The sequence below is a fragment of the Symphalangus syndactylus genome, chromosome 4, assembly GCF_028878055.3.
Source record: "Symphalangus syndactylus isolate Jambi chromosome 4, NHGRI_mSymSyn1-v2.1_pri, whole genome shotgun sequence".
NCBI classification, from domain to species: domain Eukaryota; kingdom Metazoa; phylum Chordata; class Mammalia; order Primates; family Hylobatidae; genus Symphalangus; species Symphalangus syndactylus.
This window is the reverse complement of record NC_072426.2, coordinates 54822865-54894953: the sequence shown is the minus strand read 5'-3', so window position 1 is coordinate 54894953 and position 72089 is coordinate 54822865. Positions and strand designations below refer to the sequence as shown.

Below are 72089 nucleotides of genomic sequence, written 5' to 3'. Positions count from 1 at the left end.
GGATTTAAAATGGAATCATAGTATATGCACCCCTTATCAGCTTGCTGTTCTCACTTGATAGTATCTCATGCAATTCCCTCTAAGGAATTTGGGTTAGTTCTAACTAAATTTCTCCTAAGTGTTTTAATAATGTTCCATAGCGTACATTGCTATTTTATTCAATCATTCCATTTGCTGGAAAATTATCTTCTTTTCATTTTTTTGGTCATTGCTAACAATGCTGTAGTAAACACCCTACTATGCACATCCTTATGCTCTTGTGCCCTTTTTTCTTATGAGTCATATTCTCAGGGTGGAATGGAAGGTCAAAATTATATGTGTTTTAAATTTGAATAAACATTAGTGAAAGTGTTGTAATAATGAATATGTCCTTCAGCAATGTAGAAGAGTGGTTGCTTCCACTTATTCTCATCAGTAATGGGTATATTGTTTCATTTTTACCAGGCTGAGTGTTACAAAGTACTATCTCCTTCCTAATTCAATTTACATCTTCTTAACTGCCGGTGAGCAATTTTCTTAGATGTTTATTATCCATATGATTTTCTCTTCTCTAATTGCCTATTCCTATTTTTATTTTTAAATTTTTGTTAGTTATTTTGTTGTCAATTTGTAAGAGCTCGTTATGTATTATAGGTAATGAACATTTGTAATCTGAGGGGTTAGCTTTATAAAAAAATTAATTGTCTTTATCTTTTGTCATAAAAATTTTGCAACTTTTATGTAGTCTAGTATACCTTTTCTTTCTTTTGTAAATTCTAAGTTTCTCATTTTGTTAAGATTTTTTTCTACGTGTTACGTGCAGAGTCTTTTAATTTTCTTCTAGGATTTTTTTTTTAATATCTAAGTTTTTAAAAAAATTATTTGAAGTTTATTTTTAAATAAAGTGTAAGATAGGTATTTAACTTTATTTTCTTCCAAAGGAATGGTCATATTAGACAGTACGGCTTATTAAATAACCCAGCCTTTTAACACTAAATTAAAATACTAACTTTGAAGTGGAATGCATTAAATTTTCTAATGCACCCAGATATATTTATAGATTATCCATATTGTGCAATCATCTATTTGTCTGTTTCTTGATCAATATCATACTCATTTGATTACAAAGTTTAGCTAAAGACTCTGATACCTGGAAAGTCAAGTCCCCTCTCACTTTTCTTTTAGAAATATTTCTTGGCCCTTCTGAAGCATCTATTTTTTCTTCCAAGAAAACATTAAGAATATTTTAAATTAAAAGAAAAATAGTGAAAAATTCTATTTGGAATTGTAATAAATTTCTAATACTTTGGTAATAATTAATATTTATATAATATCAAATATTTTCATTTAAGAATACAACATACCTTTTCATTTGTTTTTGGTATTTATCCTTAAAAATTTTCCTCAAAACTTCATAGATACGACGATATTGTTATGTTTATAAGATATGTGCTATTTTTTACACTTTCGCTTCTAAATGCTTATTATGGAGAGAAAAATGTAATTGATTGTTTTATATTTATAAAGTATCCAGCCACCTTTTAAAAATTTCTTAATAATTCTGGTAGTGCTTCTTTTGTATTTTGTCTTTTTGAGACTCCTTTGTTAGATAAACAATTCAAGCTTCAAAAACGTTATTTTTTCCTACTGTTCAAATTAATAATTTTATTGTTAGCAGTATTTTCATATTGCTACATACTCCATATCACTATTGTATAGCAATGTGATAAAAACCCGTCTCTGATTTCTGATTTTAATTGAAATTATTTTAGTGTCTGGCAATTTAGAATAATATTTGATGTGTTTTCTTTAATAGGTAACATTTTAAAGTAGCTTTCTTCTATTCTAATTTTTATTAGTACTTTACTTAGAAATGGTTGCTGAATTTTTCATTTTTCATTTTCTATTGATATAACCAAAGTATTTTTCTATTTAATTGTTATTTAATGGGTTATGTTGCTAGATTTCCTGACATTAAACAGTTCATTTCTAGAACAGAATTATACTTGTGACTGGGCATGATGACTCATGCTTATAATCCCAGCATTTTGAGAGGCTTAGGCAGGATGATCACTTAAGCCCAGAAGTTTGAGACCAGCCCGGACAACATAGGGAGACCCCGTCTCTACAAGAATAAAAATAAAAAGAATTAGCTGCATGTGGTGGCTCATGCATGTAGTCCCAGCTACTTGGGAGGCTAAGGTGGGAGGACTGCTGGATCCTGGGAGGTCAAGGCTGTGAGAAGCCATGCTAATGCCACTGCACTCCAGCCTGGATGACAGTGAGATCTTGTCTCAGAAAAAAATAAATAAATTATACTTGATCGCAGAGGATGAACTTTATCTGCTAATATTGTTAATATTTGGAATACATGTTTATAGGTGAGTTTTGGTACAGTTTTAATTATATTTTGATAGTTAAGAGTGCTAACTTCATAATATTAATTGGGCAGCATTTTATCTTTTGCTGATGTCCAGAATTGTTTAAATAACATTGGAATTATTTGTTAATAAGATTAGATAAAATTCAGCTGTGAAACCATCTGGTACTGGTGATTTATTCAGTTATGAATAAATACTTTTCTAATTTAAACAATTTTCTAATCTCTTCTTTGGTAATTAGTGTATTGATGCTTTCTTTTTCTTGAATTAATTTTGACTATTTATATATTGCTGGAAAAATGTCCCTTTACTATAGATTTTCAAATTTGATGCAATCAAATTGCATGTTATTGTCTTATAATTCTTTTATTCTTTTCTATATTTATCAGTCTCCTTTTTAATTTCTTCTTTCCAGTCTCTGACATTTTGCTTTCTCTTTTCTTCTTTTAGTGAGACTTACAAAGGGTTTATTTAGTCTATTTATCTTTTCAAATAACTAGCTTTTAAATGTATCTATTCTTTCTTTGTACATTTCTGTTTTCTGTTTCATTACTTTCAAGTTTTATATTTACAAATTCTCTTTTCCTTGTTTCAGTATTTGTTATTTATTTTACATTTTAAGTTGAATGTTTAGTGTCTTTAATGTTTATCTTTTTAGAAAATAATGACTTAAGGCTATAAATTTTCCTTCGTGTACAGCTTTCACTGAGTTTTACAACGTGTTCTTTTTATTGCTTTATGTGATTGTTTTCCACTTTAATGTTGATATCCACTTTGATTCAATAATTAGCAAAAAGTGTGTTTACAAATTTGTAAGTAGTTATAATGTTTTGATCACCTTTTTATTATTTATATATTAAATTATTGCATTACAATGAAAATAAAATGACTTGTGAAATATCTTGTTTAAAAAAATTTTTAAGAGCTTTTTTGTGGTCAAGTATATGTTGAATTTTAGTAAATATTCAATAGATTTAAATATCTACATATAGATACTCAATTCTCCATTTAAGAGTTATAAGTGATAAAGTTCTCTCTCTCTATATATATTTAAAACATATAAATTTATAAATATTTATATATTAATATATTATATAACGTATATAATATAAATATATATTAATATATCTATTTTGGAGACAGAATCTAGCTCTGTTGCTCAGGCTGTAGTGCAGGGGCTCTGTTTATTTTTAAACTGAGTTTGTTGGTTTTTCTTTTCAATTTCTCTGTGCCTTAAATTTTTTTTTCTATTAAGGCTCTGTGCTTGATTTGAAAAGAGGTATATTTGTCTGCCACGTCAGTGTTAAGCACCCCTCTTCTGCTCATAGTCAGACACATTTCTCTGTTCCTATTTATAAACAAGATACCATTTTTTTTCCACCAAGGCATTCCACTTCTAATTGTCACCCCACTCACTCCACTAAAATAAATTATTTAGCATACTTTCGCTTGCTTATCTTCTCTGCTTTATCCCATCAGATGAGAAATTTGGAATGTTTTTATTCCTCAATCTCCTCTCTACCCCAAACCCACCACAAGCTCCTATGTTTTGTCGACACAGTGAAACACTTTTAATTCTAGACTCATTAGGCTTTCATTTCAGTGTATCTTTTTATTTCAAGAATCCTCATTTAGCACTTAAACCCCACATTCTCAGATTCTCATTATATATTTGGATTTAAATTTATATTTATTTTTATATATAAATATAGATAGATATAGTTAGCTGGATTGTGTGTGTGTGTGTGTGTACTGTACTAAAATGCTCTTCAATTTCTTTGTTCAACTGATCTCCCCAGCAGCTCTATTCCACTGGGTACCTATATCCCTTGTTATTCTAATTTCAGGTTGTTATTGTAATGGGTTATTTTTCTTTGTGGACTCATGGGGACCTGGATACAGATTTTGGAGTGCCAGTGGTCCCCTAAGTGAGGGAAAGCAAAGCATGCCCTGCCTAACTCCCTGAGGAATTGTATAACAGGGAGGCAGACAAACTCTGTCTAAGCAATGAAAAGAACATTCCTATTCCTCTTTCTACTCACACTTTTCTATCATCAAAAATAGGGAAGTCTCAGCCCACCAGACATCCTTCCTTGGGCTTTGTGGAAGTCAGACTAAGAACCCTAACATAAGATCAAGTTGAACTTAGCTGCCTCGAGTGCACAGAACTCTGAGGCTTTTCCCAGCATTCATCAAGCACAAACTTTATTTTGAGGGTATCTAAGTCTGGTTTTCAGACAAATGCCTAACCCATGTTGGGACAGAGCCCCACATTTTCTACTCTATCAAGACTTTTTGGAACTCAATACTTTACACTCAATAGCTCACCAACACAAATTGCTGCTTGTCTCAACATAGACAAATAAATTCAAGCTAGGAATGGATAGGAAATAAAATACTGAAATTCTATCACTATCTTTCTATAATCCTCTTAGAACAGAATTACAGATTTTTAATTAATTAATTATATGACTAATTAGAACACCTTTAAAATGAAGGAGTAAGCAGAGATGAAAAAGGGCAGGATCTGGTCATGTGTAATAGAATGTGGTGGAAGCTATTTTTATGGACTGCCCAAAATCCTTCAAGTAATCACTACCTTTCCTATGTCTCCGCTCATGTGATGCCAGCCTTGATAAATTACACTATTAGTTAGAAACATTTCTGTTGCAAGTAACAGAAAAATAAATATATATGGCTTATATAAAAATGGAACTTATTTGCTCATCTAACTATCTGGAACCAAGCCGACTCTGGGAAGAATAAAAGCATTGGACTTTGGACAATTACTATTCAAATATGTTATTGGTCACTAGTTTCTGCCTAACTTCTATTTTTTCTGTGGCAAAACTGTTCCATCTCAAGAGTCTAAGATATCTGCCCAAAACCTCAGGGATACTGGGTTTCTTGGTCATGTCCAATGGCAAAGAAGTCTTTTCCATTAGCTCACCAAGAAGAGCATGTGAACTTCTTTCCCAGAAGCTCTCAGCAAACATCAACCACATTTCATTGGCCCTATGTGGATCAAATACTGTAATGGACAAAAAACTGTCCTATTCTTTGGCTTGTACAAAAGTGATCAAGATAACATAAAGACACAGATAGTGTCCACCAAAACTATGTTTGTCAGGGTCACCAAAGATTTCTCCTTTGACAAATCTAGGGATCAATTCACATTCCTCATTTTACTTGATTCATTAGTAGTATTTGACACAATTGATCATCCACACCTTCTTGAATGACTTTGTTCCCTTTGCTTCCATAACTGTACGCTCCTGGTTTTTCTCCTACCTCACTGGCTGCTTGAGTTTAGTCTCCTTTGCTGGTTCTTCCTCAAGGTCCAATATCTTATAGATGGAGTGGGCTTGAAACAGTTTTTAGATCTCTTCTTTTTTCTATCTATACTCACTGCCTTCAAAGTCTTAATTTCATGGCTCTAAATATGAACTATACAAACATGTACAATAAACATTATCATCATCTAGAAGATACCAAATCAGTGTCATCTTTCTTATCACTAAATGCAAGAGAAATGTTATTTGATTTACTGCTAGCAGAACCCTATCATGTGGATTCTGTTATTATCCCTATTTTACAGGTGAGAAAATGAGACTTAAGACAATGTAAATAACTTGGGCAAGATCACACAATGAGTAAGTGATAGAGCCAAGCCTGGAATCTCAACGGATACATTCCAGAATTGTTCTTAACCAGCACCTGTTACCATCTCTATGGTGTCAATAATTTCTTGATATGTATCACTTCTGAAAGGCATTTATTTGCTCATAGGTGGTAACCTGAAGTTATTAGGATGTCTTACTTTCAGGAGCCTATTTCCCTGATGTCAAGGATTTCCTAAAATTTAAAAATTTCCCGTGTTTTAAATGACTTCAGAATTTTCAGTAGTGAATTTTCCTGCTCCTGGGAAAATTTTAAATGCCAAATTACCATTGATTCTTCTTTCCTGAAAAAAACAATTGCTCAACACACTAAAAAGAAGAAGCCTGAAACATTCTTTGAAACATATTTCCCTGGCTTTATTTTGTTCTCAACCATCTTATTGAAATGATAACTTTGGAAAGTAAAGCATAAAAATAATAAAATAAATAAGGTGATAAAAAACAAAGAAATAAAATAACTGCCTTCTTGTCCTCCTTTTTACATCTGTATTCCATCTTCCCCATTCCATTAAAATAACCTCTCAATTACCAAATTCAATAGACATTTTTCAGTCTTTGTTTTACTCGGTTTTCATGTGGAATTTAACAATGCTGATCATTCTGTCCCTGAAACTATTTTCTCCTTTGACTTCCATGACATTATGCTCTTCTGAATTTCCTATTTCCGTGACATTTTCTTTAGAATACTACTTAGGCAAAGTATGTTTTAAGCTTGGTTTTCTTCAGAGTTTTAAGTCCTCTTCTCTCCCTGGATAATGTCATCCATTTAAATTGTCATTAAAAACCAAATCACCCCTATGAGGCTGAGGTGGGCCAATCACGAGGTCAGGAGTTCTAGAGCAGCCTGACCAATATGGTGAAACCCCTTCTCTACTAAAAATACAAAAATTAGCTGGGCGTGGTGGCACATGCCTGTAATCCCAGCTACTCAGGAGGCTGAGGCAGGAGGATTGCTTGAACTCCTGAGGCAGAGGTTGCAGTGAGCAGGGATAGTGTCTCTGCACTTTAGCCTGGAAGACAGAGCAAGACTGTCTCAAAAAAACAAAACCAAACAAAACAAGAAAGAAAGAAAAGAAAAGAAAAACAAAAAACAAACCGAATCAACCTAAATATGTATCTACAGGAAGAGGTGTTCAGTCCAGCTAAATATGCATCTTTGGCTTGAGGTCTTCAGTCCGGACTGAAGGTAAGTCTATAAGTCCTTCAGTCAACATATGCAGAGCTAAGCAATCTGGCTCCCCACCTCCCTATATGCATTGGTGATATACCTCAATCTCTATCCAAATCCATAAAACTATTTCCTCTGTTTTCTCACTTTCAACAGCCAGTTGGTAAGCAATTGTTATATTGCAAGTCTGCCTTTACAGCATCATTGCTCTGGCCTTGTAGTTCAAACATTGTTCATGTTTAGCCTGAACTGTTGTAATAGTTTACTATTGGATTTTTTCTGATTTCAGACTTGCCCCTACAATCTTTTGTCCATATTGTTACCAGAGTGACCTTTCCAAATTGCAAATCTGACCATATCATTCCCCAGAAGAGCTCCTTCAGTGACTCCCTGATGGTCAGAGGGTGACGTTCAAACTCAACAAAGTCATTTGTAATATGGTTCCAGCTGGATTCTCCAGCTCAAGTTCTTTCTCTTTTCTTTCTCCTTTTCATTCTCTTTCCCTCTCTCTTTTATTTTCTTTTCCTCTCACACCCTTTTCTTCCTCTTTTTTCACTGTTAAACTGTTCATATTTCTTTGAAGACCATAGGATTGTTTTATAGGCCTAGAATATCTGAAACATCTTTTCCCATCTTGTTTATCCATTGAACTCCTATTTATCCTACGAAGGCTGGCTCATATACTATCCTTAGTATATGCAATTTCTCCAAACTGAGTTAATTATCTACTTTCTTATACTACTTTTGGAACTTGCTCTCACTTTATTAAACATAAAGCTATCTAGTTACAACTTACTTGGACTCTGGCTCTCAGTAGATGGCAAGTTCCTTGAGGGTAGTAATTCTGTTCTTATCTTTTTGTTCCTTATCACAGTGCTCAGCACATTATATAAAGTCAACATTTGCTAAGCTGGGCTTAACTGAAAGTGTAAGTTAGAAAAATTCCCTTGAAATATTAATAGTACTTCTAGAAGTGATATTATACATTTTATTATCCCCTTACTATGTACTGAGCAGTCACTTATTTAAGTGCAGCCTTCTATTAAGTCTAAGTAATTTTCACCTAAGTTAACCATAATGGAAGTCACATTTATTATTCCATGGCATTAAGACAGCATTTAGTATGACTAACAAAGTACATATATTATTTTGTGCTAAAATTCTTAAATTTTTGTATGGAAAAGTCACTTCTGTTTTCTCATGGAAATGACAGCAAAGGCAGTGCCATCTGAGGTAACATTAATAGCTGAATACAAATAAATCTGATTGCATTATTTTGAAGAAATGTTTCAGATTCTTGAGACATCTATTTTTGTAGTTTCAAATCTATAGCATATATACAGATTATTTAATAATGATAAGAATTAATTCTGATTGTTATTGGAAATAACTCAGTTAAGTTTAGCTTTTTAAAACAGATTTAATGACTGCAGAAAAATGAAACTTGCAGTTCTGTTTTTGTAGTTAGGGCATACCAAAAATTAATTGCTGTAGACTTTGTCTCCCAATAGTTCTGTTTTTAATTTCTGTCATCTCCCTCCTTTCTGTCATCTTCCAACCTTTAAACTTGACAGAAATAAATGTGGTGAAGATTTTGCTTCCCATGAATAAATAAGATTTTTATTATATGCAATTTTTATCCCTTTTAGTGCTTGGTCTAGATGGGAAAGACTTATAAAATTTACTCTTGTGTAACTACTTGTGCCTTTCCTTTAAGTCATAAGCTGTTGGTATATATTTTTTATTGTGGTGAAATTCGTGTAATAGAAAAATAACCTTTCTAGAGTGAACAATTCAGTGACAGTACATTTACAATGTTACACAACCATCAACTCTATCTAGTTCCAAAACATTTTTATTGTGCTAAAAGGTGACCCTCTACGTACCTAGCAATCACTCTCCATCAGTCACCCCCTTATTCCCTGGTAATTCTGTTTTCTATAGATTCACCTATTCTGGAAGTTTCATATAAATGGAATCCTACAATATATATAGCCTTTTGTGTCTGGCTCCTTTAACTTAGAATAAAGTCTTTCAAAGTCTATCCACTTTGTAGTATGTATCAATACTTCATTCCTTTTAATGACTGAATAATATTTTATTGTATGTGTATACATCACAATTTGTTTATCCATTCATCTGTTGAACATTTGAATTATGTCCACTTTTTTGCTTTTGTGCATAGTGCTGCAATGGACATTCATATACAAATACATTTTAAGTACCATTTTCAATGAGCTGGCATATTTTTGACAAGTATATAAAAGTAAGTTTCCTGACTTTTCGAAAGCTATTTGAAAATGTGACTGAATATTATAGACAATATTCCTATCTTGGGATGTATCTAAAGAAACCAAATTTTAAAGCTTTGAGCACTTTTTTCTCTTGAAACCGACACTTCCATTTCTTACAAAAAGTGTCAGGACTGACAGTCATGGGGGAATTCAATTCAACTGTTCATATTTTTTGAACTAATCTCGGTGAAAATTAATTTCTATTATATGTCAGGTACTGAATTCAGTTGGTAGTATAGAAACGAATTTCACTTTCAAACAAGTATATAGATATTCAGAGAGATACTCAAATAATATATGACAAAAACACATTGGGATATGACCATGCCTAAGAGTCTGCCCAGGATGCTACAGAGCAACAAGAAGGAGCACCTCATCCAACCCAGGCAGCTCAGCCAGACTTCCAAGAGGAAGGATCTGAACTCTTTTCAAATATTATGAGGGTAAAGTACAAATTTCCACAATAAATTCTTCTTCTGTCTTATTTCCCAGAGATAGATAATGCACACTTCTGGGATATTTTTGTACACAAAAAAAAGGGATATGTTTGGGTTGAAAAGACACACAGACAAATATATCAGTAGGTATATAAATTTTAAGGTGGAATCGAACTATTCATATTGTTTTGTAAATGCCTTTTGTACTTAACTATTGTGATTTTATTCCTCAGATACCGATGGAGCTGAACCTGAAAATGTATGAGTTAGTCTGGTGAAGAAAATTGTGAGGATATGTTATGCAAGCAACAATGGGTACAATGTTGTTATGGAGATGAGGAAGAGCACTGTATATCCTACACCTCTAAATAATTCAGTCCTTTTGGAAAGGGAAGCAAAAACTAGCATCTAAACTTGATAGAGCTGAAAGTGGAAAAGACTGATGATTTTAGATAATCTTTAACTAGATTTGAAGGATTTTATGATGATCAAACTCTAGTTTTTAAGTCTTTGCATTTTCCTTCTTTTCTTCTTATGTCTCCCTTTCAGGTTCTTAGTAAAACCTCATCTAAAACAGATTTTAATTTCCCCCAGACACAACCATTTTACCTTGTTTGTTTACTTATCCAGGCATGGCTCTGAATTGAGTGCAATTTCCCAAAACTTCAGTCTGGTTCAACATTGTGTGTGTGATGATGACAGTCTAAGCACTGTGATAAAGTGCAGATGATAAATGGATACATGGAAAAAAATCCATGTCTTAATGATATAAGATAATGGAGGATCTGTAGATATGGATAGGGAGATAATTTAGAACTACACATCATGACCCTCAGCCCTCAAACTGTTGAGGCTGGGGAAGGCTTCTTGGAATAAATTAATACAAATTATTTAAGACAAGAAGTGTGGGCAAACATTTTAGGCAAAGAATCAAGCAAAATAAAGATACCTAGGTTTAGAAAAACACAAGCAGTTTCATCTTTTGGAGCATAATATGGCACATTGTGTTGGAAGAGGCAGAGGTGAAAGTGAAGAAGTGGTGATCATTGTGTGCAGTGTCAAAGAGGTTGAACTTGATAAGTAGCCACTGAAAAATATTTAAAGGAGATAGAAATGGTTGGAGAGTGTGGATTTGAAAAGAGCAAGATTACAGTTGAGAAGACAAGTTAACAGGCCATTACAATACTCTGGCTGAAAGATTACGGGGTCTGAACAATAGCAGTGGATGGGAAAGGGTTGGTGAGAAGAGAACTGAATTAATAAATGTCTTAAAATTAAAATTAGAACTTAATGCTAAGAAGAAGAAATGCTAAGAGGATAGAAGAAACAATGGATGTAACCTAGATTTGTACTTTTGGTGATGGGGAAAATGCCTGTGTTGAGCATTCAACTCTGTATCCAATGAATGTGTGGTTCAGAGACTTGAGGGCAGGTTAAAACTGGAGAAATAGCCTGGGCAACATGGCAAGACCCCATCTCTACAGAACTGCTTGAGCACAGGAGGTCATGGCTGCAGTGAGCTGTGATTGCACCACTGCACTCCAGCCTGAAGAGTTGAAGCTGTCATGCAGAGAGAATCTATGGGATGAAAAGGGTTGAGAAAATAGAAGTATGGAGCAGAAAAGTAGTTAGCTTACAAAAAGGAATGTCAAATAATGACCAGAATATTAAAAATAGAACCAGGAGTGAGTGTCATGGAGTGCAGTAGGAGGATAGTGACACACCACAGAGAAGACCACTTAAAGACTGAAGACCAAGAGTTATCCTTTGGAAATTCCCCAGTTGCTGTGAATTCTTAGGTGAATTATAAATAGTCTAAGGCCACAAAAACTGGTAATGAAATGATAAAAATAATAATAAGAATAACTAATGTGATGGTTAATCTCATGTGTCAACTTGACTGGGCCATGGAGTGCCCAGATATTTGGTTAAACATTCTGGCTTTGTCTGTGAGGGTGTTTCTAAATGAGATTAACATTTGATTCAGTAAACTGAGTAAAGAAGATTAACCTCCTGAATGTGGTTGGGCCTCATTCAATATATTGTAGAACTGAATAGAAAAAAGTAGTAGAGTAAGAGAGAATTTGCTCTCTCTATGCCTGTCTTCAAGCTGGGACATTGGTTTTCTCCTGCCTTTGGACTCTGACATGAACTGGAACTTATCATCAACCATCACTTCTCCTGGTTCCCAGACCTTTGGACTTGGATTGAAACTACACCATTGGCTTTCCTGGATCTCCATCTTGCCCACTGCATATCTTGGAATTTTGCAGCTTCCATAACCATGTCAGTCAATTTCTTATAATAAATCTCCTTATGTCATTCAGATATACATGTATGTCTTAGTACTTCTGTTTCTCTGGAGAACCCAGATTAATACAGATTTGGGTACAGAGAATGAGGTGCTACTGTAACAAATACCTGAAAATGTGGGAGTGGATTTGGACCTGGGTAATCAGTAGAGGCTGGGAGAATTTTGAGGTACATTCTAGTAAAAGCCAAGATTGCTGTGAAGGGACTGTTAAAGGTGATTCTGTTGTGGTCTCAGAAAGAAAAGAGGGGAGCTATACAGAAAGCTCTCATTTTCTTAGAGAATACACAAGCATCATGAACAGAATGTTGGTAAAAATATAGATGATAAAGGCCATTCTGGTGAGGTATCAGAGGAAAATGAGGAATATGTTATTGGACAGTGGAGGAAGAAAGATCCTTGTTATAAAGTGGCAAAAAACTTTACTGAATTGTGTTCATGTTCTAGTGTTTTGTGGAAGATGGAGCATGCAAGCAAAGAAATTCAATAACATCTGAGGAAATTTTAAAGCAAAGTGTTGAAGTAGTGGCATGGTTTCTCCTGATTGCTTATACTAACATGCAAGAAGAGAGAATTACTTTGAAGAAGGAATTATGAAGCAAAAAGAAACCAGAACTTAAAGACTTAAAATATTCTCAGCCTATTCATATTTTGAAAAATAAGAAAGTGTGTTGGGAAGAGAACACTAAGAGAGGGGCAAAGAACCATTTGATAAAGAGATTAGTACGGGTGTGAACTACAGACCTAATAGCTACTCTAGCAGAAACACTTCCAGTTTGAAGGAAATAGAGATGGGTTGAAATGAAGGATGGCTGTCAAACTTACTAGATCTTATAGGACCGGACCATAGAACCATTCGGCTGCCAACATACACTGTTCTTCAAGACAAGGGAAGAATGGCACCAAAGGCAATTCAGAGGTCATCAGTTCTGGCTCCTCAGTTTTAAAGGGTGCATATGGGGATATCTTCTCAGTTTTGATAGTCCAAATGGTGACCAATCAGAGCCTTGGGGGCATAACTCCTTCCTGGCAGAGCTGTGGAGGTGGGTCCACCACCCCAAAGGGGCTAGAAGGCAGGACCACCACCCCAGTAGGTCCAGAGGGGAGGGCATCAAGTCGAAGCAGATTATTCTTGAGGTTTTGATCCAATAAAACTTGATTTTTTGAGTTTTGGACTTGCTTTGGACCTGTCATCCCTTTCTTCTTTCTGATTTCTTCCTTTTTAAATGGAATGTCTATCTTATGCCTGACCCAATATAGTATTTTGGAAGGACACAGCTTGTTTGGTTTCATAGGTTCAAGCTGGAGAGGAATTTTGCCTCAGGATGAATCCTGCCTTGAGCCTCATCCATTTCTAGTTTAGATGATATTTTAGTAAGACTTTTAGACTTTAGACTTGAGAGTTGATGATGAAATAAGACTTTTGGGCTGTTGTGACAGAATGAATATATTTTGCATGTGAGAAGGACATGCTTTCTGGGGTGCCAGGGTGGAATGTTATGAACTGCATATTTTTATTCCCCCCCAAATGTATACATTGAAACCCTACTCCCAAGTATATTTGGAGGTGAGGCCTTTGGGAGGTAATTAGGTTTAGATGAAGTCATGGGGGTGAGGTTCCCATGATGGGATTAGTGTCTTTCTGAGAGGAAGAGATCAGAACTCTCTCTTCAGCATGTGAAGACACAGCAAAGAGGCAGCTATCTGGAAGGTAGGGAAGGGGCTCTTGTACTCAGACTTGTAGCTTCCAGGACTGTGAGGAAACAAAGATCTGTTGTGTAAGCCAACAGGTCTGTGGTATTTTGTTGTAGCAGTTCGAGCAGACTAGGGCAGCTAATATTTGTGAGGACTTGCCATAGGCCAGTTGTGGTTCTAAATGTTTTGGAGCTTATCTCCAAGTCTCTTCATTTGGACTTGGGTTCATTTTAGACCTACTTCTTAGATATCACCAGGAATTCTCTGTAGTCTTTGAAAATTATAGTCTTCCATCTGACACATTTTTTCTTCTCTTTGGCCAATCTGAAGCATACGCTTGTTGGTGTTGTGCTTCTAATCTTATTTTCTTTCTCTTTTGGAAACAGAGCTTAGAGGACAGCTCTGCTTCTTTGAACAATAAACACAACTTTTTTTTTAGTTTATGAAAATGCAATGATGTATTACAGTGGTTTTTCAACTTGGCAAGCTCTTTTTAACTGTCAAAATTTTTATATTGTTTCTTTTCTACTAAAACACATAACGCTATTCCATTTACCCTACATAATATCATCCTAATTAAATATATGTTTTTGCTTTAACATCTTTTATTGGTCAGCCTATTATACTCTCCAGAAAAATTATGTGTACTCTATTGAAGTGGAATTAAAAAAAAATTTCTGTGGCCATAATGCCATTAACATTTCTATTCTGGATTATGTTGTATTATAATTAGTAGTATATGATTGATTAGTGCAACAAGTTATAAAGCATGAAAAATAATTATTAAACATAAAAACATTATTGGAAGTGGATATATATCAATGAGTTATATAGATCTGGGTTGATAAGTATTACTTATTGCTATATTGAGACAGGTTTCACCATCATTTTCCTATTTTTTGCTTATATAGATGAACATTTCTCAAATCTGTTGGACTCAAGATCCCCTAACACTCTTAAAAATTATAGAGGACCCCAAAGAGCTTTTGCTTATGTGTGCTTTATTGATCAATATTTACTGCACTTCATTTCTCAAATTTGAAATTGAGAAATTGAAAAAAAATTTTTCATTAAAAAATAAAAGTAATAAATTCATTGCATGTAACTATAAATAACATGCTTAATGAAGAATATCTCCTAAAAAAGTGAGAATATTGGCATTGTTTTCTATTTTTACAAATCTCTTTAATGCCTGGCTTAATAAAAGGCAGTTGGATTCTCATATCTCCTTATGCAGTCAATCTTTTGCAGTATGTTGTTTTGGTTGAAATATATAAGAAAAATCTGGCATCATGCAAATATATAGAAAGAAAGAAAGGATATGATGGACCCTTAAAAAGAGTCTCAGGGACTCGTTAGATATTTTGGGACCACATTTTGAGAATGACTGATATAGAGGTAAGTGCTAAAAAAAGACTTGTCCCCACAAAAAGTGGATGAGAGTGGAAGGAGTATATTGTTATAACCATTACATACATTCTCTTTTGGAATTCATTATATAAGTTTTATTATTAAATATTATTTTTAAATTATCTACCAGCTAACAATTCAATTAAGTCCTTTTTCAATTTTATTGAAAATAAATTATTTGAAACCATCCAAGTTGCAAATGAATTTGTTACCCAGTCTTAGGGTCATTCATTTTCTCAGTATTTAGGAAGTATACTAAAAGGATCTTTCAGAGAATTAAATGACAATCATGGCTATTACTCTTCCTCTTAGACTCATCTTTGCTTTGACTTTTAACTCAGAAAGAATTTGAAAAATTGAAGTATTGTCAATTTCAATACAACTTTGATAGTATAGTTTTTTAAATTTAAATAATTATATGCAATCACAATACTGTGTGTGCATGTGTGTTTCCTCCTTTAATAGTCGGAGTTGCAGTTAGTTCATTCAATTGATGGAAAATATTGAATCAATCATCCAAATCAGATATACACATTAAAAGAAGTAAACTTAAATAAATGGGTTAATATCGATGTTCATGAAAACTGTCTTATCTGAGATTTCTAATTCATAAGTATAAAAAAATAGTTTGAGAGACAGAAATAAGTCAGGGGTTGGAGCGACATGTGTAGATGAGTTTATCACCTGAAAATAAGCTTTCCTTCTTTAATGATTTTATAATATCAAATACTGTATAAATAGCAAAAATAACACCCAGAGAGCAGTGTATCTTTTTGTTTTTGTTTGTTTGTTTTTTTAACCTACTGCGTGGGCTACAAAAGAAATGTCTCTGTTCCTTTAGGCTACAGAAATCTTTCACTCTCTTTTGAAGCATTGATCTAGGGGTAAACTGAATACAAAACATAGCTTGCTAATTTCAGGCCAGTCAACATTGATTGAAAGAAATGTATTTCAATTATGGAGATTAGATCTACAGCATTATGTGTGAAGCCCCATGCTATAAACTCATGTGATTTTTTTTACTATTAATATCACAAGTGAGATAATCCATTCCACTGCCACCTAGACAAAATAGATACTTTCATTAATGACATTTTAAACATATATTACTCATTTAAAATGAAGTTCACTAAAACTATTTAGAATAAACACTAAAACTGGAAATGTGCTAGTTAAAATTTAACTTGTTTATCATGTGCTTATTGTAAGCAAGTGTTTAAATACACTGAATTAGCTAGAACAATTAAAATAGGGAGATACAGCTTATGGCTCTTCTTCCTAACACACCCCCATGACCTCATTTAAATGACTATTGACCATTAGGCTCCTAATAATAAATAAATAAATAAATAAATAAAATAAAGGACCAAGTCTATTTATTGGGTGCAATGAAAAGAAGGGAACGTAAAAGAACACCAATTCCTCTAATCTTGTGCTTTTGTCCTCAGGGCAGTACATGTTCATGAGTCGAGTGTGATCCATTGGGATAGATGAGGGTGGTGATAGATGCATTGTTAATTACTTTAGCTGCATCTTTGCCAAGGATCCCTGTCTCTGTAAAAGCCAAAAGTGTAAGGATGGTTTGAACTCTGACTAAGCAAAATATGCACTGTGTGTTTCCTTTGACCAGGCTTGGTCCTGGTCCTTCTTTGCTTCTTGGTCCTGGTTTCCTTCTTTGCTTCTATAATCGGGAGCAAGGCCTGCTACTGACTGGTCTATCTTTTCCATGGCTGCTCCATTAGATGGGAAATTCCATTTCTCCTGAGAAGTACTCTTTACAAGTTAGATTGCTAATATTATTGGCTCAGTTGGAAAACAATGTTTAGAAACTGCTGGAATAAAAACATTCTTACAGCCAGGTCAGCAATATCTCACACAAAGTTGTTACTTCTTTCTTATGAGGTTATAAACACTTGATATTTATTTTCCTACTCTCCTCTCCCAAAGTAAAATAATTACAAAAAACCTTTAAAAAATTCTCTACACATTCATTATTTTTAATCTTGCTTTTATTCCCATAGCTATTAATTGAAACCACTTGAAAACGAGTTGACTATATAGATTAAAACATAATAATCTCCAGATTAAAGGGAAAATGTGTAGGAATATTTTCCTTCAAATTGATGCTGAAAAAGAGAGAACTTCCAAGTTTCTTAAGGTATCTAAAAAATGTATCTGGGCTGGGCACGGTGGCTCACGCCTGTAATCCTAGCACTTTGGGAGGCCGAGGCAGGCGGATCACGAGGTCAGGAAATTGAGACCATCCTGGCCAACACGTGAAACCCCGTCTCTACTAAAAATACAAAAAATTAGCCAGGCGTGGTGGTGGGCGCCTTGTAGTCCCAGCTACTAGGGAGGCTGAGGCAGGAGAATGATGTGAACCCGGGAGGCAGAGCTTGCAGTGAGCAGAGATCACGCCACTGTACTCCAGCCTGGGCGACAGAGCGAGACTCTGTCTCAAAAAAAAGTGTATCTGAAGAAATTCTAGATAATAAGATAAAAGATGGCTTCACCAAGCCATTTTGAAAAGGATTTGGGGTCTGAGACAAATGCAACTTTTGATCATATCATACCAATTTTTATTCATGTGAAATATGTATTAATAGCAAAAAAACTTTTAAAAAATGAATACAGATGTTTCACAGAATAGTCGCAAAGAGCCTGAAGGTGTATCCTACCTAACGGTCAGATCTGGTTCACCTGCGCTGAGTTTATTTACACTATTTGTGCCTTGGGTCACTTTTGGCATCCACTGATGAAATCACCTCTGTCAGGACAGTAATTGCTCTGTCCCTCTTATCTCTTTCAGCTTTTAACTCTTGCTCTTATTTCCCTATAGTGGCATTGAATTATTCAAATTACAGGACAGAGCAATTACTGTCCTGATCCCTCCTGGAGCTATGGTCTTTAAATTTAGTTTGGCGTTCCCTTAGTTCAAAAACAATCTGTGAGAAGGCACGTAGTCTTGTTCTCTGTAGTTAAATATGTCCACTCTCTATTCTGCAGCCTCCTTTCTTATTTCTCTAATTAGTAGATTGTCTTCACAGACCCAAGGCCTATTAGGGGCTTCTTTCATACACCCTATTTTTTATTGCAGGTATTTGAATCAGTTCAGTTACATGAATATTTACTGAGCTAGATTCAAGACACTACGTGAGGTACCACAGAAATCCTGAAGTAGGTAAAGCAAAATTATTGACCTCACATATCTTGCAATTTGTTAAATGATTTTAATACACAGTAAAGTAGTGCCCTAAGATTCATATAAAAATTCACGCTGAAAATAAGGGACAGATCATATCTGGTTTAGAAGATAAAGAAAGGGTTAATGGAGTGAGAGCACAATGTTTGAGATTTGTCCACTTGAAGGAAAGACAGTAGGAACAACTGAATCCCTTTACTGGATTATCTCATTTAAAGCTTAAATTATAACTGTGAGGTAGGAATTATGCCCATTTAACAGATTATAAAACAGGATTAGAGAAACGAAGTACTTTGCCAACAATTACACAGCTGATTAGTGAGAAATGGAATGCAATGCAGCATGACTTCTGACTCCAAAGCTCCCAGCCCTTCTCTCCACCATGTTTGCTGCATTTTAAGTGTCAGGAAGGGAAGGACACCTTAGAAGGATGAAAGCACAGATTCTATTTGGAGGGGCAATCAGATTTGAGGGAAAGTAGTAGGAAATAATATTGGGAATGTGTGCCAGGCCTGTATATTTTGAAGGATCTTGAATCCCAGGGTGTAAATGTTTATTTGGTAAGCAGTGAAGAGCCCTTGATGATTTTAGAGCCACAGAGTAAGGTGAGACCCTGTGGATAAGAAAGAATAATTTGGTAGCAGTGCTCAAGATGGACAGGAGGTCGCTCTTTCTCCCGTTATGGAGCTTCAGTTAAAAATAATAAGGACTTAAACAAGGTGGAGTAAATGAGGATCACAGGAGGAAGAATGCAAGAAATACTTTGGAGATAGAATCTACATGACCAGATGTTGACAGAATTTTGAGGTGAAGGAGAAAGAAAAGCTGAAAACAACTTAGCTATTATGAACATGAACATTTGAAGAAATGGAATTCCCATTACCTACAAAGCACAGAAGGATCTCATTTGGGGGAGAAAGTTGTTAAACTAGTTTAGGATTATCCTGAATTTATGGTTCGGATAAGTGATTTGGGAAATAACAGCCAAGAAATAGCTGAAAATGTGAATCTGAAGCTCCAAAATGAGCCCTGGGACAGAGATGTAGATTTATAGTCATCTGTATGGAAATAATGATCAGAGCTGGGAAGTGAATAAGAAGAACTTTGAGAGAAGAAAGGTATAGAGAAATCTGGGAAATTATGATGAGGAAGAAGTTGATTATTAAGTTTTCTCAAACACTTTGGAAACACTGCATCTGAATTATTAATTTTCCTCTAGATCCTGCAAAGGCAAACATTTTTTTCCATACTCGTGTATGTCAGCAATTTGCTGAAGTTACAGACTCCAAAGTATGCATGTTTCAATTGGTACTTCTGCCTTATTATTTAATCATCTTCTGAGATTCATCTTTTGCTATCTGCTTGAATAGTAATTGGTGTTGTCAAGCATAAAAATGAATCCATTTGAGAGTACAGCATGTTTAATATATATTTAATACCGAAGTTCGTCACAGATGATTAGGCATATGTTTGAGTTTCCATCTAGTGACTTCAAAGTGTCTTAAATTTGTTTCAGCTTCTTGTTAGATTAAAGGCTCGATTTTTTTTTAAACTTACTGTCTGTGATGACCAAAAAATGGGGTAGATATCATATACAAGGGACATTAGGGAACCATGGTAAAAACATCATAAGAATAATTAAAATACAATTTAAATAACTTGTTATCTGTTTCTCCTGTCTTTTAATCATGCTATTCTTTTAAATATCATGAATCAGTGATGTGTTTTAAGAAACCCAACTCCTTAAAAATCTATGAAACATAATTTAGAAGTGCTGATATGTATTTGAAGAGAAGTATTTGCTTCATTAATTTATTTAGCAATGCTAGGTTGGGGTATTTAAGCCTTTATTGGCAGATTCTTATTTTCTGGGGAGAGATAGGTTATTGAGGCTTAAAACAACAATAACACAAAATGACCTTAGTGGAATGTTTTCTCGTCTGCTGGTGTCTGGCTTCCTGTTTCTGGAGCCTTGCTAACTACATCACAGCTTGGGCCCCAACCCTGTCTATTCCTCAGCTTCTGCTACTCTTGGCTTTTGTTTGGCTTACCCAATAGGTTCCTTTAAGCATTGCCTCCTGCTTCCACAATGAATGTCTTTCTGAATGGTTTCCTATAAGTTTGGCTCTTGTTGGAGTCTACGTTCTTTTTTTATTGAGGACTTCCACAGAATCTTATGTTGACCAACTTTCTTCAGGGCTGGATCTCAGCTATTCTGGCTTCCATATTGGCCCCCATTCAGAATGACCCTACCCAAGTAACTTCACTTCTCTCATTCCAAGTGCAGGGTGGGAAACAACCCTTTTTCTCTATTTATCCTGGGTTCTTCAGTGGGAGCCCTGTAAATTGGACTAACAAAAGACAGACAAGCCGGAGAAAAACAAAACAGAAGTTCATTAGTGTATTAGTCAATTCCTGCACTCTTATAAAGAAATACTGGAGACTGGGTAATTTAGAAAGAAAAGAGGTTTAATTGACTCATGGTTCTGCAGGCTGTACAGGAAGCATAGCAGCTTCTACTCCTGGGGAGGCCTGAGGAAGTTTCCAATCATGGAGAAGGGCAGGGGAAGTGAGGCATCTTACATGGTCAGAGTGAGAGCAAGGGGGTGGGGAGGTGCCACACACTTTTAAACAATCAGATCTCATGAGAACTCACTATTGCAACCACAGCACCAAAGGGGATGGTGTTAAACCATGAGAAACCACCCCCATGATCCAGGCCCCACGCACCAGGCCCCACCTCCAATACTGGTTATTACAATTCAACATGAGATTTGGGTGGGGACACAGATTCAAACCATATCAATTGGTATGTGCATAACATTTACACAAGTGAGTGCTCAGCATGAGTAACTTCTGGGCATATATAGCATCTTAATAAAAGAACAATAAATGTTTAGAGACATGATAAGACAAAGGGTAAAGACTCTGAGTTTCTAGGTGTGGCAAGTTGTGGAAAGGCAATTATATGGGGAAACTCATGGCAGATAAGGGCCAATTTTAGCAAGGTTTGTTACGTAGATCTCACTGGTGCAGTCTTCAGGCTGATAAGGGTGTAGTTTATCTCTAGTGAGTAATTTCTGTCCTCCTCGAAGACAGGGAAGGGGGACAACTTTACAAATTTATGTTGCGCTTTTAGGCAAACAGGCGGAGGACAGAGGGCTTTTTGTAAACTGCTTTTTTTCAGTTGCTTTCAGCTCAAAAGAAGTCTTCTGACAAAGTGGAATATTTTGCTGCTCTTCACAGGCTGTCAGCTGGGACTTGAAAGTTACTGTGAGTTAAGCCTGAATCATAAAATAAAATATGTCTAGAACTGCATGTAAGTTAATGGGAAGATAAAATGTGATCACATTAATTTTGCTTATTTTCAGCTGTTCAAGATTATGACTATTATCTAGACTAATTTTTTTAATATTTATCATTTCTTAAAGACTCACCTGGGGTGTTTGGTAACATAATCCAGACCTCCTTCTGGAGACTTGGATTCAGTGGGTTTGGAATGGGACCTTGGATCTTATTTTTTTTAACTGCGACCCTAGCTCCTTGCTACTCAAAATATAGACAATGTACCAGCATCACTGGTATTATTGGGAGCTTGTAGGAAATGTTTTTAGGTATGCCAAGAATGCAAGACTGTTACTGGAAAGGGGTCCTGATCCAGACCCCAAGAGGGGCTTCTTGGATCTCACACAAGAAATAATTCAGGGTGAGTCTGTAGAGTAAAATGAAAGTGAAGTGGCATTGTTTGGGGTAAATACTCAGGTTTGTCTCCTCACTCCAAGGAAATCAAGTACGCAGACACACAAGAAGTGGGTTTAGGGAAAGAGGTTTAATAGGAAAAAGAAAGAGAAAAGAGAATAGCCAAGTGCACTGGATTTTATAGACTGGCTTAAGGAAGCAGTGTCTGATTTACACAGGGACCAAAGATTGGTTGGACCAGGTGTGACATTTACATAGCACCCAAGGAAGATGGTTTCCCCACCCTAATCTTCTATTATGCAAATGGAGTCTTTGCCTGGCCAGCAGCATGTTGCCTGCTCCTTACTGTAAGCATGGTTTGGAAGGAAAAGGGAAGATGGAGCTACTATGTTGAACATGCCTAGCCCCCAGGTACCATTTTCCTATTGTTTTAGCTGCTGGCATTCACCCCTGCAAGCTTCCAGCTTGCTTATCTATGTTTGCAGCTCAATTTTACAGGCTGCTTTTTGTTAGAAAAGAAATAATTTGGGGGCTGTTTTTTACTAAAAGGGAAATCTTACGGAGGACTTCCTTATCCTTACTATTGGCCTAAATAATTTCTTTTTAATTCCTACATCAAAAGCAAGTTTATTAGGAAAGTAAAGGAATAAAGAATGGCTACTCCATAGACAGAGCAGCCCTGAGGGCTGCTGGTTGCCCATTTTTAAGGTTATTTATTGATGATATGCTAAACAAAGTGTTGATTATTCATGCCACCCTTTTTAGACCATATAGGTAATGTCCTGCATTGCCATGGCATTTGGAAATGGTCATGGTGCTGGTGGGAGTGTAGCAGTGAGGACAACCAAAGGTCACTCTCATGGCCATCTTGGTTTTGGTGGTTTTGGCCAGCTTCTTTACTGCAACCTGTTTTATCAGCAAGGTCTTTGTGACCTGTATCTTGTGCTGACCTCCTATCTCATCCTGTGACTTAGAATGTCTTAACTATACGGGAATGCAGCCCAGTAGGTCTCAGCCCTGTTTTACCCAGCCCCTATTCAAAATGGAGTTGCTCTGGTTCAAATGCCTCTGACAAGGCCATCAGTACTCTTCACCTGAGACACTTCTTAGGATTTTATTTTCCAGAGCAACGCTGAGAAATGAAGTCATGTTCCTCCTGGAACAAAGAGGCACACTTGCTTATCTCTCGCTATAAAGTGGTAGGTTCTCCAAGACCAGAGTTTTTTTTTTTTTTTTTTTCCCTGTAATACAACGTACAGCACAGGCAAGCATCCTCCTAGACCCTCCTTCGCATTTTTCCTGTGGGCTTGCTCAGGGGAGCTGATGCACATACAGCTTGCTGTCCGGTGAGAAAAAAAGGCTTTTATTTCTGACCCAGGAGTACCATGTCTTCCACCAGTATTACATGAAATAGTTTCAGACAAAATTTACTTTTTTCTTTAAACAAATAAATGAATATATGCATGAATTTAGAAATAGACAAAGAGATGAAACAAGTTCCATATTTGTGGACATAGGTAATTGTGATGGTTAATACTGAGTGTCAACTTGATTGGATTGAAGGATACAAAGTATTGATCCTGGGTGTGTCTGTGAGGGTGTTGCCGAAGGAGATTAACATTTGAGTCAGTGGGCTCTGAAAGGCAGATCCACCCTTAATCTGGGTGAGCATAATTTAGTCAGTTGCCAGTGCGGCTAGAATATAAGCAGGCAAAAAACCTAGCCTCCCAGCCTACGTCTTTCTCCTGTGCTGGATGCTTCCTGCCCTCAAACACTGAACTACAAGTTCTTCAGTTTTGGAACTCAGACTGGCTCTCCTTGCTCCACAGCCTGCAGATGGCCTATTGTGGGACCTTGTGATCACATGAGTTAATGCTTAATAAACTCACCTTTGTACATATATCTAGTCCATTAGTTCTGTCCCTCTAGAGAACCCTGACTAATACAGTAATGTTCCTTACCTGTGTGAGAAAAAGTACCTAAATAATATTAACCATCCATTATCATCATCCTATTTGTCATTGTCATCATCAACAATATGTTGTTTTGATAAAGTGGTTCATTTTCTTTGTTTTTAAGTTATAAAGAAAAGAGGTCTCATTGTCTCACATTTCTGCAGGCTTTATGGGAAGCATGTTGCTGGCAACTGCTTGGCTTCTAGGGAGGCTTCAGGAAGGTTACAGTCATGACAGAAGGTGAAGGGGGAGCAGGCACATCACATGGTGAAAGCAGGAGCAAGAGAGTGGCGGGGAGGTGCTATACACATTTAAATCACCAGATCTCATGAGAACCCACTCACCATCACAAAGGCAGCACCAAGGCATGCGGGATCTGCCCCCATGATCCAAACAACTTCCACCAGGCCCCATCTCCAGCACTGGAGATTACAATTCAACATGAGATTTGCAGGGGGATAAATATCCAAACTATATCGCATGTTATATAGCAAATAATACCTATTTTCATATATTTGCAATAAGAAAAACCTCTATCATGAGTTGATATGCTTTAAGTAGCACCTAATGCTTACTAAGGCTTTGCTTAGATACTTACTATTATACATGAGGGTCTTGACTCTACATAGGTACTAATTAAGAATCAATCTGTCTGCTCTGTTTCTTGTCATACAGTCACTTGTCCAATGTTTTCTTGTCTATTTTTCTAGCCCACGGATAGAATAACAGCATTGTTCACGTTGTGAACAAATGTGAGCCTTTAATTCTAAGAAAAAAGCTTTGCCTCCACGTCCTGGAGGAGGTATTTTGTTTGTTCATTTGCTTATTTTCATTTTGAAAGTGTCAGGGCTGCAGTTTTCTTCCTTTGAGAAGAAGCTGGTAAAGAAGCAGAAGTTCAGTGTGCCGTAAAATTAGTACACAGGCAGAAGGGTCCAAGGCCAGCAAGCTGAAAGCAATAAAAAAAATGTAATCTCAGCTTATGGCCTATGAGCATAAGCTAGAAAAGAAAATCCATTATGAAAAATGAAATTCCTTTTTTTTAACTTTTAAGTTCAAGGATACAAGTGCAGGTTTGTTACATAGGTAAACTCGTGTTATAGGGGTTTGTTGTGTAGATTATTTCATCACCCAGGTATTAAGTCTAGTACCCATTAGTTGTTTTTCTTGATCGTCTTCCTCCTTCCACCCTCCACCCTCCAAAAGGCCCCAGTGTGTGTTGTTCCCCTCTATTCGTCCGCGTTTTCTCATCATTTAGGTGCCACTTATAGGTGAGAATATGTGGTATTTGGTTTTCTGTTCCTGCATTAATTTGCTAAGGATAATGGCCTCCAGCTCCATCCATGTCCCTGCAAAAACCAAGATATTGTTCTTTCTTATGGCGGCATAGTATTCCATGGTGTATATGTACCACGTTTTCTTTATCCAGTCTATCATTGATGGGCATTTAGGTTGATTGTATGTCTTTGCTATTGTGAATACTGCTGCAATGACCATACATGTGCATGTGACTTTATAATGTGACTTTGGGTATATACCCAGTAATGGGATTGCTGAGTTGAATGGTAATTCTGCCTCTAGGTTTGTGACAAATCGCCACACTGTCTTCCACAATGGCTGAACTAATTTGCACTCCCACCAACTGTGTATAAGCGTTCCTTTTTCTCCACAACCTCGCCAGCATCTGTTAGTTTATGATTTTTTAAATAATAGCCATCTGACTGGTGCGAGATAGTATCTCATTGTGGTTTTGATTTGCATTTCTCTAACGATCAGTGATGTTGAGCTTTCTTTTATATGCTTGTTGGTCGCATGGATGTCTTCTTTTGAAAAGTGTCAGTTTATGTCCTTTGCCCACTTTTTTATGGGGTTGTTTGCTTTTTTCTTGAAAATGTTTTAAGTTTCTTATATACCTATATATAAATTCCTTATACATTCCTTATAGATGCTGGATATTAGACCTTTGTCAGATGCATAGTTTGCAAAAATTGTCTTCCATTCTGTAGGTTGTCTGTTTACTCTGTTGAGAGAGATATATATATATATTTTGCTGCGCAGAAGCTCTTCAGTTTAATTAGATCCCATTTGTCAATTTTTGCTTTTGTTGCAATTGTTTTTGGTGTCTTCATCATCAAATATTTGCCCATGTCTCTGTCCTGAATGGTATTGCCTAGGTTGTCTTCCAAGGTTTTTATAGTGTTGAGTTTTACATTTAGGTCTTTAATACATTTGAGCTAATTTTTGTATATGGTGTAAGAAACAGATCCAATTTCAATATTCTGCATATGGCTAGCCAGTTATCTCAGCCCCATTTATTGACTAGGGAATCCTTTCTCCATTCTTTGTTTTTGTCAGATTTGTTGAAGATCAGGTAGTTGTAGGTGTGTGGTCTTATTTCTGGGTTCTCTATTCTGTTCCATTGGTCTATGTGTCTGTTCTTGTACCAGTATCATCTTGTTTTGGTTACCATAGCCCTGTAGTATAGTTTGAAGTCAGGTAGTGTGATACCTCTAGCTTTGTTCTTTTTGCTTAAAATTGCCTTGGCTATTTGCTTTCCTTTTTGATTCCATGTGAATTTTAATATAGGATTTTTCTAGTTCTGTGAAGAATGCCAGTGGTAGTTTAATGGGAATAGCATTGAATCTATAATTTACTTTGGGCAGTATGGCTATTCTAAAGATATTGATTCTTCCTATCCATAAGCATGGAATATTTTTCCATTTATTTGTGTCATCTCTGATTTCTTTGAGCAGTGGTTTGTAGTTCTCTTTGTAGAGATCTTTCACCTTCCTTGTTAGTTGTATTCCTGCGTATTTTCTTCTTTTTGTGGCAATTGTGAATGGGAGTTTATTCTTGATTTGGCTCTTGGCTTGACTGTTGTTGGTGTGTAGGAATGCTAGCTGTTTTGCACATTGATTTTGTATCCTGAGACTTTTCTGAAGTAGTTTATCAGCTTAAGAAGCTTTTGGGCTGAGACTATGGGGTTTTCTAGATATAGGATCATGTCATCTGCAGACAGGGATAATTTGACTCCCTCTCTTCCAATTTAATGCCCTTCTTTCTTTCTCTTGCCAGATTGCCCTGGCCAGAAATTCCAATACTGTGTTGGGTAGGAGTGGTGAGAGAAGGCATCCTTGAATGGTTATTTTCTTCTCTTTAAAGAATCTCTATATTATAAAGCCAAATGCATATTATGCATATTATGAAGTTAGCAGCCTTTATTAGCTACGCTAATTCATGTATGGCTTGTTGTTTTATCCTTTTGGATTGTCTTTCCATCTTATCTCTTTGAATTTGAACAGTTAATCCTTATAATGTGCTGATAACGTATAAGAGGTGATTCACAATTAGAGATCAGTGACATCTGCTTTCCAGGTTGTCAGTGCATCCGGAGTACTCTGTCACACTATCACACTACTGCTGTCAGGGAGACCCTGCTGGGATAGGCCCCCCTAGCAGTAGGCCACCCATCTAAATCACACACAGGGGTTGTTTCCTCATGCTTGGGGCTAAATCGGGGAGAGAAATTGGAGTTCAAGAAAGGTGATGTCTCAGTTAACCTTCACTGCCCTTCAACAAGATGGTTTGGAAAGGATGGAAGAGGTAAAGACCATCTGGGTTTAGCCCACTTCTCTCATTTATTTATTTCTTCCCTCCTTCCACCCTCAGCTCTAGCCTTGAGTTTATTTACGTATCCTGTTATAGGATTATTCTTATACAAAAAATAAAAAGGGAAGTAGAGCAATTAAACAGAGCATTTGATCAAAGAACATAATCTGAAATCTCTCTTTATTGTCAATAATAGAATTTTGCTTCCCATTAATAACCTGAATAAATGTGCCAGGTCTTCACTTTTTCAGACACAGATAAAAAAGCAGTAGACATTTAATGGACTTAGGAGGAGTCCAACTGTGAACCCTGACACCAGCCTACTTAGTGTGTTTCCTCAAGAAACAATTGTGCTCAATACTTTCAATTGAAGAATGCTTCATAGGTTTTGAAATTAAAATGACAAAATCTTTAGCCATTTTTAGGAAATATTCTTTATGGTTTTGTTGTTTGATGTAGAAATAGTAAAGGGGTTAAGTTTCCTTTAAAAGGTCTTTAAGTTGCCGTTGGAAAGATGGGTGTGTTTGAAAAATGTAACAAAGTGCATTTGGGAAATTTGGATTCCGTCCTGTGAAGAGGCAGGATGAAAGAAGGGTAAGTATTGTCCACACTACAATGAACATGAAATAGTTTCAGTGATCAGAGGGGATTTTTGATTGACTAAGAGAATGTCATGTAATCAAAATTTATTTCTAATAACGTTTGGTGAGGGAAATTCTTTTTTAAGTTAAATAATCAGGGAGATAATTGTAACAAAAAAAAAGGGTTGATCTATATAATCCTTCCAAGTACAGTATGGAGCAAATAAAAAGATGGGGGACCCCCCAAAACAAACCTCCAAAAAGTGAAAAACTGCATTATGCCTTATAGAGAAACCAGAGACTCTGCAGGCAGAATAGGAAGAGAAACTGAAAGCTGTGTACCACACAAATAGAGCCACCATTTCTTACATGATGAGCAGCTGTAGCACGAATTTACAGCACACATTGGATGAGAGGAAAGCTCATTACATTCTGTACAACTAAGAACAAATCCAAGTGCTGCAGGAATTGTTTATGGAGAATCTTTAAATAAAGCAGAAACTTAGAACAACTGTAGTTGGAGAACCTAAGAATATTAGATGTTGATTTCAAGTCTGATAAAAGAGAGGAAAAATTCTAGCAAGTCTCATATGAGATACAAAAGATACAGAATACAGAAATCAGTTCACAATAAAACCTCTGTTTAATAAAAAAGAGAAAATATTTAATTTCTAAAACATTTTCTTAGCCCCCCGAGAGTATAATTTGTTCCTTAGTTTGAAAACATTGAAGGAAATGTCAGAATCACACAATATTATTTTTAAGGTTTTGGCCCAATAAATAATTATGCTCATTAAAACTTTACTATATATTTTTCTCATTCCATAGCTTGAATTCAGCTACTATCAATGTTTTAGTTCAAAATTATACAAAGAAAACAATTACTTTAAGTACTTTAAATACAGAAATTTAGTGAAACCAGCTGATAATTTCAATAAAAATTTGTATCCAGAGTAGTCAGAAGTGGTAGGTCAGCCCCCAAACCTCTCGATTGTAGGGGCCTAAAGACTTTTCCTCTATGGGTATGCTTCTTCTTATCACAGCTTTTCTCAAAGCAAGTTGCACTTGCCTATGTTTGAAAGGCTGTTCTCTGTACGCCAGTTCTTCATATCTTATATAAATAGCTTTTCAGTGATTAATTTCCAGTTTCACGTGATACTGCATTATAAAAATATCTCCGTGTTTGTGATGCTTTAAACACTTCTCATGTCCTCAGTGAATAATTAAGCATGACTCCCTATTCAGCTTTCATAGCTTCTAATATAAAAGACTTTATAACTTTTATAAGGAAAAAACAGTATTCAGAATATGATACTCCATGGAAAAATATTGTATTATTTTGTTTTCACACTGCTATAAAGAAATACCTGAGACTGAGTAATTTATAAAGGAAAAGAGGTTTAATTGACTCAGAGTTCTGCATGGCTAGAGAGGCCTCAGGAAACTTACAATCACTGTGTAATGCAAAGAGAAAGCAGGCACATTCTTTCTTTTTTTTTTTTTTTTGAGATGGAGTCTCGCTCTGTCACCCAGGCTGGAGTGCAGTGGTGCGATCTTGGCTCATTGCAAGCTCTGCCTCCCGGGTTCATGCCATTCTCCTGCCTCAGCCTCCCCAGTAGCTGGGACTACAGGTGCCCACTACCACACCTGGCTAATTTTTTTCTTTCGTATTTTTAGTAGAGACAGGGTTTCACCGTGTTAGCCAGGATGGTCTCGATCTCCTGACCTTGTGATCCACCTGCCTCAGCCTCCCATAGTGCTGGATTACAGGCATGAGCCACTGAGCCCGGCCACAGGCACATTCTTCACAAGGCCACAGGAAAGAGAAGCATGTGTGAAGGAGGAATTGTCAAACACTTATAAAACCATCAGATCTTGTGAGAACTCCCTCACTATCCCAAGAACAGCATGGGGGAAACTGTCACCATGATCCAATTTTCTCCCTCCCTTAACACATGGGGATTACAGGTCTCTCCCTTAACAGATGGAGATTACAATTTGAGGTGACATTTAGATGGGGACACAGAGCCAAACCATATCATTCTGCCCCTGGCCTCTCTCAAATATCATGTCCTTTATGCATTTCAAAACTTATCATGTCTTCTCAACAGTCCCCCAAAGTCTTAACTCATTCCAGCATTAACTCAAAAGTCCAAGTCTAAAGTCTCATCTGAGACAAGTCCCTTCCACCTAGGAGCCTGTAAAATCAAAAGCAAGTTATTAATAGTTACTTCCAAGATACAATGAGGGTGCAAGCATTGGATAAATGCTCCCATTCTAAATAGGAGAAATTAGCCAAAACAAAGGGGCTACAGGCCCCATGCAAGTCTGAAATCCAACAAGGCAGTTATTAAATCTTAAAGCTCCAAAATAATCTCCTTTGACTTCATGTCTCACATCCAGGGCATGCTGATGCAAAGGGTGGCTCCCACAGCCTTGGGCAGCTCCGCCCCTGTGGCTTTGCAGGGCTCAGGCCCCACGGCTGCTCTCATGGGCTGGTATTGAGTGTCTGTGGCTTTTGCAGGTGCATGGTGCAAGCTGTCAGTGGATCTATCACTCTGAGGTCTGGAGGACAGTGGCCCTATTCTCACAGCTCCACTAGGCAGTACCCCATTTGGGACTCTGTGTGAGAGCTCCAACCCCACATTTCCCTTCTGCACTGCCCAAACAGAAGTTCTCTATGAGGGCTCCACCCCATAACAGACTTCTGTCTGGACATTCAGGCATTTTCATACATCCGCTGAAATCTAGGCAGAGGTTTACAAACCTCAATTCTTGACTTCTGTGCACCTGCACACCCAACACCACATGGAGGCTGCCAAGGCTTGAAGCTTGCACCCTCTGAAGCAACAGCCCGAGCTGTAATTTGCCCCTGTTAAGCTGGAGCTGGAGCAGCTGGGACAGAGGGCACCAAATCATGAGCATGCACACGGCAGTGGGTCCTTGAGCCCAGCCCACAAAATAGTTTTTCCCTCCTAGGCCCCTGGGCTGGTGATGGGAGGGGCTGCCATGAAGGTCTCAGATGTGCTCTGAAGATATTTTTCCCATTGTCTTGGCTATTAACATTTGGCTCCTTGTTGCTTATGCAAATTTCTGCAGCTAGCTTGAATTTCTCCCCAGAAAATGGGTTTTTCTTTTCTACCACACAGTCAGGCTGCAAATTTTCCAAACTTTTATGTTCTGTCACCTCTTGGATGCTTTGATGCTTAGAAATTTCGTCTGCCATATTCCCTAAATAATCTCTCTCAAGTTCAAAGTTCCACAGATCTTTAGGGCAGGGGCAGATGGTCACCAGTCTCTTTGCTAAAACATAGCAAGAGTCACATTTACTCCAGTTCCCAACAAGCTCCTTAACTCCATTTGAGACCACCTCAGTCTGGGCTTCATTGCCCACATCACTATCAATATTTGGTCAAAACCATTCAACAAGTCTCTAGGAAGTTCCGAACTTTCCCACATCTTCCTGTCTTCTTCTGAGCCCTCCAAACTGTTCCAACCTCTGCTCATTACCCAGTTCCAAAGTCTCTTCCACATTTTCAGCTTATTTTTATAGCAGTGCCCCACTACGTTGGTACCAATTTCCTGTATTAGTCCATTTTCACACTGCTATAAAGAAATACCTGAGACTGGGTAATTTAGGGAAGAGGTTTAATTGACTCACAATTCCACATGGCTGGGGAGGCCTCAGGAAACTTGCAATCATGGCAGAAGGTGAAGGAGAAGCAAGAACCTTCTTCATATGGTGACAGAAGAGAGAAGCATGAGAAGGAACTTTCAAATACTTATAAAACCATCACATCTAATGAGAACTCACTCACTATCATGAGAACAGTATGGGGGAAATCACCCCCATGATCCAAGCAGCTCTTTTCCTTAGACACGTGGGGATTACAGGACCTTCCCTTGATATGTGGGGATTACAATCTGAGATGAGATTTGGGTGGGGACACAGAGCCAAACCCTATCAAATATACTAACTTAAAAAACAAAAGTTTGCATAGGAAATACAAATTTGTAGAATATAAAGGTAATATTCATCAGCAAAGTGCTATTGCATTTTAATTTCAAAGGGACTAAATTACACGTGGTTTAAGTTTTTACCTGAAGATGTATATTAGAATTAATTATTTTGTTTTTTAGTTTTAATGAGGAAACTTTAAATACCTATTTTTAAAGTCTCCATTAATACCTGTTTTATTCCAATAATATCTCTCAGCTTAGCAGTACTGTTTTTTAACAAACCTTTCTTTTTTGAATACCTATTATGCATGGTCACTGCTAAATTGTCAATGGGATAGGATCCAAAGGTAAATTTGATAAAAATTCCTATCCTCGGGAGAGATAGAAAAATACATGCACTTTTTAAAATTATACTTTAAGTTCTGAGATACATGTGCAGAACGTGCATGTTTGTTACATAGGTATACATGTGCCATGGTGTTTTCTTGCACCCATCAACCCATCATCTACGTTAGGTATTTCTCCTAATGCTATCCCTCCCCTAGATCCCACCCCTGACAGGCCTCGGTGTGTGATGTTCCCCTCCATGTGTCCACATGTTCTCATTGTTAAACTCCCACTTATGAGTGAGAACATGCAGTGTTTGGTTTCTGTTCCTGTGTTAGTTTGCTGAGAATACATTTAATCAGAGTTAACTAACTGCTTAGAGAAGTTCTTCTAAAATTATTTTGGTCTCAGGACTCCTTCAATCTCTTCAAAATTATTGGGGATCCTAAATAATTTTTGTTTGTTTAGCTTATATCTATCAATATTTGCCACATTAGAAATTAAAACTGAAAAAATTTAAAATACAAGTATACAATAATAATACATTCCTTTAAGTGTCAGTATGATAATCTTATCCCATGTCTTGTAGCCTCTGCAAAACTCTACTGTACATACACTTATGAGAAAATGAGAATGAAAATGCAAAAATGTCTTAGCATTAGTGATAAAATATTCTTGACTTTACGAAGCCTCTGAAAGGGTCTTCAAGACCCCCAGAGACTATTAGTTATCAACCAGTAAACTAGAGAAGATGTTTGATGCTATAGTTGATATGTCATCAAAATGTCATGATGATACAGGAGAGTAATTTATATCGATCAATGATTAAAATTGTTTTTTTTTTTTTTTTTTTTTTTTTTTTTTTTTTTTTGAGACGGAGTCTCGCTCTGTCGCCCAGGCTGGAGTGCAGTGGCACAATCTCGGCTCACTGCAAGCTCCGCCTCCCGGGTTCACGCCATTCTCCTGCCTCAGCCTCTCCGAGTAGCTGGGACTACAGGCGCCCGCTACCACGCCCGGCTAATTTTTTGTATTTTTAGTAGAGACGGGGTTTCACTGTGGTCTCGATCTCCTGACCTCGTGATCCGCCCGCCTCGGCCTCCCAAAGTGCTGGGATTACAAGCGTGAGCCACCGCGCCCGGCCTAAAATTGTTAATGATTACCACCTCGCTAATACTGGTCTCCAATTGATCCTAGATTTCAATAAAAAGCAAATAAATGAAATAAATAGCAACAATAGTTTTTACCAAGTAGTTCAGTTCATGAAATGAAGGCATTCCCCTGCCACCTGGTGGCAAGGTATCCTAATTAGGTATTAAGGGTTTTTTTGGGTTTGTTTGTTTTCTTGAGTGGAACACAATTACAATATATCTTAGTTGCAAATTTAGAATTTTTTGAATATTGAATCTAACACTAAACATTATACAATTATATTTGGAACCTCTGAAACATGCCAACCTAATGCTAAATAGTTCTTCAATACAATAAAAGCAAATAGGCTAAAATCCAACTATGTTTTAAAGAACCAGTCATTATGCAAGGTTTCCATAGTGCTTTGAATATAGTTGGACTTTAACATTTCAAGGTGACAAAAAGATAAGTTTTCTTTGTTATTCTCTAATGCATTTTCTCACCGTGTAGTAAAAGAAACAGTAAGAGGAGTCTACGACTGCTACTACATTTAGGTTTTGTGAGCTCAGCCTGGGGTGGCAGGTTGAGAAAATGTCCCAGAAAAGATCACTGTAGCAGACTCCGATTCCACTCTACCCAGGGAAGTTCCTAAGGGAATGTATGTTGCTGCAGCAAATGAAATACATTAGTACATGGATACCTGGAAAGAGCAAGTGGGGCAGCAATGGAGGACCAAAAGAACTTCAATCCTAAGAAAAATGGTAGGATGATACGAAATTGTCTAATGCTATTACTCTTTCTTGGGTTAAATCATATTGTCTTCCTTATGTCTTTTTTCTAACCATGACAATAAGACTAGATTTTATTATTTTACTGAGGTACTTTTGAGATTTTGTAAATCAGTAACTTACTAACTGATAATTTTCATAAGCTTTTAGCATCCTTCCCAATCTTGAGAGGTACAATATAGCATAGAGTACTGGCGCCAACCTGGGAGGATGTGAACATTTTGCAAGATACCTAAACATGAAAAGTTTTAAGGGAATCAATTTTCTGACACTTTACTTCCATATATAGCTTTTCCACAAAATTGTTCTGCCAGAAAACAAGCTTATATTCACAAAAGCCCAAGTACCACTTTATAAAGGATATGCAAATTCCTCATTCATTTGATAACTTACTAAGGTGCATTACCCTGAAGGCTAAACAAATCTGGGTGCCCAAGGAAGGGGAAGCCTTTCCCAGTGATTAATCATAGCACCATGAACCTAGAGCGCTTTTAGGCTCTCCCAGCTTCATACATACTTTTGTTAAGGATAACGCCTAGAGGTAGAAATGATATTTTTGCCACTTAAGAATGTAGTGAATTCAGGTATGTATAAAGGTATAAATTTTAATTTAGCAATGTTGCTTCTTTCCTTCTTTTGGTGTTTGTTTTTTTGTTTGTTTGTTTGACAAGGTCTTGCTCTGAGACAAGTTCTTTCTCTGTCACCCAGGCTGGATGGAGAGCAGCGGCACAATCTTGGCTCACTGCAACCTCTACCTCCAGACCCAAGGGATTCTTCCAAGTAGCTGGTACTACAGACACACACCACCATGTCTAGCTAACTTTTGTATTTTTTATAGAGATGGGGTTTCGCTACGTTGCCCAGGCTGGTCTCAGACTCCTGGGCTCAAGCAATCATCCCCTCTCAGCCTCTCAAAGTGCTGGAATTACAGGCGTGAGCCACTGTGCCCAGACTTCTTTTGTCTCCTATTTCAAAAAAATTCTTTTTTGAACTTCCAGAAGGAAGTTCATTAAGGAAATAGCAGAAAGAGCATCAGTAACAATTGTTAAATGCCTAAAAATAATATTTTCTGCATATTTAAATGACAGGAAAGTTTTCCTATTCTTCTCAGTATTATTCTCTAGTATTTGAAAGCACCAAAGAATAACCTAAAAACATAGAGTACTAAAGCACTAAAGTACTAAAGCTCCTCCTCACAAGAGGAGGAGCCAGATTAAGAGATGTTTAGGAAGAACAATCAACATGACTAGGTAAAAACTGGATGTAGGGGAGAGAGCAGGGGAAAGCTAGTTGCAAACTGGGTGGTGTGATTTACCGGAATAAGGAATGTGTGTTTAAGGACTAAGTTTTCTGCAGAAGATGACCAGGTTCATCAGATACGCTGAGGTTAAGGTAATTCCTGTATAGCCACCTGCAAATGTCCACGAGATCTTTGTAAAAGAATGGAGGACAGAAGAGACAAATGGGTCGAAGTCATGAACTTGGTAGTAATCTGGTTCTGAGTGATAATTGAAGTGAAGTTCCTTGATGAAATCTACAGAATTCAAAAGAGATTAAAAGAGCCAAAGTCTCTTTGGCATCCAAGAGACACTCACATCTAAGAGGCAAATGAAAGAAGGGATCCAGTGAAAGAAACGGAGGCATTTCTTTCAATAGGGGAAATTATTTTAATTTGAAATTCAACGAGGAGACAATATCAGTCTCAAGGAGTTGATTTGAAATTTTTTCTTTTAATATTTAATATATATGTTCACCCCTTATAGGCAGTAGAAAAAATATACTCCATTTTTGTAATTTTCTTAAGGTAAAAGATAATGATCATTTAATGTATGTTTAGCTTTTGGTTTGTGGAAGGTCTTTCATGCTTTGTTTTCTATTTAAGTCTTCAATTACTTCTCAATAGAGAGCATAACAAGAAAAATTCTGATTTCCTTCCTTGCATATAAATCTGTATTTAATAACTAAATGTCTGTAAACAGTACCAGGCAATGCAGCAATTATACGATTACTAAAGGGCATTGTGGGTATGAACATATTTCATTTAGATACAAACTTTGGTGCTGTATTTCAGACACTTCAGAAATACAGTGATCCACACTAGAAATTAGCAGAGATCTACAACATATCGATACTAACGGTTTACAACATGTTTACAAATATTTCTCTATTATTTGCTCCCAAGATGACAATTACTGTAGGTTTATGAAGGGGCATGATCTAGCTCTTCTGCCCCATATTATGTTTCAAGAAGGACTATGCAGTTGAATCTTTAACCACATAGATTAAGTACTGATTCTTCTATTTCTTAGATGTTATTCTTGGGCAAGTTGGTTCAGTTTATTTCAACAATTTTTTTACCAAATTTCTATTATTACCAAGTACTGGAGAAACAAAGCTAAATGAAATACAAATATGCATAGAACATTTCATAATAATAAGAGAAGTAGGCACAGGGCGCTGTGAGTTTGAAAGAGATTCTTCTTATTCAGCTTGAGGAATAAGAGTTGGCCAGCATTTCTGGAGGAAAAGGTGTCCGAGATGATTTTTAGTCATGGAAGTCATCACCTTTTCTCCACCCCAAACCTGGTCACACGTGTTCGTGTCTAAAATTCTCTTTTATTCCACTAAAAGAGAGCAAAAAATGCAGTGCAGAATGAATAATAGGGTGTGCCTGGGGAACCAAATATAGTTTCGTATTACCAGAAATTAAAACATGAGATGTGGGTTTCTCGAAGTTCAGGCAGATGTCATGGAGGCTTCACAGGCTGGGATGAAAGCTTGGCATGTAATTGAAGTGATTTGTTGACATAAGAAAAGCAGTCACAGTTAAATTTGCATTGCTGTTATATAACTCTGGTGGCAGTGTGTAGGGTGTATTTGAAGGGGGCAAATCTGGAACCATTTTTAATGCTTCAAGGAGGCATGATAAGGGCTTGAACTTGGCCATGATAAAGTCTGGGAAAGGAAGGGCACAATTAAGAAAAAGTAAGGAGGCAACTACTTATGACAGTGCTTGTTGAGCTGGAGAAAGCACAGCTTTAAGAGTGAGTGAGGCCTGAACTTGAACCCTAGCTTAATTACTTAAAAGCTTGAGCCTTTTACAAGTTACTGTAATTCTTGATTTTCTGTAATCCTGAAAGCAAGAGTGACTTTGCTTCGTGTCATCCTAGGGATTAGGCATAATTTAAAGCACCTGAAATAAATAATTACCAAACTTTGGTTCCTGGTTAACATAAGTAAAGAAGCCTGTTTTCCCTACACTTCCTCGTACCTAAATTCCCCCTGTACCTACTTCCTTGTACCTAAATTCCCCTACACTTCCTTGAACCTAATCCTTGCCCTCTGCCTCAGGGTAAGAGAACAGCTGCCTTCAGCTTATTCTTCCCCAAAGCTATGCAGAGCCTTCTGACCTTTCAGAAGGTTTGTACCCTTTCCCTATAATTTCTCCCACCACACTGACCGATCTCCTACATGACCTTTTAGGCTCTTAGCTAAAATGCCATGTGAATAGGGTCATTGTTTTAGGTTATGGGTTTCTTTTTATTAAGGGACACTATGTAAGAGTCCTTTCAAAACCATCATAGACAGAAATACTTGTTATAAATGATAATAATAATATTAGTAAGCAGGGTGAAAAACAGTGGCTGGAAGACTGTCATCTGTCAGCGGATATGCTCATTCACAGGCAGGCCCTACTTTTCATGTGTTAACTCTTCCCATTTTACAGATAAGAACACGCAGAGAAAACCATGGAAATTAATAAGCTTTTCAGAAAAATAGATGCTCTCCCACCTCACATTCAAAGATAAAACTTGACGTGGATGTTGAGGACTTGACTAGAAAGAGAAGTAACAATTTCCTGATTTCTACTTCTCAAATGCATTTTGAGATCCTTCTCAGTCCCCAAGTTTGATATCAGGTGTTATATCCTGAAGTGGCACAGCCTTGGTGGACTCTTCTCATTGGGTGAATTAGCACCAAGATTAGCAATTATCATTAGAATTATTGTGATGGATAAATTCAGTTGTAATTATCATTATGGTTTGTCTACTTTTCTCTGCTGGTTTGTGTTAACGTATTTTGGTAAGACTACAGGTAACTGTCTGTAGTTAAAAAAGAAAAGTTAAGTGGACTCTGAGAATTGTTTCATATATCTATTATCTATCTTCACTTGTGATACCAAAGAAGTAGTTTATAGGGCACAGATGCTACAGCAATGTTTAGTATATACGTCATACATTGGTTGGAATAGAAAGGGTTTTGAAATTCTCTAAATCCAACTCAGACTGATATTAACTTACGAATAAGCAATATCATCTTTTTTGGACAACTATTGACTATCATGTCCATATGTGTTTTTCTAAAGGCTTTTATATGGTGTTTTGATTCTTAATGTCAATTGCTGCATTTCATCAAGTAACTGCCACAGGCCCCTGCCCAAACATAGCAGTTTTGATGACTCTGTTACCAATAAGCAAGATTTAAAAACAAAACAAAACAAAAAACTAGCCATCAGTCGAAAGTTTGTCTGTTGGTCTACTTTCTAAAGGGTCAGCAAATGAGTTGCAGATGGATCAGTATTTACATTCCCTGACATGTCCTGAGGGCTTGGCGGATATTTCCTTCAGTGTCACCACAACACAGTATTTAAGGCTTCCATTTAAAAGGAGCCCCTGCTTAAGAGAGAGTAGGAGGAAGGGGGCTCCACATGGAGCCGTAGGAGTGTGTGTGGTTCAGCACCCTTTTCTCCAGGTGAAGGTTGCTGCTCATTGTTACAAAGGGTGGACTTTGTAACACTCTTTGTAACACAGAGAGAAGATCTGTGTTTGTCTGGGGTGGTTGTGGCCAGCCTCACTGGCTTCCTTTCAGCTTCTCCTTTCCCTCCTCAGAGACTTGTCCTGCCAGTGACACTCTGACATGAGTCTTCAGGTGGACACTGTCCTCCCATTCTATAGGGCTTGGCCCAAATATCACCCCTGGCTTTTTCTTCTTTTTTTTTTTTTTTTGAGACAGAGTCTCCCTCTGTTGCCCAGGCTGGAGTGCAGTGGTGTGATCTCGGCTCACTGCAAGCTCCACCTCCTGGGTTCACGTCATTCTCCTGCCTCAGCCTCCCGAGTAGGTGGGACTACAGGTGCCCGCCACCACACCTGGCTAATTTTTTGTATTTTTTAGTAGGACAGGGTTTCACTGTGTTAGCCAGGATGGTCTCGATCTCCTCACCTCATGATCCGCCTGCCTTGGCCTCCCAAAGTGCTGGAAATAGCACCTCTTTACAGGCAGTTTTTCTATCTTCTCCAAGCAGATGCCACTTATTCCATTTTGCCATTGTACTCACCTATTTTCTTCACATCATCTCTTGCAAGCTCTGTGTATGTAGACTTTAAAAAAATGACCAGTCATCCCTTTTGGGCTATAACTTCAAGAGTCCATGTCTGTTTGGTCCTTCACTGTTAATTTACTACAGATCATTGCACATAGCACTCAGTAAATGTTTATTAAATAAATGTTGAATAAAGGGTTTTATGGAATGAACGTATTTCCCACCTTAAGTCTCTATTTATCTCCCTGATTAACATTTGTTTATGATAACTTTTCAAAATTAATTAAATTTAACAAAATTATTGCTATTTTAGTGGTAAACATTATCTTCCCATCTTTAAAAACAAAAGAATTAGCATCTGAGTTCCTTTTGGAAAGGAACTTTTCCTCTAGAAAAATATCTATATAGGCCACATCAGTTGGGTTAGGAGAAACACCAAGAGCATGGCTTATACCATTAAAATGGAAAAATGCTGCTAGGTGAAATGTTCAACTGAATATGTTCATCGTAATCTGAGGTTGGAGAAGGGAGCCATGTCACGTGGTGAGACTCTGAAACTTTCTAAGAAAGGACTTAACAATTAAGCAGATGAACAGTTTTTTGAAGCAGGGTAGTCAAAATCTTTAGAGAGCTCAGTTGTCTAATATCTGCTTTAAAGTTGTTAACATGTTCCGACATAAATTGCTTTTATAGCATCAAACTTTGGAAAAATCTGCATCTCTCTTTTGGGGCCTTAATCTCTGGAGTATTGTTTCTCATTTTTGTTGTCATTGAGAATGTGACTCACATGTCTGCACCTTTTTCAAACCCAGTCAAGTCTAGGGAAACACCTGCTAAATATAAAATCCACACACTTAAGGGCATTTATTTTTTCTCAATACACCAAACATGCAGTTAAGAAGTGAATGTCGTGAAGTGGACATTTGAAAAAATCATTCCTTCCTTGAGATGTAAAAATTAGTAAGGAAAACTCAAGTTTGTTTTACCTTTTTGGTTCAAAAATTATAGGTGGGTAATACCTTGTTAAAATATATAAATTCATAAATTATCATGATTGCCAAGCCGCACATAAAATTATGCTTTTGCTTATACAAAATGAGCCTGATTGTACGTTTACAGTTCTGTGGGCTTGATGGCTTGCCCTCTTAAACCTCAGAGGAGAGAAAATTCTCCTCCAGCTACCATTTTGCAGAAAAAAATCTCTGAGATGCCTGTAATACATGGCTGCAGAACAGATTCAAGGAGGGCTTTCGAAATGGGTTTAGAGCAGGTTCATATCTGGTTTTTCAGCTGATTTTATATGCATATATTTTCTTTTGAATTACTCAGTTTTGCTTCAGTTGTCCAGTGTTCTGCACCAGAATTATTTATGTTCAGCTGGGGCCTCAAGAAAGAAATGTACAAGGAGATGGTGATGATTAGAGGAAAACAGCATAGGATTTGTACTCTGGAATCCGCCACAATTGGGATGGCTTAGTCATGTTGCTTAACATCTATGAAAATCATTTTGCTCAACTGTGGAACAGATTTATTTAGGATTACTTCTGCTACATTAGGTCCTGTGGTTTACATGGCAAATAAGGGTACATTTTGAGAGTTGAATGGTTACAGTATGCAAATTAACTTTTAGGCTATTAGCTTATCCTCATATCTGCAACTCTCTCTGCATGAAACATCTTTCTCTCTCCTGTTTACTTACTTGATTAAATTCTTGTCCTTCAAAGTGCATTTCCCTTGACAGAGAGCCTTTCCTGACTTGCTGGTGTCTATTACATGCCCCTTCTTTCATGTCCAGTTTCTTGACTTAACATATGATTTTGAAATTGTTTCTTGACTTGCCCATTTCCCACATTTGTCTCTGAGTTCCAAGAAGGCAGGAATCTTTTTAAAATCATTTTGCCGTCCATGTCAATTACAAGCATCCCTCTGATGGAGAGTCAACTCTCAGTAAATATTGACCTAATGGTTTATTTGTTGATGCTTCATGTAGTATTTACATTTTCAAGGAGGAATAATCAACTATGTTTAAAAATTTGGCATTACAATTACATACTTTGTTTCTGCTTTTATGTTATCTTTTTAATAGAGGAATGATGGAATGTTAGATCAGAAAGAGGTCTTGGAATTCATGTAATTCAGTAACAGAATTTTGCATTGGAGAAAATGAAAATCAAGAGAAATTAATCAATAATTAATAATTAATGACAGAATCAGTATTTCAGAGAGGGAGGTACTGTTCAAAGGTGAATGTTTATGGGTTTGAGGTCAAATGTGTATTAAACTCTGAATTAGCCACTTGGCTCTGGCTAAGACATTGACCTTTCCAGTCTTCAGTTTCTTCACCTGTAATACAAAGAGGATATTCAGGAAGGAGGGTGTTCTTGTGATGATTAAACAAGTTAATATATGATAAAGCATATATAACTGCACAGAGCTATATAACAATAGTCACAACTAGTTATTCTTAGGATTCTTATTCCAGAACTCTTGATGCTACCTCTCATTCCAACAGAGAACACTTAACCAAGATTCTGAATGACTATTTAATGCCACAACAGATAGGTGTGAATAGCCTTTCTTGTTTTAAAAAGGACCTTTGCAATTAAGTTATTAAGTGCTCCTGCAAATACCTAAGAAAACAGCTACCCATTTGAAATTTATCCAGTCTCTCTTTTTTCCTTCAGTTTAATTTTCCAACTTCAAGATTGTTAAATAGTACATGCTGTCTTGATTCTGACCTGCAAATAACAAGCTGTCATTTGTGAATTCCTTCCTAAATTAAAGATAATTAGAAGGGCTCATTTCTTGTGATTAATGTCTGGAAGAGAACTGGGACTAGAATATTCTTGGCTTATTATTTTGCCATTCTAAAATAATGCCAACATTTGATTCTCATGCTAAGCTATTCTGAACACTTCTTAGCCATCAGACATCTAACATGTGGGAGCTTGTGCTAACACGTAAATGTTTAGGGTTGACATTCAGAGTTAAATCTTTCTGTTGCTTAGTGGTAGACAGTGATAGTAAGAGGAAGGAAAAAAGAAGGCAGGAAGGAGTGCCCTTGTGTCTATAACTTTTCTTATCTGAATAATAAATTCATGCATAAATTTTGTACATGAATTCTATCTGCAGAAACTTTTCTCTTGGGTTCCTAAAGTCGGGCAACCCTGGTCATCTAGATGTTGTCACAGCTATGACTTTTTCTTTCTTATTAAAGATAAGGACGATTGTACCTCACCAATGGAAGAGGCTGTTCCTTCATGCTGGGCTCACCCTCATGTTTTATGTGACATTCTTAACAATTTTACTCCTGCATGCAGCTACTTTTGCTATCAAGTCCAAAGCAAACCCAAAGGATTAATAGTTCACAACATTTCCAACTCCTCTGAAAGATATATACAATTGGTTTCAAATTAATGTCTCTAATTTTTAGAAAATTTTCTGAAGGATATAATTCATTTTCTTTTAATTACTCTTCAGGTTTAATTCTTTGCTACAGAGGCAAAAATTTAGTCTAATTTTCTGCCATCTGAAGGTCTTGCAGGTGACTACAGTCTTTATACAGCTTCTGATCTCATTTGAACATGAACTTGCTGTAGTTCCTTAGCCAATATGCCTCCCAGTTCCTTCACTAACCTGCTTGTCTCCTTTTACTTGCACATCAGTTTTCCAGTGTTTCTCTAAAACGGTGGAGGCTACAGACACAGTATTTGAAGCCCTTGACTTCATGCTACCCATACCTGAAATTAATGTTTCTATTTCTCTCTTTGCTGACTCTCTTTCCAGGGTTGCTTGTCTCTTTCTTGGCTTCTTCATTGCTTTCCTTTCCTACTGAGTCTTCCTTCTTTTTGTTATTCTCCTAGAACCTAGAAAAAATTACATTAAGTAGTTTTTCTAGCTTGTATTTTTTAGTATGTTCCTTGTTAATTGTCAACTACGTTTTCACAAAATAATCTATACTTTGTGGAATAAATGAATAAATTACAAAAATATTTGACTTAACAGAAGTTTCTAAGGGGAAAATAAAAGTTCATATTCCCTGCTACTATCCTCCTGTTCTACTCCCTAAAGATAAACATCATTAATGGTTTGTTGTGCGTTCTTCCAGACATTACATATATGTGTATATATACACATATATACTGTCTAAGTATATATATATATACACACACACACGTATACATATACATATATGTGTATATATACATACAGCTTATAAGATATATGTCTTACATACGAGGCTACATATCTTAGCCTTGATATATTTATATATGATACATTTATATAAATACATTTGTTTGTTTATTTATATGAAATAGATACATGCCAGATCTGTATTAGTCTATTTTCACACTGCTATAAAGACATACCTGAGACTGGGTAACTGATAAAGAAAAGAGGTTTAATAGGCTCACAGTTCTGTGGGCTATACAGGCTTCCACTTCTGGGGAAGCCCTGGGAAATTTACAATCATGGTGAAGGTGAGGGGAATCAAGCATGTCTTCACATGGCTGGCAGGTGAAAGAGAGAGAACAAAGCGGGAGGTGCTACACACTTTCAAACAACCAGGTCTTGTGAGAACTCTATCACGAGAACAACAAGGGGGAATTCTGCTCCTGTAATTCAATCACCTCCCACCAGGCCCCTCCTCTAACACTGGGAATTACAGTTCAACATGATATATGGGGACACAGAGCTAAACTGTATCAAGGTCCAAGTTGTTTGTGTGTGTGTTTTCTTTCTCTATTTTTAAGACAGAGTCTCACCCTATCACCCAGGCTGGAGTGCAATGGTAAGATCATGGCTCATTGTAGTTTCGACCTTTTGGGCTCAAATGATCATCTTGCTTCAGCCTCCTGAGTAGCTGGGACCACAGCTGCATGCCACCATGCCCAGCTAATTTTTCATTTTTTGTAAAGATGAAGTCTCACTATGTTTCCCAGGCTGGTCTCGAACTCCTGGGCTCAAGCAGTTCTCTCCTGGGCCTCCCAATGTGTTGGGTTTACAGGAGTGAGCAAATATGCCTGGCCCCCAATTTCAAATAAGAGCCTCTGGTTGTGCAAATATCTAAGTTTAATTTTTATACATGAATTTAATTTTTTATGGAACTCCCATTATTCTGATTGCCTCTAAGTTCTGGGAGATCAAATAGCATCAAAGAGATGGGGTCAGCCCATCTGTGTCACTGTCATATTTCTATACGGGCCGCTACCTTTCATTTTTTGTTTGTTTGTTTCTTGGATCATCAGCATGGCCCTATCTGGTCATTTATTCTCCCCAGTTTTTTGCCTTACACTTGGGCATTTGTTACTGAACACCAAAAGCCAAAAAATTGATTTCTTAAAAAATAATCTTGTATATTTTTCTGCATTATCCTGCTCTGGAGACATAGAACTCACTAGCTGCTGCCTAAATGAAGATAAATGTCAGAGCAACAGCATGTATATGAAAAAATTAAATATATTATCCTAATAACTATATAAATATGTTAATTGAATATTCAGTGGGAATTTCCTGTTTTTGTGGTATTTTGACTGAAGCCTGGAAGATGAGAATAATGTATTATAAAGTACCTGCACATTTTCAAGAGAGACAGAAAATCAAAGGGCTTGCTAGGAAGTGGCTAAATTAGTCTGTGGACATCCAACTCCCCCACCCCCGCCACCAGCCTTACCATCCAATCTATAAAACAGAAAAGTAGAAATTTAAGATAATGTATTGAAGAAAGGGAATTTATAGAAGTAAGGAGTGCTTTGGTCTTTTCTCTTTTCTTCCCTATGCAGGTGTTGCCATTATTCCAGGGTAGGTAGGAGGAGATATCAAGAAAATCACTTAGAGAAATTTGGGAAGGTTCTTGCAAGGAAACAGTGGCTTCTCACTATCCAACTGGAGTCTTTTTGAGTTGCTGAGACTCAGGGCCATTTCTGAGGACACAGGGATGGAGCAGTGCAAGAGTTCTTGGGAGAGCTTGAAATGCATCCTTTGTGACTATGGCCAGGGGCTGTAGGGAGAATGTCAATGACAGTTGCTTCAGAAGTCATGGAAGTGGGGGGTGGGAGGGAACACTGGAGCTGCTCAAGAGGCTGCAGACAGACAGACAGACAGAGAGAGAGAGAGAGAGAGAGAGAGAAACAGAAAGGCAAGTCTACTTTCCCACCATTTTATGGAGCCTATAGGGCAAGGGGAAGCAGTGAGGTTGAGCTGCCCTGATGAGACATTGCCCCAGGTTGCTGCCTTCTCCAGAGAAGAGATCCTAGGAGTGAGGAACTGTGAGGTGGGTTGGTCACTGGGGGCTGAGGCTAAGGGAAAAATTAAGAGATCAGTCAGTACATCAGCCATGTAGGGAAACTATGAAATAATTCTTTTCCTCTAATCTCCGTTCCAGTTGCACTGAGTGTGGAAGATTCACAAACAGGGAAGGTGGAGTGAAAAATCAAGGGAGGGAAGGAAAGGGGATGTGTGTGTGTGTGTGTGTGTGAGAGAGAGAGAGAGAGAGAGAGCTGCTTATGCTGACAGTAACCTACTATCTTGCAGTTCTCCAAGCCCAGCTCTGAGCCTAAGTTGGATGGGGCTGGGGATAGTTTTGTTATATGAGGCAATAAAGGATAAAATTGGACTTGTCTGGACTTTGTAACACATAAAAACGAGTTGTAATTAATGAAATAAGATTTTTTCCTATAACTGAAATGACCAGAAAGTTAAGGGAGCATCCTCAGTAGATTATTCTGGGAAGATGAGGGGCTTTGTTTTGAAGGCAGTGATGAGAAACAAAGTTATTTGCCACCACATTGACAGAGACTCATTCCACGTATTAGTTTTATATTTCTCTATCAGTTTTAACAAACACACTTCTGGAATTTAGAGTTTTACTTAATAATAATAATAAATATATAGATTTTTCTTCATAGAAATTGGATAATCAGTTAATATATTTTGGACAGGTTTTATTATTAACACACATAGATTAGTATAATTATTTTTAGTGACTCCACAGTAATCCACATTATGGATTTTCATAAATCCTTCATTTGAGGAATATTTTTGTTTCTGTTTTATTGCAAGGAATGCTGCAGTGAATTCTCTTGCACACATATCCAAGCATTTCTATGAGCTATCTATAGGATAATTTGATAAGTGGTATTACTGTTTCAAAGAGTATGTGTACAAATAACAGCAAGTGTACTTAAGATTTTGAAGGCTGTGACAAATTAATTTTTTGAAAAGTTTCAAAAATGGTGTATATAAACCTGTTTTTTTATACTTTTATCCACATTGGATCTTATTCAACATTGTAATCTCTATAGGTATCATAAAGAAAACTATATAGTGCCTTTTTGCAGTTTTGACCTTAATGTTTTTGAACGAGGTTGATCATATTTTCAAGTATTGTCCGTTTCTAAATATTTAATGATTTAGGTAATACATAACTATAAGTGGCTCATAAAAATTGAAGTGTGACAGAGAAGACTAAAGTCTCCTATGATTATGAACTCAAATCCTAGTTCATTTGCTATCCTTCTCTTTCCACACCCCCATCTCACCAAATATTCCCTGTGAGGACCACATCTAATTCTTTAACCTGTTTCTTCTGATGTTTTCCTTCATATTTCTAAATGCTGTGCTTCTAACAGCTGTCTATTAAATTGTGACATTATCTTTTGATTTCTTTTCTAGGCATTTTTGCCCATTTACACCATCTTCCTAATTATGACATCACTATTGTCTTGTTTATTTATTGATTTCTGGCTTACATTGGTCTTTCTCTAGTTACATTAGGTAGTAACTTAGGTGATTAAGTTTTTATCTTCCTTCTTTTCTTCATATGCATCCAATGCTATACATTTCCTTATGAGCACTGCTTTTGCTATATTCCATAAATTCTGATAAGTTGTATTTTTATTTTATTTTACTTTAAGATATTTTAAAATTTCTCTTGAGACTTCTTTGACCCATGTATTCTTTAGAAGTGTGTTGCTTAATCTCCAAATATTTTGGGATTTTCCAGCCATCTTACTGTTATTGATCTCTAACTTAATTCCAAGGTGCTCTGAGAGCATATTTTATATGATTTCTGTTTTTTAATTTAATTTGGTTTCAATTCTTCCTTAATGTTTTGGCAGAATTAACCCATGAAGTCATCTGATCCTGGGCCTTCCTTTCTTGAGAGGTTTATGATGACTGATTCCATCTGCTTACTTGCTATTCATCTGTTCAGTTTTTTTATTTCTTCATAGTTCATACTTGGTAGGTTGCATGTTTCTAAGACATTAGCTGTTTCTTCATGGTTGTCCGGTTTTTTGGCATATGCTTATTTATAGTAGTCTCATATAATCCTTTGAATTTCTGTGGTATCAGTAAGGTCTCCACTTTTACTTCTAATTTTATTTATTTGAGTCTTTTTTTCTCAGTTTAGCTAAGGGTTTACCAATTTTGTTGGTCTTTTCAAAAAACCAACTCTTAGTTTCATTGACTTTTAAAAATTTTTAATTCTCTATTTTATCTATTGCTGCTCATCTTTATTATTTCCCTCCCTCTGCTAACTTTGGATTTTGTTTTTTTTCTAGTTCCTTGAGGAGTGTCATTGGCTTTTTCTATTTGAAATATTTTTTTCTTTTAGAATGTAGGCATTTATCACGATAAACTTTCCTCTTAATACTGCTTTTGCTGTGTCCCGTAGGTTTTGGTATATTGTGTTTCAATTTGTATTTTTCTCAAGGTATTTTCCAATACTCTTTTTGATTTATTCTCAGACTCACTGGTTGTTCAAGACTGTTTTGTTTAATTTTGACGTATTTGTGAATTTTCTAATTTTTCTCCTGTTATTGATTTATAGTGTCATTCCATTGTGGTTGGAAAAGATACTTGGTATCATTTCAGTCTTCTTAAATTTCTTAAAAGTTTTTCGTGACCTAACATGCAATGTATCCTGGAGAGAGTTCTGTGTGTGCTTGAGAAGAATTTGTATTCTGTTGCTCTTGGGTCAAAAGTTCTGTGTATGTTTGTCAGAACCATTTGGTCTATAATGTTGTTCAGTCGTCTGTTTCCTTATTGACTTTCTGTCTGGGAGTTCTATTTGTTAGTGAAAGTGGGGTACTGAAATCTCCTAACATTATTGTAATGTATATCCCTTCAGTTCTGTCAATATTTCTTCATATATTTAGGTACTCTGATGTAGGATATATGCATATATATTAATAATTGTTATATGTTCATAGTGAAATAACACTTTTATGATTATATATTTTCCCTCTTTGTCTCTTGTGACAATATTTCTGATTTTGTCTGATATAAGTATGGCCACTCCTGCACTTTTTTGCTTTCCATTTACATGAAACATTTTTCCATCTCTTCAGTTTCAGCCTATGTGTGTGTCTTTTAATCTAAGTGAGTCTCTTATAGGTAGCATATAATTGGATCATGTATCTTTAAGTTCATTTAGCCACACTATCTCTTTTGATTGGAGAGTTCAATCCATTTACATTTGAAGCAATTATTGTTAGGAAGGACTTTCTATTGACATTGTATTAATTGTTTTCTGTCTGCCCTGTAGCTCTTTTGTCTCTTTTCCTCTCTTGCTATCTTTCTTGGTGTTTTATTGATTTTTTATTGTCATGCTTTGATTTCTTTCTTTTGTTTATCTTCTAAAGGATTTTTTTTTAGGTTACCATGTGGCTTACTTAAGACATCCTTTAGTTATAACAGTATATTTTAGCTGATAATGACAACTTCAATTGCATAAAAAAATCTATACTTTTATCTCGACCTCATGCACATTTTGTGTTACTGATGTCCCAAAATATGTTTTTAGTGTGTATACATTAACATATTTTAGTAAGCATAGTTTTTAAAATATTTTTTCTTTTAATTCCTATATTAGAATTAAGTGATTTATACACCAGCATTAAAAGATTACAGTATTCTGTATTCATCTATATCATTTACCTTTATTAGCAAGTTCTATGTTTATATGTTTTCATGTTGCTATTTAGGGTCTTTTTGTTTCAACTTGAAGAATTTCCTTTAGCATTTCTTGCAAGGCAGAGCTAGAGATTATGAACTCTTATAGCTTTGGTTTATCTGGTAATGTCTTCATATTTTATTCATTTTTGAAGGACAGTTTGGTGGAATAGTAGTCTTAGTTGGCAGTATTCTCTTTCAGTACTTTGAATATATCATACATTTCCCTCTGGCCTGTGAGGTTTCTGTTGAGAAATCTGTTGACAGTTTTGTAGGGCCTCCCTTGATATAATAAGTTGTTTTTCTCTTATTGCTTTCAAAATTCTCTCTTTGACTTTGGGTTTTGACAATTAAATTATAATATGGCTTAGTTTGAACTTCCTAGGGTTCATCTTAGTGGGGCCCACTGGATATCCTGGGTCTGGGTATTTATTTCCTTCTTCAGGTTTGGGAAGGTTTTAGCTATTATTTCTTCAAATTAGCTTTCTTTTTCTTTATCTTTCTTCTTCTCTGGTACTTCCATAATGCGTGTGTTGGTCAGCTTGATGGTGATCTATAAGTCTCTTAAGCTTTCTTCACTCTTTCTTATTCTCTTCTTTTTTCTTCTTTGCCTGGATAATTTCAAATGACCTGTCCTGCTGAGTTTGCTGATTGTTTGTTCTGCTTGCTCAAGGTTGCTGTTGCATCCCTCTAGTGAATTTTCACATTCAGTTATTATTTTCTTTAGCTCCAAAATTTCTGTTTGCTTCTTTTTTATATTTTCCTTATCTTTTTTGAAATTTTTAGTTCGTTCATGCATTGTTTTTTCTGAGCTTATTGAGCATCTTTATGGCAGATTTTTTTTTAATTTGAATTCTCTGCCAGGTAATTCATAAACTTCCATTTCATTAAGGTCAGATTTTAAAGATTTGTCTTGTTTTTTCCTTTGGGCCATGCTTTTCTATCCCCATCCCCCATCCCCTTGAGTCTTTTTGTTTGTGTCTGTGCATTAGAAAAAATAGCCACCTCTCTCAGTCTTCAAGAACTGGCCATGTAGAGGTAAAGGCCCTCACTATCACCTCAGCCAAATATTCTGGGGGTCTCTCAAGCCTTCTTTGTGTATGCATCTTTTCTGGACTTGTGCAAGTAAATTCCCAATTGGAGGACTTTCTGGTTTTATTTTTCAGGAATTTATAATCTCTTGCGATTTCTGGTGTCCATTTGCTCTACTGTGGGCTTTTTAGAGAAACAGCATGCCCTGAACTGTTTTTGTTATTGTTGTTGTTGTTCTCAGAGGCTCCCAGACATCTAGAGTACGCCAGATCCTGTGAGCAAAACAGGCAAGACAGAATTCAGTCTGGCTGAATTATGCCTTCAGGCAGCCCCCAGAAAATTTGGAATGTTGGATTTATGGTCTAGCTTCTTTCTTCCCCAGAGAGAAGCTGGGATTTGGGGATTTCTGCTGGCTCACTCTTTGCTGAGCTGGAGAAACTGTGGCAAGTGTGTGCATGCTAGTCCAAGCTTCTGCCTTTGTTCTCAGCTGCTTCATATCTGTGGCCTTTTGCTGTCAGCATTCAGGTTCAGGTAAGACAGAAAGCAGTCCCTCAGGAAGCCTGCAGAAAAGTTAAGAGGGTTGAACGTACAGATCAATCTCTTTCTTCTCTCCCAAGGAGAAATCTGGGAGTTGAGGGATCATGTGGCACTGTGGCACTGATATGTGGCCCTGCTCATGGAATAGAATTTATTGTGAGAGGGTGCCTCAAATTTTCTTATTAGCTTTGATGATACTGGTTTGCCTTTGCCTGTAGTACAGGAGCTTCTCAAGTGGTTTCCAGATTTCTCACAAAGGGAATTTGTCGGGGTGTTGTTGTTAAATTTGTGTGTCCATGGGGGTAAGAAAGGTCCAGGCTTCCTATTCTGCTATCATGCTCCTGGATGATTTTAAACCAGATATTTTTTATGGTTCCGTTTCTTTCCTCTCTTAGGATACTGATTATGCATTTTACATAAAAATTTTAAATGATTGTCCTAGAATTTGCAACTAATCTAAGCCAACTTTCAAATAACATAATACTGCTTTATGAGCAGTGCAGATAGCTTATAACAAAATAATTTCAATTCCTCCCCCCGTTCCTCATAATATTCTTGTCATTGAATTGTCAATATACTACAGTCATTCAATGTATTATTGCTATTATTACTTCAAACAGTTATCTATTCTATCAGTTAAGAATAAGAAGAATATGTGATTTTATCTTAATTTATTCCTTCTCTGATGCTCTTTTTTTCTTTCTATATATCCATGTTTCTGATCTATATCATTTATTTTTCTCTGACGAACTTTTTTGAACATTTCTTACAGGGCAAGTCTGCTAATGACAAATTGTCTCAGAGTTTACTTGTTTGGGAAAGTCTTATTTCTACTTAATTATTGGAGGCTAATTTTGCTGCTCATAGATTTCCAGTTTTTTTTCTTTCAAAACTCTAAATAATTTCCTCTTCTGATATTGTGAAATATACATTTAGTCTTCCTCCATGTTTCCCAGTATATAGATAGCCTTTAAAATCCTTGCAATCTCTTAAGTGGTAAGTACCTTTTTGAATGCTAATGAGATGACTGGTGGCTGGGGACTTCCAGATAACCTAAGATTGGGGCTGGTTGCCAGGGGAATCAACCATATGATTAGAGGACTGGAACTTTCAGTCCACTCCCTGACCTCCAGGAAAGGGAGAGGGGCTCAAGGTTGAGTTGATCACTAATGGCCAATGATGTAATCAATCATATGTATGTGATGGAGCTTCCGTAAAAACCTAAAAGCACTGAGTGGGTTCAGAGATCTTCTGGGTTGCTGAACACATGAATGTTTCTGTAGAATGGCTCACCTGGGGAAGGCATGGAAGCTCAACATCTTTTCCCACATATCTTTTGCCCTGTGCATCTCTTCCATTTGGCTGTTTATCTGTACTCTGTAATATTCTTTATAATAAACCAGTAAACATAAGTGTTTGCCCAAGTTCTGTTAGCGATCCTAGCAAATTAATCAAACCCAAGGAAAGGGTCTTGGGAGCACCCAAAAGAGAGGAAAGATAGAGAGGGCTGGAGTTCACTAATTGCCTTTAACTCAGATCACATAAGGCTCTGAAGGACAGATCCTTATTACAGAGAGCATTCTGAAAAATATTTCAAAACAGTTACATCCCCCTCCTCTAGCCCAAAATGTGAGAGAATTTTTATTTGATCTGCACCTTGAAAATCTGTTGGAGTTCCTGGAAGTAAAATATAAAAATGGGGCCCCTCTAAAATTAGGCCCTCAGGAGTTTTTAGCACTCAAACTAATACTCACTAAATTTCAGTGATTCAACAAAATTACCATTTAAGTGTTCCTGCCAGTTACTGAATCTAGTGGCTTCAGCTTCAAGTAAGCTGATTTCAGCCATAACTCTCTGTATTAGCTTGTCTCTAGATTTCAAGGTGTTGATTAGCCCTGTCACCTTAATTCTCTGATGGAACTAAGAAAAGTCATTAATTTGCAGTTTGTACAGCTTTTGTCCTGTGAGGGTGGGAATAATGACTTCAAATCTCTTTACATATCAGAGTTCAAACTGTAGGTCTTTCCTCATTTTCTTTTAAAACTGTTCAGAGTATCATGAAATTGCCCTTTATGTCCCAAGCTTGCCTCCAGGGAGTTGCATCTTGTGCTCCTCCCCATGCTAGTTGCTCTCTCATCTTGCTTCACAGCTGCCATCTCAGTGCTTGGTGCTTCCTTCTTTGCTTTTCTGGATTTATTCCAACATATTTTTTTGGTTCTCGTCCTCATTTTGCTATAGTTTATTTTCACAGCTCTCTAAATAAAGGAATATGGAAAATAACTATCTGAGTCTGTAAAATGTCTCCTAGCACTCAATAATACTGGTAAAAATTTTGATGTCCTTCTGATTTTTGTTCTGAAAGTTTATATCGTTATGTCTAATCTTTAAAAAAAAATCCTCTGGAATGAGCACTAAGTATACTCTTTCTTCTACAGATTTATGTACTTTACCATTGGCATATTCCCTGGAATACTTTGATAATCTTATTTCTGCTTTCTTGGATATCTCCTTCTGTGACTTGTATTGTTCTGGTTTCGGACTTTCTGAATTCATTCTCTACCTGGTTAATCTCTCCCCATTCCCATCTTTTTCTTCTTACTGTACTTTCACAGAAACATTTTCTCAATTATATCTTCCAAATATTCTACTAAATTAAAAAATTTTAGTAATCATAATTGAAAATTCCAAGAATTCTTCAATCTTCAATCAGGCATTTTTTTTTCTTTTCTTTTTTTTTTCTGATTGGTCCTTTGTTTGTTTGTTTGTTCGTTTGTTTTTATTTTGTTTTTGAGACTGGATCTCCCTATGTTACTTAGGCTGGTCTCAAACTCCCGGGCTCAAGTGATCCTCCCATCTTGGCTTCCCAAAGTGCTGGGATTACAGATGTGAGTCACCACGCCTGGCCTAATTTTTCCTTTTCTGTAACATATTTTGTGTGTTGATGCAATATCTCCTCTAAACTTTTTTGTTCTTCCAATAGGAGGTTTCGTTTAAGTTTTATTCTGTTCCTTTGGATTAGAGGATGCAAAATATAAAATAAAAAAAGAATTGTAAAATATTGCTAAAAATAATTAAAATATTATTTTTAAAAGTTTTATTCTATTCTTTAAATATTCTATATTATTTAGGATAATATTTTTCCATTTTTAAATATTGGTCTTTCACTTTCATGCTGAAGCTTTCCTCAAATATTTGGTAATCCGTAGTTGTTTATTTATATATTATAATACAGCAGTTATGTGTGTTGATGAGACTTTTGTTCACATTATAAGAACATATTTGTTCACAGATCGATTTTGCTTTGAGGTGGCCATGCAGGGAGGTTAGGGTTAAACTGGAGAAACTCTACATTATAGTTGCCATATTTAACAAATAAAAATATGGGACACACAGTTAAATTTGAATATTAGATAAACAATAAACTATTTTTTAGTATAATGCCATTATATGAAGGTATTTGCTCAGGGACGGTCAGTTCCTTTTCAGAGGAACCCTCTAGTTCTTTGCCTAGGGGCAGAAGCTTGACTGTTGAATTTGTGATATGTGTAAGTGTGTACACGTGGGAAAGAGGGGTATGGTTGGGAGTTGAATGTTCTGTATTTACCCATTTTCAACTGATCCTTATTTCTAGTACCATATCTCACTCCTGTCCCCTGCCAGACCTTACATTTCCAAATATAATATGTCTCTGTGATTCTATGATTATGATGGGTTACCATCTCAACTGCATCTCCCTGAATGCGTCTTTTAGGCCAGAGCTTCCAAACTAATGTGCCCAGGTAGATTACAAATATATTGCAAGATATTGAAAATTTTACACTTTTTATGATGACAAAAGTTTCAAAGCATTTTCACTGTCTTTTAAAAAATTTACAGCAGTTAAATTTTTAGCTAACATTCTTTGACTTTCTGCTTTTGGTACTTGTTACTTTAATGCATATAACTCTATGCAGAGCACTGTTTGTCAGAGCAACAGAACACTCAAGTTATACAAAATTACTTTTGTAGTGATTTTTTTCAGTAAGTTTCTTTATTTTGAGTCCAAGTATAAAATTGTAATACTATAGCACACCACTTTTGACTAGTGTGGCATATCATGCAGACCCTTTGGCAAACCAGGCTCAATTTTTTTCTTCCTCAGTCAACTAGCCCTAGGAAATCCCTAGGAGGCCCTGAGTGGAATTACTGAAAGGAGAAAAGACAGCACAGCAAGAGCAGAAACCATATGTTCATAGGATTTACTTGTGCCTTTAGGTCTTGCTATAGACCTAAAGCTTGTATATCTCATTTTTACATGCCACCTTTAGAGCTTCCCAGATCACATAACACAGTTTATGACGAACAGTCTCATCTCATGCTATGCATCTCACTATTAAGTCTCAGCCTCTATCAAGAAGATTGGCAGGAAGAGCACATCTGTTTTGTATAAGGAAGATATTTATCTTCTAAAAACAGGCTGGTGTGGCTCCAAAATCCTACAAGTTTATTATGAATCTTCAATCAGGAATTGTCATTGGGTGAATACAAGTCTGTTCTTCCATAGACCTTTGGATTAATAATAGATCTTCTGGATTCCCCACTCCAATTACTGGGTTAGGAAGAAGTTTACACTGTAGACTGGGTTCGTGTGAATATCTTATTGTGGCCTGGCTTCTACTTAAAGTCGGCAGATTGATATATTATTTATTTAATGAGCTGAAGGAAGACACACATGCAGATATTTTCTCCAAAATTCATAAAAGCCTACCCAGTGTTACATCTCTGTTTTAGTGATAACGAAGTAAGGTGCAGAACCATTGTCTTTCACTGTAGAGGGGATATCCTGGTATGCCTCAGATTCTGAACTCCCTGAGGCTTCAAAGAGCTATTAGGAAACTTAATTTCCTGGGAAATTGTCTCTCCAAGTGCCTGGGGTTCCTAATACTTTCTGCTTACTATCTAGGGTAACTGCTACTCCCTGCTCATCAGATTCTACCAGCATTATGTCATTAATATAGAGGATCAGCATGATGGCTTATGGAATGGTAAATTAAGGTAAGTTTTTGAAGACTAACTACAGCACAATGCCAAATTGTTGAAAGGAAGCAATCATGACCTTAACCTTCTGACTCTACTGGCTGAAGAAAAATGTGTGTGTGTGTGTGTGTGTGTATGTGTGTGTGCGTGTGTGAATTGTAGCATACAAGGTACCAGGAGCCTAGTTGATTTGTTCCATTAAAAAGCTTACATATGTATCAGCAGCTATAAGTGACATCATCATCTGATTAAGTTAATAATAAGCTGTTGATTTTTTTTTTTTTTTTTTTTACTAAGGCTAATCTGTTTTCTACATGATACAAAAGCATAAGTTAAATGGGGAAAGAACAGGATTTACAACTTCAGGATTTTTAAGTACTTGATAGAGGCACTAATATCTGAAATTCTCTCAGGAGTGCAGAATTGATTTTGATTTACTATTTTAGTAGTAAAGACTTATTCCTGAGGCTCTCAGTTTGCTGTTTCTACCACAATCTTTTTCTTCATAGTTCAGGGATCCAGTGTTGGGATTCTGTCAGTAACTAAGTATATCTCTTCCAATTGAGCATTCATGAACGGCGGGAATAAACACAAGTATGTTCTTAGACACACAAGGCCCACTTTGAGATGAAGTTGAGCCAAAACTCTGGTTATCAGTTGACCCCCAAGTATTTCCTTCCTTTCTTTTTTATTGTGAATGTTATTTATTTAATTTTATTATAAATTGATAATTTATAATTATATATATTTATGGGATACAAAGTGATGATGTTATGATTTATGAATACAATATGGAGTAACTAAATCAAGCTAACTGACATATCTATCACCTCAAATACTTATCACTTCTGTGGTGAGAACATTTGAAATGTACTCTGTTAGCAGTTTGGAAATATTTCAGATACGTTATTATTAATTATAGTCACTATGCTGTGCAATAGACCTCAAAACCCCCAACAACACCTTATTCTGAGGTTTTGTACTCTTTGTTCATCTTCTCCCTATTTCTCCCACTCCCAGCCTCTGTAACCAGCATTCTACAGACTCTCTGCTTCTATGAGTCTGATTGTTCTTGATTCTACATATAAGTGAAAATATTCGGTGTTGGTTGTTTTGTGTCTGATTTATTCAACTTAACAGAGTATTCTCTAATTCCATCCACGTTATTGCAAATAACAGAATTTCCTTATTTTTAAGAGTGAATCACAGTCTATTTTGTATATGTCCTCTCAGGAAATTTAGTTGGGAGGTGGGTTGTACTTGGTTAGTCTATTTAACATTTCTATTTTCTTAAAACATGAAATTCTTTCCTGACAGTATTCTAAGGATTTTTGGCATGTCTAGTTTATTTAGTGAAAGTATAGTTATATGTATAAATTCATTGTGATCTTTAATTCTGTTTCTTCTTCCCTGGCATTCTTAGAATCCTTTTTCTTGATATTCTCCAGGTTAACAACAATGCAAAATAACAAAACAGTTTAATTATTTTGGTGCATGTGCTGTTGACTTTCTGAGTTACTGTTTGTACCATTCTCACCATAATATTTGGGTCAGATTTTGGTTATTAATCTCAAAGCAATGAAAGATGGAAGAAATGAAGCATGAGAAGACTCAACAGCCTATTTAAAAGATATCTTGCTCAGGTAAAGCCATTGAAGACTCTAAGGTAAGGCAAGTCTCTACTCATCAGACAGAGGAAGAACTGTTTCTGCTAACCAGGGTGCCCCCTCCCTGCCATTTTAGGCAGTTAGAGACCTGGAGTACTCATGGTTATTTTAGTGTATCCAAATGTCTACATTTAAAATTATCAGGATACCACTCTTTCCCAATTAATATGCTAAATTTTCCAGGAAGTATTTTCTTAAATATATATTTTTTAATTAAAAATTTTTTTTAATTGATTATACAATAAAATGTGTATATATTTATCATGTATAATATATTGCCTTGAAATACATATGCATTGTGGAATAGCTAAATTGAGCTAATTAACATATGCATTACCTCGCAAGCTTATCATTTTTTGTTAGGAGAACACTTACAATCTACTCTCTTAGCAACCTTCGAGAATAGAATACGTTATTATTAACTCTAGTTACCGTGTCGTACAATAGATCTTTTGAACTCATTTCTTATCTAACTGAAATTTTGTATCTTTTGACCAGCATCTCTTTGATCCTCCCCTCCTCTCCCAGCCCCTGGTAACCACCGTTCTATTTTTTATTTCCTTAAGTTGAACTCTTTTAGATTCTACATATAAGAGATTATGCAGAATTTGTGTTTCTGTGCCTGGCTTATTTCACTTACCATAATGTTATCCAGGTTGGTGTATGTTGTTGCAAATGACAAGATTTTCTTCATTTTTTTTTTAGTCTGAATAGTATTCTATTGTGTATATCTACCACATTTTCTTTATCTATTCATCCAATGATCGACATTTAGATTGTTTCCATATTCTGGCTATTGTGAATAATGCTGCAATAAACATGAGAGTATAGACATCTCTTTGACGTACTGATATTATTTCTTCTGAATACATACCCAGTAGTGAGATTACTGGATCCAGAAAGGCTAGATAATGTTGTGAACTGGCTTATATTAATCATAACCTGAACTGGAATTTTAAATCCTAAACTAGTTGTTTCATTTTTTATTAGTCTCAATAATGTAGTTAAAAGTAGAGAACTTCATGAACTTTACATTCTTCATTTTTACCATAGTATTTTATTTTAGTGGCCATTTGATTCATCAAGGCATTGTCTCCAAAAGACACTTCATTCCAAGTGACCACGGGTGATAAGTAATTGCTTTACCAATGCATATTATGGATTTCTCTAGATCCCACCATTTAGTTTTAGTGGAAGACTATCTCTATTGAAGCCTAGTTAGATCAGATAGCAAATCTTAGATTGCTCTTTCTTTGATACTCTGTTGTAGAGATATTCAGTTGCAAAGAATAGAATCTAGCTTGTTTAATAAAGGATTTACTGTAACATTATATGAAATTCAAAAATATTGGAATAATTGCAGAAACAAATTATACTCTGAGCTTCCAGAAAGGATTCATAAAGGCATGGAACAGAGCTGGCTGCAAGTATAGCTCTGTTAAAATGAGAAAACTGCCCACCAAATTGGGAAGCTATCACTATAGGTACTAGCTTCAGAACAATGCTGCAGCTGGAATAATCCACACTAGCAAAATAAATGCTTCATTCTATGCTTCTATTTTTACTTCCTCAGTTCTGAGTTCAAGTTTCAAAACAAAACAAAATGCATGAATTGGTGGAATTTAAATCATACCTGGAACTGTATGTACAAATTCATTCAGGAAATGTAGTTTTTATCACATCTGCCTCTGTAGTACACTACAGGAAGATCCAAGTAGAAGTTTAGAAAGCCACTTAGACATCAGCAAAATGGTGGAATAGAAGATTCCAGTCCTCCCCTCTTCGCAGAAACACCAATTTTCACAGCTACCCATGGGTGAGAATACATTTTGGGGAACCCTAGAGTCCAGCTGAGAGAATCCAGCATTTGGGGAGGTACTCATTGAAGAGGTTAAGAAAAGTAGTTTCACTTTACCTGCATCACCACCTCTTCCCGAAGGTGGCACAGCTCAGTACTGAGAGAGGTTTCCTCAAACCATAATTTTATCCGTGAAGGAGAGCAAGAGTGAAGTGCACTTGTGGCTTCAGAAGTCTTACAGGACACTACCCTGGAGGCTCATTTCTGTTTCATGCCAACCAAAACACTGAAGGAATTGGCACAGCTACATGGTCTAAGGGTAGCTAGGAACAAGGACTAGTAGCACATGGATCTCAGCAACTGGCTATGGTTCCTGTTAACTGGATCATGGACTCTACCAAGAGACATACCCATGAATTCAGCAAAACAACTTGCCTACGGACACCCCCAAACAGCCAACAGACAATATCATCACCTTGCATGTGCCCCTATATCAGTGCCCTGGATGTCCCCATGAATGGCATCCCATGGTCATTGTGCAGGAGTCCCTTCATACAGCACAACAAATTTCAGGAACAGCATTTCAGTAGCCAGCTTGACTCTGTAGGACTGGGATAATGGCCACAACCTTGAAAACTTCGGAACACCGTCTTAGGGAAAATAAATGAGAGACTCTCAGTATCCAGCCTGGCTTTGTGGAATTGAGAAAAGGCACATAATCCAGGGCTTCTCCTCCTAGAATTAGGAGGAAATTTTTGAAAGCAAGAAAAAAACCACCAGTCACATACAAAGGAACCTCAATAAAACTCTCAGTGGAATTCTTAGCAGAAACCATGCAGGCTAAAAGAGAATGGGATGATATACTCAAAGTGCTGAAAGAAAGAAAAAAATCTGTCAAAAAGAATGCTATGCTCAGCAAAGCTGTTCTTCAGAAACGAAGGAGAAATTAAGACTTCTTCAGACAAACAAAAACTAAGGTAGTTTATCAACACTAGACTTGCCCTACAAGAAATGCTAAAGGGAGTTCTTCAGGTTGAAATGAAGGATACTAATTTGCAACATGAAAACATATAAAATATGAACTCACTGGTAAAGGTAAATATCTAGTCAAATTCAAAATACTCTAATAGAGTAATGGTGGCATATAAATCACTGTTTAGCACAAAAGTTAAAAGACAAAAGAATGAAAAATAAATGCACAGTCCTGCATTGCTTGACAAGGAGCATATATTCTGAGAAATTCATCGTTAGTCAATTTCATCATTGTGTGAACATCATATACTTACACACAAACTTAAGATGGTGTAATGTACTACATACCTAGGCTATATGGTATAGTTTATTGCTGCTAAGCTACCAACCTATACAGGATGCTATTATACTTAATACTGTAGGCCATTGTAACACAATGGTAAGTATTTGTGGATCTAAACATAGAAAAGATACAGTAAAAAAAAAAAGGTATAAAAAATGGTGCACCTATATAGGGCATTTACCATGAATTTTCAGAACTAGAAGTTGCTCTGGGTGAGTCAGGAAGTTAGTGGTGAACAAATGTGAAGGCCTAGGACATTACTGTGAACTATTGTAGAGTTCATAAACACTGTGCACTTAGACTACACTAAATTTATTAACAATTTTTTCAATAATAAACTAACCTTAGCTTACGGTAGCCTTTTTACTTTATAAACCTTTAATTTTTTTAACTTTTTGACTCTTTTGTAACAACATTTATCTTAAAACACACATTGTGCAGCTGTACAAAAATAGTTGTGCCTTATATCCTCATTCCAAAAGCCTATTTTAAAACTTTTTTTTTTTTTTACTTTTAACTGTTATTCTTGAAAACTAAGACACAAACACACAGATTAGCCTAGATCTACACTGGGTCTGGATCATGGCTATCACTGTCTTCCACCCCCACATCTTGTCCCACTGGAAGGTCTTCAGTGGCAATAACATTCATGGATATGTTGTCTCCTATGAAAAAAATACCTTCTAGAATACCTCCTGAAGAAACTGCCTGAGGCTATTCTTGAAAATGTGTCACTCCTCATGGAAATAGGTCCATGATGGTTTGCTTGGTTGGTTGCTTTTTTTTTTTTTTCACTTTAGATTTCCTTGTAAACAAATAATGTACCTTGAGTATTCATCTCTATTAATAAAAACCTTTTATTAGGAGTTAGAGTCCATGTTTTCAATCTTTTTAAGGATCTTATTGAGGTTTGCAAAAGCTCCTGCTAAGCCCTTCAGTGTGAATTTTCTTGGGGTTCTTCTTTTTCTTCTACTACAGTTTTTCTTTCTCAAGCTCTGTGTTCCTGTTCCTGTTCAAACCATTCCTCATTAATCAGTTTGCCAGAAATCACCTCTAGGAGCTCTTCAATGTCATCCTCATCCACACCCAGGTTAGAATTGTTTGCCATCTCAGCCATACACTTTTTTTTTTTTTTTTGAGACGGAGTTTCGCTCTTGTTGCCCAGGCTGGAGTGCAATGGCACGATCTTGGCTAACCACCACCTCTGCCTCCCAGATTAAAGTGATTTGCCTTCCTCAGCCTCCTTAGCAGCTGGGATTACAGGTGCCCGCCACCATGCCCAGCTATTTTTTTTGTAATTTTAGTGGAGACAGAGTTTTGCCATGTTGGTCAGCCTGGTCTTGAACTCCTGACCTCAGGTGATCCACCTGCCTAGGCCTCCCAAACTGCTGGGATTACAGGCATGAGCCACTGTGCCCAGGCTTTTTTTCATTTTTATAATGTCCTTATCCTTGGCAAATCCTTTGACATTACAGGTGAAACTTGCATGTCTTCGTCCGGGGGCCATTCATATATAGTCTATGGTCACTTCACCCAAGCCCAAGCAAGGTTCTTGATGCAGTCATAGGTGTTGTAATTTTTCCAGAATTTCACCAGTGTCTTCTCTGTGTCTTCCTCAGTTGCAGCAGTAACCTGGGCAAAAATCCTCCTCAAGTAGTAGGCCTTACAAGCTGCTATAACTAGTGGATCCATTGGTTTGCTTAAAGATGTGGTACCTGGAATCACCACTTTGACTTTGGGATAAAGATCACCAATAAAAAGAGAATATGCAGAAGCATTCTCAACAATAAGCAAAATGTAGAAAGGTATATTATTCTTTAAACAGTATTTCTCAATTTTGCGGCATAGCGATTTAGGAGGACATTTTGAAAGAGGAGGTGGGTCATCCATGACTTCTTATTGTTCCTGTTGTACACAGGCAGTGTGTGTTGATATGTTTGAAAGACCTGGGGTTCTCACTGCGCAAGATCACAAACGGTTTCAATTTGTAGCATGCAATATTGCCCCCAAGCAAGACTGTTATCCTCTTTTTAAAAAACCTTGAAATTTGGCATTGACTTGGCCTCCTTAGGATGAAAATCTTTTCAGGCATCCATTTCTGGAATATGGAGATTTCATCTGCATAGAATATTTGCTCTGCAAGAAATTTTCCTCCACAATCAGCTTATCTAGAGTTTCCCAAAATTCTTCAGCTGCCTTCACATCAGCCGCTGCAGACTCACCACTCACTTTCACATTATGTAATGAATAACAATTTTTCAATAATTTAAACAATCGAAAGCTAGCACTAAATCTACCAACATAGTCAGGCCCAAACTTTTCCTTCAATATTGCAAACAAACCTTTTGCACTGGCCATGAACTTCATGGGACTGAGAGAGATATGTTTCTGTCTCTTGTCTTCAATCCAGTTCATTAGAAGTGTCTCCATATCTGATATATACCCATATCAAAGTTTTGTTAGTTTCCTTGCCTTCAGTGAAGCAGATTCTTTAACAGTTTGTCACTTTTTTCTTGTTCTTCAAGATTGTACCTATGTGGGAATGGAACAAGCCTGACTGGTGAGCAATAACCATCATTGATTTTCCCCCTCTATAATCCTTAATCACTTTTCATTTCATTTCCAAGTCAGTCAGGTCAATCACTTGATGTGGCTTCTACCAGCAGCATTATTTGTAGATTTTGTATGCTTAAGGGCCATGATGAACAAAACAATACTAGATTAAATTAACTGCAAGATACAATAATACAATCAAAGGACACAACAAATGCAAGATGTATGAGGCTGCTGCTAGCATAATATGGCACACTGTTTTACAGTAAACATTTTTTTAATAAGTGGAAGAAGTACATTCTAAAATAATGATAAAAGTATAGATAGTAAATACATAAAACGGTTATATAGTTATTTATTATCCTTGTTAAATAGTATATACTGTACATAAATATACTTTTATATGACTGCCAGCACAGTAGGTTTGTTTATGCCTGCATCATGATGTATACGTGAGTAATGCATTGTGTTATGGTGTTATAACAGCTGTAACGTCACTAGGCAGTAAGAAGTTTTTCAAACTCTATAATAATCTTATGAGACCATCATTGTATAAGTGGTTTGTGGTTGATCAGAATGTTGTTATGTGACTCATAACTGTACCTACAGTAATTTGGTAATGAACACAAAATATAAAAAGATGTAATTTGTGACATTAATAACATAAAATGTGGGGGTAGAGAAGTAAAAGTGTAGAATTTTTGTATGTGATTGAAGCTAAATTGTTATCAGTTTAAAATAGACTTTCATAAGTATAAGGTGTTTTATTTATGTACACCTCATGGGTAATTATGAAAAAATCTGTAGTAGCTACATAAAGATATCATAAGCTAAATCAAAATATAACAATATAAAATCATCAAATCACAAAAAAAGACTGCAATGGAGAAAGAAATAAAGGAACTACAAAATAGTTAGAAAATAGTTAACAATATGGCAATATCTAGTCCTGCCTATCAATAATAACTTTAAATGTAAATTGATTAAATTCTTTTATCAAAAGACAGAGTGACTGAACGGGTTAAAAAAAAAGAAAAACCATTTATATGGTATCTACAAAAGACTCACTTTAGCTTTAAGGACACGTATAGGCTGAAAATGGAGAGGTGGAAAAAGATATTTTATCCCAATGATAACCATGGTAGTTGTATGTATATTAGACAAAGTAGTCTTTATGACAAAAACTATCATAAGAGATATGGCATATAAACAAGCATATAAACCAATGCAGCATAATCGAGAGCCCGGAAATAAGCTCATGCATATATGCTCAACTAATCTTCAAGAACAGCACCAAGAATAAAGTAAGGGAAAAGATAGTCTTTTCAATAAATGTTGTTGGGAAAGCTGGATATCCACATGCAAAAGAATAAATTTGAACTTTTATCCTACCCCATACACAACAATAAACTCAAAATGGAAAAAAGGAAGTACATGTAAGACCCCAAAAGAAAACATACAGAAAAAGCTTCCTCACATTGATCTTGGCCATGGTTTTTTTGGTTATGACACCACAAGCGAAGACAATGACAGCAAAAATTAAGTGAGATTGAATCAAACCATAAAGCTTCTACACAGCAAAGGAAACAATCAACATAATCAAAATCAACCTACAAAATGCAAGAAAATATTTGCAAAATATATATTTGATAAGGGGTTAATATTCAATGTGTGTATGAAACTCCTATAACTCAAAAGCAAAAAAGCAAATACACTGGTTAAAAAAATAGCCAAAGGACCTGAACAAACATTTCTCTAAATGTACAAATGGCCAACAGGTATCTGAAAAGGTGTTCAATATCATTAATTATTATGGACATTTAAATTGAAACCACAATTTGCTATCATCTCACACCTGTTAAAATGGTCATTATTAAAACTGCAAAAAATAACAAGTGTTGGTGAGGTGTAGAGAAATTGGAACCCTGTGCATTGTTAGTGAAGATGTAAAATGGTGCTACTGCTATGGAAAACAGTATGGAGGCCTCTCAAAAAATTAAAGATAAAGTTACCATATTGTATTAGTCTATTCTTACACTGCTATAAATATGCTGTCTGAGATTGGGTAATTTATAAAGGAAAGTGGTTTAATTGACTCACAGTTCCACATGGCTGGGGAAGCCTCAGGAAACTTACAATCATGGTGGAAGGTGAAGGAGAAGCAAGCACCTTCTTTACAAGGCAGCAGGAGAGAGAGAGTGCACAAGGAAAACTGCCACTTTTAAACCATCAGATCTCGTGAGAACTCCCTCACTATCACGAGAACACCATAAGGGAAACCTCTCCATGATCCAGTCACCTTCCTCCAGCACCCTCCCTTAACATGTGGGGATTAGACTCAGAGATGAGATTTGGGTGGGGACACAGAGCCAAACCATTATCAGATATGATCCAGCAGTCTTGCTTCTCAGTATATATCCAAAGGAATTGAAATAACGATCTTGAGGTATCTGTACTTTTTTGTTCATTGCAGCATTTTTCAGAGTAGCCAAGATATGGAAACAAGCTAAATGCGAATTGATGGATGAATAGATAAGAAGCATGTGATGTGTATATACATTATGTGTAGAGGGAAACATGGAGCATGATCTAAGGCAGCTACCAGCATTGATTTGTGAGTTTTGTCTCAAAACCCTTCTCGCACATTTTCTGTGTCTTATTTTTTGGGGGCACATTCTCCTACACTTAAGCATACATACAAGGAAATACTATATGTTAATGGTTTTCCAAATCATGAGTTTGTTTTTATTTAGTTATTTTATTAACCGAATCTAGTATCTACTGCAAATATGATTATATATTTTCCTCATTCCTACTCCACCTGTTGGGTTAGGAAGCTATGTCTTAGGAAATAAAAGCGGTGGATATAAATGGTTCCTTCTTTTGTCATTTCTACTCTATGATTCTGTGTGGGTGGAACTGGGTATCTGTAGAACTTGATGCAAGCAAACAGTAAGCTGCTGAGGCTTCCAAGGCTATGTCACTTACCAAACTCCCTTCTGGGCAAGAACTCTGGAGAGGTATGTATCAGTTTGTGCCATGCTCTTTGGTTTTGGCAGGTATTCTTCACAGTTTACAGTTTGGGACTATTCGTAGTTTGACCAGTTTTCTATCCTTTTTTCTTTGTTATTTTGTAGGCACAACTAGTGTAGTGAAATCAAAACAGTTTTATCGTGCCATGTTTTGCCAGAAATCCCGTTTTAATTAGGCAAGAGATTGAAAGGGATATTTTATATTTATTTCTTTCAGAGTACTTGCAATGAGACAAAAGTAGAGTTACTTTTAACTTATATAGTTTTAATTCTTTCTGCCTGTCAATGGGGCTCAATCAATAACAACATAAAGAGAATGAATTTAATAAATCTAAATGGATGATGCTCTAATTTTGGATATAACTAATGGAAAATGTAAATGACAGCTTAAACCTCCACATTGTTTATTAAACATGTTATAAATATAGTCTTTTCCCTGCACAGTGCTCCTGAGGAAACTTCTCATCTGGAGACTCATATAAAATTATGATAATATTTTCCCTTTTCCCTGAACAATCATCTCTTTTAAAAATCCTTAGATGCTTAATAGGCTCAACAGTATATTAAGAATAAATGGCTTCCCTAGGGCTATGGAGCGGAAATGAAAGTATTATGAGTATTAGGACTAGCAGGAATATTTAGGTCATAAATGGAAATGTCACAGTCTCCTGGAACTGTTTGCTTTGCATATTTATGATTTTAGTTATTTATACCTTGCTTTGTTTTTAAGAGGATTTCAGACAGCTTACCAAAATATAGACAATAAAAACAAATAAGTGAGGGAATCAAGGTAAAAAGAATATATTATGGAAAAAAGAAGATGAAACAAGGAGTGAGTGAATCTAACATGTGCTGCAAGATTCAATCTACTTACTAAAAGTGGGCTGGCTATTTGGCTCAGAGCTTTCTAGCAGCCAAAGTGAAGAGGGAAATGTAATTAGTTTCAAGATTCACAAACTCATTAAGAGGTAATCCAGGCTGCCTCGCAGGAGACCTGCCCAGTAATCCTGGTATTAAAATACCAGATTTAAATGTAATGACTTGTTTTCTTAACAACATATGTAGGGTAAATAAAACAACAAATTTCACAGAGACATTTCTTGGAACCTCCTTTAATACAGTTCAATGGCATAACACTAAAGAAGAATTCATTTAAAATTTATTCCAGCAGAGACTAGAATGGTACAGTTTAGGTACAGACTCCCACCGGTCTGTAGAGTTTTAGAGTATTCAAAGGAAGTGATGAATTACGTATTCATTTCATAAATATCTTTAAATTTTAATAATTGTTTTAAATTTAAACAGGACACATGTGCATTAAAAATCAAGTAATACGAATTAAGTTTTAAAAACCCCACCCACCTTTACTCTCCAGGAACATTGATTATTAAAAATTTGGATTTTTTTCTTTATATAAACAAAAATATTAATGTACAAGTGTGTGTGCACATAAACACACCGACACACCCCTGTGAATAGAGTTAAATTCTGGTTTCCACCACTCACAAATTTAGAGGCATCATTTTTTAGTCACATACTTGGTGTAGGATGCAGCTGCTGGTCCACATGGACCAACAGGATAATTTTGTTTAGATAGAGTGCTCTTCATGCAGATGACTCCAAATAGACACCTGCCAGGGCATTTACTTAGGGATGCTGCAGTGGAGCAGTTGGGGAGGTCAAGCTCTGTTTCACGTATGGTCTGAATGTCTATGTCCTCCTACAATTCGTATGTTGAGATCCTCACCCTCAAGGTGATGGTGTTAGGAGATGGGGCTTTTGAAGGATGATTAGGTCATGGGGGCAGAGTCCTCGTGAATGTAATTAGTGCCCTTACAAAAGAGACCCCCTACCCCTTCTACCATGTGAAGACACAGTGAGAAGACAACATCCACGGATCATGAAACAGGCCTTTGCCAGACATTGAATCTGCTGATGTCTTGATCTTGAACTTCCCATCCTCCACAACTTGAGAAATATGTTTCTGTAGTTTATAAGCTACTCAATTTATAGTGTTTTGTTATAGCCACTCATAATTGTAGTAGGATTTACTTACAAAATTCACAGTCAAACTTCCTAATTTTAAAATTCTTTATTATTTAATTTTCTTTAAATTACTAATTTCTTTGCTCATGATTGGAAGCTTCAGAACATGAAATATCTATGACGTCTGCCTTTCAGGGCAGATAGCACAGTAGTAATAGTGGATCAAAGGAAGTTACAAATGTAGAGTTTGAAAAATAAAAGATGAACGGAGATTAGGAAAAAATAAGTTAGAGGGAAAAATAAATATCAAATTCTAAAGGTAAAAATATTTTTAAAGAAAATAAAAGCAGGAAAATAAGGTTTTTAAACATTTCTTTTTTTATTTTCAACCATGGGAGTACTTGTGCAAGTTTGTTACAAGTGTATATTGCTTGGTGCTAAGGTTTGGGCTTCTGTTGATCCCATAACCCAGATAGTGAACATAATACCCAATAAAAATTTTGTAACCCTTGGCCACTCCCTCCTTCCATTATTTTGGAGTCCCCTGTGTTTATTGTTCCCATCTCTATGTCTGTGTGAGCCAAAGATTTTGCTCCCACTTATAAGTGAGTGGTATTTGCTTTTCTGTTTGTCTGTTATCTTGTTTAGGATAACGGCCTCCAACTACATCTGTGTTCCTGCAAAAGATATGATTTCATTCTATTTTATGGCTGCATAGTATTCCATGGTGTATATGTACCATATTTTCTTTATCCAGTCTACCATTGATGGGCACCTATGTTGATTCTATGTTTTTGTTATTGGGAATAGTGCTGTGATGAACATGAGTACATATGTATTTTTGGTAAAATGACTTATTTTCTTTTGTATATATATCCAGTAATGGGAATGTTGGGTCAAATGGCAGTTCATGTTTTAGTTCTTTGAGAAATCTTCAAAGTGCTTTCCACAGTGGCTGGACTAATTTGCATTCCTACCAACAGTGTATAAGCATTTCCTTTTCTCTGCAACCTCACTGACATTATTATTATTATTTTACTTTTCAGTAATAGCCATTCTGACTGGTGTGAGATAGTGTCTTGTGGTTTTGATGTGGATCTCTCTGATAATTAGTGATGTGGAGCATTTTTTTCATGTTCATGTCCTTTGCCCACTTTTTAAATGAGGCTCTTTATTTTTTTCTTGTTAAGTTCTTTATAGATTCTGGATATTAGGCCTTTTTTAGATGCATAGTTGGCAAATATTTTCTCTCATTGTGTAGGTTATCTGTTTACTCTGTTGATAATTTCTTTTGCTGTGAAGAAGCTTTTTAGTTTAATTAGTTCCCGTTTGCCTATTTTTCATTTTGTTGCATTTGCTTTGGGGTCTTCATGATAAACTATTTGCCTAAACTAATGTCTAGAAGAGTATCTCTTAGGCTTTCTGCTAGAATTTTTATAGTCCGAGGTCTTACATTTAAGTCTTTAATCCATCTTGAGTTAATTTTTGTATATGGTGAAAGGTAAGAGTCCAGTTTCATTCTTCTGCAAATGGTTAAACAGTGGAAAACAAAGATTAAACAGGCAAATAGTTACTAAAGTAAGGATAAAGAGATAACAAATATTACAATATAAATTAAAAAGAAAAGTCATACAAAAATAATACCAAGTAAACAAGCTAGAGTTTTAGAAATCAAAACAAAATGAAAAGTTAATATTTTTTGGATAGAAATTATATTCAAGCAAGAAAAGAAAATAGAAAAATGTAAAGAATAGGAAAAAAGGAAAAGACAGGCAGGTGACTACTGTAGGTAAGTAACCAGAGTTCTTAAGAAAATCCTGAGATAGCTCTCTGGCTAGCTCCTTCCAGGGAAAGAACAAAGATAACTAACTCTAATACGATGCCCTTAAACTCTGGCACTTTAATTCATACCTGCAGGCACAAACTTGTAGGCACTCTCTCATAATCTCAGGGGTGGCGGTTTTTGTATTTCAAACAGGTGGTAGTCTGCTGTGGTGTTTCTGGGTGGTCCATGTAGCTATTAACATTGCCTTTAAATACCTTTCACATAACTGTGTTATTGGAGTATTATAAGAAGTTGAAGAAAAATCACAAACATCCATAGAATTTATAGGCTGTTCAGTAATCCACGGCAAAGAATGTCACTTCACCATTGACAGTAATAGTTGGCACATTAGTTGGAGTTGTCTCTAAAGTAAACTTTAGAGCAATCTGCTTTGGATTTCTCACTTTATAAAAATGATTCAGTATTTTTAAAATACACACCAGAAAACAAAAAAAAAAGAAAGAAATGAGAAAAAAGGAAGAAGAAAAAGAAAATGAAAAAAAGAAAGGAAGTACTAGAAAATGCCTTTTCAAGGCCATGGTTCTAATCAGTGTACATCTGTAGATAGTAATGCCATTTTTCCATCATTGATTTTTATATTGGGGGACAACATTCTTGAAGGTATAACTACAATAGTAAGTAAGTATGACTGCAAAATTCAGTAACCCTTGCTATGCTTTGCTTCTGAGTCTCTGCTTCATTTGTTCTAAGAATTACCCAAAATAACATGAAAGAATAGTATCAAAAACTACTCAGAGTGGACTTGAATGCCATAAAACTCTAGACAGATAAACTGTTTTAGTGAAATTTGTCATAACACGGGCAAACCAGTGAAATTTTTCATAACATATTCTCTCCAATGTGAACTGACACTTCATCTGTGGTGTGATCACACGTGTGCGTGTGTAGCTTCCACCTTGGTATGCTTATGCTTTATGGACTTCTGTACCTTTGGCAACAAATGTTATTACATCTACTTTCCCATGGCTTTCCCCTCCTGTGAGTGGAGTGGGAAATAAAATATGCTTTTTAAACTTCCCTTGGGCTTTAAATAAAGTTAGACTATGACTAGGCAACCAGCAACGGGAAACAATGAGAAACAAATGGCAAATTCTTGCAAGTCAAGTCCTTCCTTTAAGGTCAACTCTAGCACATGCACTACATAGCAGCTAATAATAATAAAAAAGAAATAAGCAAAGCCCTGCAAGCCCTTTGCTATTTACTGCTATTTCCTCTGCCCTCCACATCCCAGGCTTTGTATCCCTGGGACATAGGTGGTTGTCAATGTTAATCTTATTTAGTAGGTGAAAACATGAAAATTAATGTAAACTGATTTACATAACTGTGAGTTCCTTAAGGACAGGAATTGTATTCTATTGGTGCTTTGAATCTCCAGACAGAGAACAATGCCTAACTTATGTTAGTTGCCCAAGAACAACATAATCCCACC

The 72089-nt window shown here is 36.3% G+C and overlaps 1 long non-coding RNA gene across 1 annotated transcript; it reads right to left on the bottom strand.

Moving 5' to 3' along the window:
• Positions 1 to 24913: 24913 nt before the first annotated feature.
• LOC129480233 (uncharacterized) lies at positions 24914 to 65985 on the bottom strand. The gene is made up of 4 exons (XR_008656950.1): positions 65933 to 65985; positions 63586 to 63775; positions 43662 to 43787; positions 24914 to 25157 (listed from the first exon to the last, which is right to left on the bottom strand). It is a non-coding gene; the product is annotated as an uncharacterized lncRNA (long non-coding RNA).
• Between the last annotated feature and the right edge of the window lie 6104 nt (positions 65986 to 72089).